Source organism: Dromiciops gliroides, chromosome 3 (assembly GCF_019393635.1).
Source record: "Dromiciops gliroides isolate mDroGli1 chromosome 3, mDroGli1.pri, whole genome shotgun sequence".
In the NCBI taxonomy this organism is placed as follows: Eukaryota; Metazoa; Chordata; class Mammalia; order Microbiotheria; family Microbiotheriidae; genus Dromiciops; species Dromiciops gliroides.
The window spans coordinates 214,174,603-214,246,691 of NC_057863.1; the positions used below are offsets into that span (position 1 = coordinate 214,174,603).

Consider the following 72,089-nt stretch of genomic DNA (forward strand, 5'->3'; position numbering starts at 1 on the left):
GGTTCTGTAACCCCAATTTCCATCTCATGCCCATGTAGCCAGCCCATGTGTCTGGATAATTCTTCAGGGGAGACCATCTCCCCAACCATTAGCATCACCTGTACTAGTTAAGGTAGTATCTATAATTCTCTGCAGTCTCCCTATTTCTTCATAAACAGGTACTCCTAATTCTCTCTTCTAGGAGAAAGAAATCTGGTTGAACTATTCCAATATAACACACGCTTGACCAACTAGCTAGTAGGCATGCATAAGCAGTTAATCCACAAATCCAATAGTGCCCCCTTCGATGCTGGCCTAACACTGGAAAAGATTCCTAAGTAAGGTCAGTATAGAGTGTCCTGGTCTACCACTGCCTTCTTGCCATCAGGCATAGCTTCAGTCTCTCTTCCCACTTAGTTTCCCACATTTATTGTACTCCAGAAATACTGTAAGACCCTTCACTTGAGTACCATTTTTATGCTCCCACATTTGTATTCTTCTATCATCCCCCACTTGCTACTGTTGATAAGAGGTAAGGTAATCTCCCTTAGGGTGTAAGTCCATTAACACTTACTGGTTTCCAAGTACTGCCCCTGTCCTTTTTGACTCAGGCAATATTTGTCTCTGCTCCTTTGGCCATTGGCCACACCTGGATCTCAGCTGAATTCCACCAACCTGTGCCATTATGAATGTCTGAACATTAGCTCAATCTCCACTTGAGTTCTAGAGGAACCGGGACCCATGGCCATTGAACCACAGATTACAGTCCTCTGCACACGCAACATTTAGTAAGCTTAAAGGCAATGGCTATGGCTTCTGAAAGCTAAAGGAAGGTATTTTTCTTGTCTGACTGATGGAATGGGATAGGATAGTACTGTGAGTGGACATATGATCCACCACATAGCCCTCAAGATACTGGTCATGGTAAAGCTAAATGATCAGGTCCTTGTTGGAATAATATGTATTCTTCTTCTGAGCCCTCCCCAACCTTTCTAATAATTTTCTGTTAAATCCAATAATTACCGTGGGTTTTTATTACTGAAATATAGAGAAACTTACCTTCCTTTCCTATTTGATGTTGATATAATTTCTGGTTTTGTCTAAAAGCTAAAAAGCTTAGAGAATCCTTGTGTCTAAATTCTTGGTCCCACTGTAAATTGGAAATTTCTAAACCTCAGAATAACTGACAATACCTTTCTTGGGGTATCCAATGTGGGTTATCTACAGTCCCTGGATCCCATGCCATCAACAGAGAGCAGTTTCCTTATTAATTAGAAGGCTTCAATTTACAATCAAAACGATTCCACTCATCTCCCCGTAAGCAGTTTGAAATCAAGAAATTATAAATTACCAAAAGTCCCCATAAGCAGCCCAAAACTACTATCCCAATGAAGTCAGATTTATCTATCTAAATTCATTTCTATTTTAACTTCAATGGTTCATTAGATTTCACTTGCCCCTGGATCAAAGAGGAGGGTACTTCCACAGGTCCTTTTTTTTGTTTTTGTTTTTGTTTTTTTTTAAGTGACTTGCCCAGGGTCATACAGCTAGTAAGTGTTAAGTGTCTGAGGCCGGATTTGAACTCAGGTCCTCCTGACTCCAGGGCCGGTGCTCTATCCACTGCGCCACCTAGCTGCCCCTCCACAGGTCCTTTAACCCATGTATGATGTGTCCAGCCTTTTTTAGCCATTTGAATGGCAGTCTCAGTCAGTAATCCGTAGCACTTGAAAAGTTCCTTCCCAAGAAGGGGTGAGTTTAATCTCTTTCCAGGATTTGATGAGGACCCAGTCACCTAGCTAGATCTTGTGGAACATGAACTCTGGAGGAGGGGTCTGAGCGAGAAGACCTTTAATCCTGAGTTGGGACAAAGAGGATAGTGCCACTAGGTAGTTCTTTAGGAATATATCTTTAGTTTCAAAGTAGGGAGATCTTTTTCCCTTCCCAAATAGGGGAGTCCAAATAACATCTCAATAGGTGACACCCCAATGTCTTTCCTAGGACTTGTCCTTAGTCTAAATAAGGTTATAGGCAAACATCTGGTCCATGGTAACTTGGTTTCTAATATTAGTTTAGTAAGACTCTTTTTCAAGATATGATTCATTCTTTCCACCCTCCCCAAGGAAGGAGGATGTAAAGGGGTATGCAAATCCCAATTTCTTTCTTTTTTGGGGGGGGTTTGGTGTGGCAATTGGGGTTAAGTGACTTGCCCAGGGTCACACAGCTAGTAAATGTTAAGTGTCTAACACCAGATTTGAACTCAGGTCCTCCTGACTCCAGGACCGGTGCTCTATCCACTGCACCACCTAGCCGCCCCTCAATTTATTTCTAATGCCTTCATAATTCCTTGTAATATTTTGGAAGTGATGTGAGTCCCATTATCCTAATCAATATTTTCTACCAACCCATACTCTGGTATTGTGTTTTCAAAATTGATTTTAGAAACCCCAGACATAGTAGTGGATACTGGAGGATATGCTTCTACCCAGCTTGTAAGATGATCCACTATAACCAATTTCAACCATCCAACTGCCAGCATTTCAGTGAAGTTCACCTGAATGCTTTGAAATGGTTAAAACCCGTGGACCCTCCCTCCTTTAGATTTAGATCTCAGGCTTTGTTTATTGGTCTTTTTTCCAGATCAAACATGCTTCAAGGGGCAGCTAGGTGGCACAGTGGATAGAGCACTGGCCCTGGATTCAGGAGGACCTGAGTTCAAATCCAGCCTCAGACACTTGACACTTACTGTGTGACCCTGGGCAAGTCACTTAACCCCAATTGCCTCACCAAAACCCCCCCCCAAAAAACCAAAAAACATGCTTCAATCTCCTATTTGGCTAGAGTATATATGCCTTCACATCTAAATTTCCTCAAAATAGTGTCACACATAGCTTGTACTTCCCAATGTGTTTCCTGATAGAATGTCTTTATTAGTTCTCATAGTACTGCCTTGCTAATCATTTCACTCCCGTCTGGCAAGAACCATTTTCCTTCACGGTCCTGAATCACCCCTAATTCTATCATTTTACCTTTCTTGTATTCAGAGAAGCTTGATTGAATTACTGTTTTAGGTATCTATGGAATCAGGACCAAAAATCTGATTCAACCTTTGACCCCATCTCCTTTGACATTTGATCAGCCAAATTATTTCCCCTTGCTTTGAAAGTGTTATTCCTGAACAACTGCAATTTCTTTAGGTAGTAATAGATTCTTTAGTACTTGTCTTATTCATTCTCCATGTACTAGCACTTTGCCTTTGCTGTTGATCAATCCCCTTTCTTCCTAAATCTTTCAAAAAGTATGCACCCCTCCATAAGCATACTATGAGTCAGTATATATAGTTCCTTCCCTTCCTTCTAGTATCTTTAGGGCCTGATTTAGAGTGTATAGTTCAAATGTCTGTGCTGACCATGAATTAGAAAGTCTGTCTCCAGGGCCAGCTCAGTGGCACAGTGGATCAAGCACCGGCCCTGGAGTCAGGAGTACCTGAGTTCAAATCCGGCCTCAGACACTTAATACTTACTAGCTGTGTGACCCTGGGCAAGTCACTTGACCCCAATTGCTTCACTAAAAAAAAAAAAAAAAGAAAGTGTATCCTTCTACTAAATTATTACTGTTCCCATTTATGACTGCATATCCATTCTGCTTTTTCCCATCAACCACTCAGGAAGATCCATCAGTAAAATGTCTTGTCCTTGGGGGCAGCTAGGTAGCACAGTGGATAAAGCACTGGCCCTGGATTCAAAAGGACCTGAGTTCAAATCTGGCCTCAGACACTTGACACTTACTACCTGTACGACCCTGTGCAAGTCACTTAACCCTCATTGCCCCTCAAAAAAAAGTCTTGTCCCATCATATAAGGGTAGCTCATGTAAATCTTCCCTTACCTTAGTGTAATATTCTATTATATCTTGGCAATCTTCTGCCGTGGGTTCTAAATCCTCTGGCTGATTTTCTCCCTTCCACAGATACATGGAGTTGGTGGTCAGCACAAAATCATCTCTATGAGGACTGCCTCATATTTTAAGATTTTAGAATCTGTTAACCACCTTCTAGCCCTCTGCTGTAGAAGAGTCCTCATTTAATGTGGAGTGTACACCACTAGGGAGCCCTCAAAAGTCAATTTCCTGCTTTCTTCCACTAGCAGGACTGTGGCTGTTACTGTCTGGATAACACTGAAGCTGGGCCCTAGAGACTGGATCGAGGACCCTTGACAGGAAGGCCATCAGTTGTCTCTTTCCTCCCCAATTCTGGCACAATACCCCTAGAGCCATGCCCTTATCTATGGTCACAAATGAAAGAGTTTCTCCAAGAAGGCAAAGCTAGAACAGGTGCCTCTATCAGAGATTTCTTTAATACCTCGATCAATTGAATTTCCTCCTCCTCCCATTTCAAAACATTAGGAGCTTCATCTAGAAGTTTTAATTATAACCCTTTTGTCTTTTGGGCATAGGAGCTAATCCACAGTCTATAATACCCTGTCAACCCCAGTAACTTCTTTAATTCCCACTTGGTTTTTGGTAAAGGGAGCTCCACTATCTCCTTTATTCTTTCAGGATTGATTCTTCTCTTCCCTTAGATTATCAAATGTTCCAGATATTTAACTTCTTTTTCAACATATTGCAATTTAGTTTTAGATACTCTTAGTCCCTGTTTCCCCAGAAAATTCAATAATTGATTGGTAGCCTCAGCTACCTCTGATCTCTTTTCTCCTGCCCCTAGTAAGTCATTCACATTTTGCAATACACCGATCCCTTTCTCTGTCTCAAATGGTCCCAAACATTGCTCTAAAACCTGGTCAAATAGATTAGGTGATAGCGTATCTCTGTGGCAACACTGTCCATCTAAGCTGTTGTTTTCTTACCGGGAATGGATTTTCCCACTTGAAAGCAAACAAATCCCTACAACTATCAGGTATTTGCTGTATGTCTGAAGCCCTAGAATATGGGTAGTTTTAATTTATAAGTAAAGGATAAATGAAATGTTAACTGTTAGAGAAGCATCAGGAAAGATATTCAAGCCCTAAGCTGTGGTTAGTGAAATTTTACTATTTAAGGTGAAAATTCTTGGCACTGTAATTTACTATTGTTTTGAACTTTGATTAGAGGAATAGTTGTGTGTTTTGTCAAGAAGCCTATACTAGAAAACAGGATGTGCTGTGGTCTGGGAACTACTAAAAGGTGGATGTCTGTGCTTGGAAAAAATTCAGGGGATGACTTTGGCCTAGCCTGAGGTAGGACCCTCATGATTCTATTTCCCCAATATACTATTTCTTTTCTGAAAAGGAAAATTCCCACATGGTTAAGTCTTGCTTTTCACATCCTGTGGCTGTCAGATATGACCCAAACCTGGAATCAAACAGAGCTAAGGGAGTTTTCCCTCCTACCCCTGTCATAATATATGACATTGGTATAACTGTCCCTCTTTTTCCTCTGATAGCAATTTTCTATAATCAAGATTTTTGTTAAGTTCAATACTAAATCTATTAAATAAAATATTTATACCGGAACATCTCTGAGTTACTATTATAGGATACAAATATGAATAATTTATTATTTTAATCTGTGTTTATGGTCAATTATAATATAGGGATGATATCCTCCTAAAGGGAAAAAGATTAGGCATAGTGATTAGACAAAAATGCAATATTAAAGTTTTCTAAATAAATGGAATAGTAAATTTTGAGAAAAGCAACAGGATTAGACTTTTTTCTAGGAACTATATACACATGTATATAATTGGTTTCCAAATGTATCTATCATGGAAATTCAGATACTTTTGAGTATTTTGGTAATAGGTTCTCAAAATTAGATTAAGGATTTATTAATTAAGGATTATTTGGATTTTACACAAATTGTATTGATAATGGTAAAGAAAGTTAAATTATTTTCCAATTTTAAAGTATCTGTCTGATAATTAAAGTCAGGAGATTTCATTTTATGGTTGGACCCACAGAAATTTTATTTTTTAAAAAGACTATCACATCAGCTATGGGATATAGGTAAGGATAGAAACAGCAAATGGAATATAGAAACTGAAATTCTCTGAAATTTCAAGATTGAAGAACTGAATTTAAGTGATTGTACTAAATTTTATTGAGTCTTGTTACTAGCAGAATTGTCCAAATATTTCTAAATTTGGAACAAGAGAAGCAGAGCTCTTTCAGAGCTGTCCTGAGAATTAAACTTATTGTCTAAGAAAAGATATCTAAGGACTAGATAATTATTTGAGACATCTGGGACACAAAATGTGCTGGTGAAATGAATTGAGACATCTGGGACACAAAATGTGCTGGTGAAATGAATATTAAGAATGGATCACAGGGGCAGCTAGGTGGTACAGTGGATAAAGCACTCGCCCTGGATTCAGGAGGACCTGAGTTCAAATCTGACCTCAGGTACTTGACACTCATTAGCTGTGTGACCCTGGGCAAGTCACTTAACCCTCATTGCCCCCATGCAAAAACAAAAAAAAGAAGAAAAAGAAGAAGAATGGATCACTAGGATACAGAGACTTGATGTTTGTTAATATTGGTGATATTGTATCGCTTTAGAATTCTGTTACAAGATGTTTTATGTTTTAAGTTTTCTTGATTGCCTTGGTGACATGTAAATCTCTCTTCTCAAAATTAGTCCATCAAGGACTTTGATTTATAATCTGACATTAATGTAACTATGGTTATGAATTTATGAAACACCTTACTGCATTATTTGAACCTAGCCCTATGTGGTTAAGAAACTGTATCATCCCTATATGCTATCAATCATTGTTTCTAAGGGCTCCTAGCAAGTCCTTCTGACTACTCCCTCAGCTGCCAAATTTGTAGGTGTGTACTCCTGGATCAGCTGAAGAAAGTCCCTGCTCCAGGGAACTCAAGGTTGGAGATTCTCTTTTTCTCAGCATTTCCCGTCAGGGAACCTTTTAGCCACAATAATGTTTTGAACTGCTCCATCAGGATCCTAGGATCATTTGAAATTTTCTAGATTTTCATCAACTCCTTTTGGTGGTATGAAGTCCCATGTTAAGAGGTTGAGGAAGGTAGAAAAAGGTTCATTCAAGTCACGTTCAGCAGAGATCATCAGGGATAAATGGCTTAGACTTTAACATGGAGGTCAAGAATAGGAGAAACTTTTAAACTCTATATGGAACTTCCACTTAACTATTCTGAGCCTCAGTTTCTCCATCTCTAATATAGACAGCAAAAGCACCAGTCTCCAAGGGTGTTTGTGATTAAAAATGGGATCTAATGTATGCAGTGTACGTTTCAATCATTAAAACATCATATAAGTGTGATCCAGGACCCATAGTTTGTTTCTTCTGCCTCTCCAGTAACCCCAGACCAGGGTCTTTTCAGGGGTCCCTAAAAGTGTGTGTAGAGTCAACTGATGACTCAGTGGATAGATCCCTGGACCTGGAGTCAGGTGGACTTGAGTCCAAATCCAGCTTCAGGTACTTACTAGCTAGATGACCCTAGGCAACTGACTTAACCTCTGATTGCCTGAAAAATGGATCCACTAGAGAAGGAAAGGGCAAACCACTCTGGTATCTTTGCTAAGAAAACCACAAATGACATTAGAGGGGGTTAGACATGACTAGAACAACTGAACCACAACAAAAGTGTGTGTGTGTGTGTGTGTGTGTGTGTGTGTCCTTAGAGGTTACCAAGCAGATGGAATGTGATGTGTTGGGAGGGTTTATTTAGAATGATTAGGTAAGATCCCCAGTTGTGTTATTTCAAAATGGCTTTGGAAATGTTTTCAAGAATTGTAAAAACAATTCTCCTTATATGAAAGCAACAAATAGGAATACATTAAAAAGATGAAGTGTGCCATGATGGGGAATTAACATTAAGGAGTCTAAAATTAAAAAAGGCCATAGTAGTTTTATTCTCAGTTCAAAATGAACTTAAAATTGTGGGAAATTCACATGTGGACGTTTGTTAGAAAGCATGAAGGAAAACAACCAACCACAGTCTTCCAAAGTATGCACTGAATTTCCTCTGAGACTTAATCTACTGGAATGAGCCTTTATTATACCATGGCCCCCAGATGTATTGTCAAGGAACCTTCCCTAAGTTTTGGCATCACTGAGAATCATCCACCTGAGAAATGTCACCATTTACCAACCATGTGACCAGACTGACAGATTTATCACCTCCTGATTTTGGACTATGAGCTAGAGCAAAAAAAAAAAAAATGTTTCTTTTAAATGTTGACTACTGACTTGAGTGTTCTTTTACAAATATATATATATATATATATATATATATATATATATATAGGGCAGCTAGGTGGCACAGTGGATAAAGCACCGGCCCTGGATTCAGGAATTCCTGAGTTCAAATCCGGCCTCAGACACTTAACACTTACTAGCTGTGTGACCCTGGGCAAGTCACTTAACCCCATTGCCCCGTTTAAACAAAAACAAAAACAAAAATATATATATATATATACACATATCCATACATATATATATATATACTTGTAAAAGAACACTCAAGTCAGTAGTAAATATATATGTGTGTGTTTTTTTACCCTCACTCACACTACTGCTTCTTCTTTGGATATACTAGCCCACTTCACATAAAATGGCTTTCATGAAAAGCCTAGTACTTGCCTATTATCAGCTGTGCAAAATCAGATAATACCATTATGGGAAATATATACATATACATATACATACACACACACATATATATGATTCTAGGCCTAAGACAGCTCTCCACCTCAACCATCTGACCCAGATAGTGTTCTCTAATTAAAGAGTAACACCTCTGCCCTCTTCACAATCAAAATATCCAGACACAACTAAGCAGTTGCCCAAGCAGAACACCGCGCATTGATTGTGCCCTCTATTTCTCAAAAAGGGGTAAGTATGATAGACAATTGCTCTACAGAAAGCAAAAGTATAACTCTGCTTTGCCATTACCATGTTTCCCTGATTTGATCATCAGGATAAATTCTAATGGTTAAAATCTCCCTAACAATGCTCTGTAGCTACTTTCAGATCCAACCAGGAGAATAAGCCTCCATTGGATCATAGTTCCTGGATGAAGTCTCTCTCTGGACAAAGACACTTCTCTAAGATTTTCCAGTCTTGTGACTATTTAGCCAAGGAACACTAGGCTAAGATTCCACCAATAAGTACATATAAAGCTAAATTTATACCAAAAATCCAGAGTTGAAAGACATCTAAAGTTTCACACAGACACAAGTAGCATGGAAGGACTCTAAGTGCTTTATTAAGCTGTATCAACTTTCAGCAAAAAGACTGTTGTGCCATAACATCATCCACAGTATTGGCCAAATGGCACTGATCTAAAAAACAAACAAACAAACAAACAAACAACCCATCAAACCTTGGCTGGGTCTTGGACAAGAGCAAATGCTTCTATGATGGAACATACTGCAGCCATTAAAGGGATAGGCTACAAATTCATCAAGGTGAGGTCATAACAACAGGGCTAAAACTGCCTTGCTTTAAGCTCAAAATATTGGATGACTAAATTTCTCTGGAACCAGCAGCACTCAGTTTCATGACCAGAGTAACTGTTCTCTCAGTACTAGATGGGACTATGGGTAAAAGCAAAAAAGGAGCTTTTTCTATATTTTTAAAAAATATTCAATACTGAACTGAGTGTTCTTCTACAAGTGAAATATTTATTCTGTCCTCATCCACAATGTCTTTTCTTATTTAGAAACTTTGGTCCATTTTCTGCCAAAATTATTTCTGGAGATGTCTAAGATAGGATTGTTATCAACTTTCCACAAACAGATAGCATTGCTGTGGGAACAAGAGAAAAGTGATTCTAGAGCTGCTCAGTCTGTCTCAATCATAAAATCCTCTTATTTCAGGAATACACCTCTGCTTTTGCCATACCTAAAATATCCACCCACATCTACATAGTTGCCTAAATTTTGCTAATGAGCATTGCACATTCCTTCTATTCTTCACAGGCAAACAACCTCCAGAAGGAGCCTACATTGGACCATAGCCCCTCTGATGAATCTCTATAAAGGTTAGGGCACCTTCCTAAGGTGCAAAGCATAGGAAGTTTTATTCAGAGTCAAGCTTCATGGAAGGAATATGAGGGATCTATTAAAATGTTTCAACTATCAGGAAAGAATCAAAGCTGCATTATCACTCTGTTCTGAATGCTGTCCCCAAACCACTGCTTGCAGAGCTTCTAGCCATGGGTAGACTAAGGAAAAGGCATGGAAAACATCAAACAAAGCAAAGGATGGATTAGCCATCATTCCATGAACATAGCTCCAAGTTCATCAGGTTCCAAATGTATCACAGGGGTCAAAGCCACTCATCCTCCATGCTGCAAACACCAGGCATATTATTTGGAATTTGGGCTGCTACTACCATGCCACTGCTAGCACCCAACCCAATGGTTAGAGTAATAGGGCTCACCACTCTCTTTTGAATCATGGACAAAAAGGGAAAAAAATGAAGCCTTTTTATACCTTGAATATTGGACTGTGTTCCCTAGATGAAACATATCTAGATAATTCTTTTCTTTCTTTCTTTCTTTCTTTCTTTCTTTCTTTCTTTCTTTCTTTCTTTTTTTTTTGGTCTGGCTAAAAAACATAAGAAAACCTTTTGTAAAGAGTAAAGTATTATATAGATGTGAGCTATTATTTGAAATCCTGCTCACTGCTCTCAATTTGACAGCTGTCTTTCCTATATGGAGACAAGAGGTACAACATTTTCCTCCTCCTACAACTCTCCCTCCTTTATTTGAAATCCTTTTCTATTTCCTGCCAAAAGTCTATCTGAAAAAATGCTAAGACATTGATGGTCTCAGGTGCTCAAAATTACATAGTATCATTGTAGGAACAATATCACCTTGATCCTATGACTGAGCCAACTCCTTACCTCAAACATCTGGCCAGGATATAATCGTCTTATTCAAGAAACACACCACTGCCCTTGCAGCACAAATATCTATCTATCTATCTATCTATCTATCTATCTATCTATCTATCTATCTATCTATCTATCTATCTATCTATCTATCTATCTATATATATGACTCTAGTTACTCAGTTGCTCAACCCTAATCACTGAATATTGCTTGTGCACTCATTTCCCTATCAAGTTATGGCTAAACTATTGGTCCATGGCAAGCAAAAGGATACTTCAGTATTTTCCTCTCTAAGGTGACTTGGATTGAGGACCAGGATAACTCCTACTGGTTTTCAATCTTACCAACTGTTCCTTCCACCTCCAAATACCTGAATTAGCCTCTATTGCACCATGGCTCCTGGGGGGAATCTGTCAGGACCATGAAATCTCCCTAAGATTTTGTAACATTGTGGTTGTACAGCTGAGGACCCCCTGGCTAAGATCCCACCTGTTTGGAATCGTACAGAAAAAAGCCGTCTCAAGACTTTTCTATTAGGATGTTTCTACTTCCAGGAAAGAGCCAAAGTTGCACCATTTCCGTTCTGAGAACAGGCCTCAAGCATCAAATTGGCATCAAAGTATCTCTGGGATAAGGACAAAGCACTGAAAATATAAAATAGTAACTTATGAATCAAAGAAAAGTTTTCTCTGACAGGATAGTCTGGTACCACTCTAGGACGAGGGCTCCAACTTCACTAAGGGCAAAACATTCTGCCCCAAACACTGGGCTACTCCTATAGCTATGCCTCCACCAGCATCCAAACCCGTGGCTGGAGTAAACAGGTTAATAAGCAAAAGACATCAGACCAGGGAAGGGATGAAAAATGGAGTCTTTAGGCTAAGTGTTCTATAGAATATATGCCTTTACAACAGTATATCTGAAGGGATATGGAATGTACCCTTATTAAGTCAAAATCTAACAAAGGGAAATGGAAAGAGAAAACAATTCCTGTTAGGAAGAAGAAAGCTTATAGGAGAAAGGTCAAGGAACCAAAGCAAGGAGCAGGCTGAAGAGGGGGGAGCATTGTTTCAATTGTGTTAAAGGGTACCATGAATCAATCATCCTTTCATAGAAGAGAGATATTTTATAAAAGGAAAGTGGGACCTTACAGTAAGTATTACTTGCAAAAATTTGGTGCTTAGAAAGATTACTCATCTTGCTTCAGGGGAAGGGGAATGAGAGCTTCTGATGGCAATTGACACAAAGAAGATTGGGAGGACATGAACCCAGCAAGAGATGTTGAGCAAGAGGGAAAAATTACTGAAGGGAGGGTATAGGTCAATAATGAACTGCACAATCAGGGACATAGGAAGATTCCTACTATAGGGCAATATCCTTACATGCACAATAGTTAAAAGAGATCCAGGGCCTTACTAGCTGTGTGACCCTGGGCAAGTCACTTAACCCTCATTGCCCTGCAAAAAGAAAACACAACACAAAACAAAAACAAAACAAAACAAAAAGAGATCCAGGGCAAGATCTACAAGGAAATCACAGAAACAAGTTTTCACACGGCCATCTTTCACTGCCTTTCCCACAACTTCCTTTAAACTGAGTAGCCCCTACTATGATCTTCCTTGTTTGAGGGTCATGTTTATTCAATCTAAGGTCTTCTCTCCATTTTAAAACCAGGCCGCAGTTAGTGGCTTCAGCCAGAGCCACTTCTTAAAGGGACCAAACCTTTTGTTTATAATTATTAAAAACCTCTCCAGATTAGTTTGTTGCACAAATCTAATAGTAGTTTCTTCATTCCTTACAATATGAGGGTTGGTGAGGTTGATAGAAGCTTCAAGCTTCTTGCAAGAAATGATGTTCAGTGATAAGTGAGATTGATGAGTTATTAGTGTTAACTTGTCAACTTTGACACTTCTGATTTTGCATTGGATTTGAAAAAGACCAATTGGAGCCAGATATAGGGGGCTTGAGGTATTCAGAGAAGTGTGTGTGTGTGTGTGTGTGTGTGTGTGTGTGTGTGTTTTTAGTGAGGCAATTGGGGTTAAGTGACTTGCCCAGGGTCACACAGCTAGTGTTAAGTGTCTGAGGTCGGATTTGAACTCAGGCACTCCTGACTCCAGGGCCGGTGCTCTATCCACTGTGCCATCTAGCTGCCCCGTGTGTGTGTGTGTGTGTGTGTGTGTGTGTGTGTGTGTGTGTGTGTGTCTTATTCTCAAGGCATTAGGGAGGCACTGAAACTTCTTGAATAGGGAAATAAATTATTAGAACTGTGCTTTAGGAATACAAATTTGGCAGATGGATGAGAGATGGCATAAAGAAGGGAGAGGTTAGAGGCGGGGAAAACAATTAGAAGGCTTTCACAAGCCAGAGCTAAAGTGGTCCAGTGTTAGGAAGCAGCATGGTGAGCTCTCCCCCACACACTCCTCCAAAGAGATCTACAAAGTGTACCAGAATGAATTCTAATGGGGAAATTCAGGGGGAAAAAGTCACAGTGGGTCTGTTGTCAAGTCTATGTTGGCATAAAGAGACAGAGGTCTGCAGACGTGGGACAATTTTGGGGAAGGAGCATATGGAATTTTCAAGTGCCCAGAGCAAGAAGAATTCCCATTCCAGACCCATATCAGAGAAGAGCAATGGGGGCGGGTGCTAAGTGGCAGCTTTGTTGCCCACTACTCAATTCCAGATCACAGATCCAGGTTGGACTGAAAAGGGGACCTATTCAAGGGAGTGGTATTACTCAGGAGGGAGGTCCTGGGCAGTGTATGAAGACAGGAGAAAGTTCAAAAGTCATCAGTAGTAGAAGTGATATGGTTCGGACCCCAAGCTCAGAGCAGGATCTCATTTCTAGCATCTAGCCCAGCCTACAGAATATTCCAGACCAGAGCGGAGTCTGCTATTCTGCCACTCTGAACCAATAGAGCTTTCCAGATGGCTGATAGGAGTGGATGACGAACAGGATGCTATCAGAAAAACCTGGACTTATATGAGCTGATGCAAAGTGAAATGCACTATATAGAAAATAACAGCAATATCATAAGGTCTACTTTTACACAAACCCCAAACATGAATGAATGGTGATAAAGAACTAAAGAAGGATAAGCTGCTTATATTACAATGTGGGGAGATGATTATCTTCCCAGAAACCTATCATCAATAAGTATTCAGAGAGGGAATCCAATTAGACAAAACCTGGGAGAGGTTCTGTTACGTCTTGATGATCTTAAGAAAAAAAAAATGGAAAGAGAAAGGAAAAGAAATATATTAGGATGAAGGGGAAGGAAAGTTAGGGGAAAATATTTCACATAATCAGAGCACAGAGTAAGCAGATATCTACTCAACCAAAAAGGAATAGGGGAGAGCAGCTGATGCTTGAATTGCATTTTTATCTGAACTTGTCAAAAGAAGGAATAATAACACACATAGTTATAGAAATACATCCCATTCAACATATCACTCAGAGAAATAGCAGGGAATGGAGAGAAGCAAGAAGAAAGTGAAGGATAAGTTGGAGGGGGGGGGGGGGATTAGTTTAAACCAAACTCTAAGGATGTACAAAAACATAGTTCATAGTTTAGGAATACGAATTTGACAGAGAATTTTGGCAAAGGTGGCAAAGAATGGGAATCTGATGGAATATCCATAAATTGGGAAATTGATTTTTTAAAAAAGGTATGAGGGCAGCTAGGTGGTGCAGTGGATAAAGCACTGGCCCTGAATTCAGGAGGACCTGAGTTCAAATCCGGCCCCAGACACTTGACACTTACTAGCTGTGTCACCCTCATTGCCCTGCAAAAAAAAAAAAAAGGTACGGTCTATACATGTGTTAGAATACTATTGTGCTGAACTCTTAATCAGTGTAATGACTAAATAGGATTCCAGAGCACTAATGAATAAAATACGTACCTACTTCTTTATGGAAAAGTAAATACTCAGAGTACAGGATGAAACCATTTTTTTTTTTAGTGAGGCAATTGGGGTTAAGTGACTTGCCCAAGGTCACACAGCTAGTAAGTGTTAAGTGTCTGAGGCCGGATTTGAACTCAGGTACTCCTGACTTCAGGGCCGGTGCTTTATCCACTGCGCCACCTAGCCACCCCAAAACCATTTTTTAATATTATCAATATGGATATTCATTTTGATTGATTATACATGTTTATAATGGATTTTTACTTTATTGCATTATCATTTCGGTGGGGGAGGTTAGGGTGGGAAGGTAAGAATGAAGATCTTGGTTGCTTAAGACAATTTTTTTTAAAGGAAGGCCATCACAATAGTCCAGGTGAGAGGTGATGAGAGCTTGAACTAGAAAACTCACAATGTGAGTAGAAAATAGAAGTAGGTATGAGATGCAGATGAGGAAGAATCGATAAGACTTAGCAAAGAAGGCATGGAGAGGGAAATGTTCAGGGTTGCACTAAGAATGTGAACCTAAATTACAAGAAGCATAGTGACCTCAACAATAATAGGAAATTCAGGAAAAAGAAAATATAATGAATGACATTTTGGAGAGATTGAAATGAGATGTGAAATGTCTAGTTTGAAAAAGCTAATAGGCAGTTGCTGATATGGGCCTATAGCTCAGCAGACACACTAGGACTGAGAACATAGATGTGGGAGTCACACATAAAGAATGAATATTCCACCCCTGAGAGTGTTGATAAGATTATGGAGAGATTTCAGACATTTACAAATATATGTATATATACAAAACCTAGGAGTAGTTCTGGTGTATCTTAATATAAAGACATAGACATCATATCCATCCATACATATCTAAATATGAATATATTTATATTTGGATGTTATATGTATAGGGGGATATATGTCTATGCATACATACATGTACATACATACACACACATGTATTGGTTGATTACATCTAGACATGCTGTTCTCTGTCATACACATATATATATATATACATGTATATATACACACACATCCCTATACATATACATGCATATATATAGTATATGTATGTATGTATATGGATGTGTGTATACACAGAGAGAGAGGGAGAGAAAGAGGAAGAAGAAGACAGTCCTTGAAGAGTTATGGGGTGGGTAATGATGATCCAGAAAAGAAAACTAAGAAATATAGGTCAACTATGTAGGAAGAGAGCCAAGAGAGAAAAGTGTCACGAAAGCTAATGGACAAAAGAGTATCTGGGGAATATGGGTGGACAACAGTATTATCTGATACAAGGAGGATCAGAAAGATGAGGACTGAGGAATGGACATCTGATCTAGCAATTAAGACTGCTTTGGTCACCTTGGAAAGAACAGATTCATTTGAGTGATGATCTTGGAAGCCACACTGAAAGGGGTTGAGAAAGATATGAGAGGAATGAAGGTAGATGATTTTTACTAAGTATTTGTCTGTGAAAAAAAAGAAGAGATGGAGGAAAAAGATGTAAGAGGAAGGTAGGATTTGATGAAGTTTTTTTGTTTTGTTTTTGTTTGTTTTTTGTTTTTGCGGGGGTAATGGGGGTTAAGTGACTTGCCCAGGGTCACACAGCTAGTAAGTGTCAAGTGTCTGAGGCCAGATTTGAACTCAGGTATTCCTGAATCCAGGGCCGGTGCTTTTATCCACTGTGCCACCTAGCTGCCCCTGATGAAGGTTTTTTTAGGAGAGAGACCTGAGCATCTTGGTAGGCAGTAAGAACAAGGTAGTAGATTAGAGCTTCTCCATGATGGAATGGGTTACTTGGATAAGAAGCACATCACTGAAAATGTTCAATCAGAGGAAGTATGATCATCTATCAGGAATGTTGCAGAAAGGATTCATATTTGTGGTATAAAATTGATAAAGATTTTAAAGTTTCCCCCTTTTCTGAGATTCTTTGATTCTCTGTTGTAGGATTGTTGGAAATTCAATTAAGTTCAATAAATATTTTTTGAACATCATTTTTATGAAACTTATGGTGTTACTCCCTGACTGTTCAACAATGAGACAGCTGACTTAGAAGAGTAGCAACAGCTTCATAATTAGAAATATTTAAATGCCTAAAGATAAGACACTTTCTGCCATTAAGGAACTGACAATCTGATTAAAGGGATGAGAAGTGAAATATGATTTGTTTTGTTTTGTTTTGTTTTGGTGGAGCAATGAGGGTTAAGTGACTTGCCCAGGGTCACAGAGCTAGTAAGTGTCAAGTGTCTGAGGCCAGATTTGAACTCAGGTTTTCCTCAATTCAGGGTGGAATATAAGTTTCTTAAGAGCAGGAAGTATTTTTTTTTGTCTTTATATACTCAGTGACTAGCATAGTACCTCCCATTTGGTAGACAGTTTAAGAAAAGTTTGTTGGATTGAATTCAGAATGCACAAAAAAGCTAAATGATAGAAGGCAATGTGATAAAAGCCACATTAGTACAGAGTGCTAGGAGAGCTCAGAATAGAAATGGGTCAATTTTAGTTGGTGTATTCGAAGGAGGCTTAATGGAAGATGTAGCAGTTGAGTTGGACCTTGAAGGATAGGTAGCATTTGTTCAAATGAAGATGGGAGAATGGGAATTCAAGATGAAAAGAATAGCAAATAAAAGCAATGGAACGGAAAAGAATATTAACAAAGAATCCAGTTTCTCAAGATTATGGGCAAAGATGGTAAAAATTTAAAAGGTCAATATTTGGGGAGTTCTGGACACTGTTAGTGGAATTGCAAATTAGTCCAACCATACTGGAAAGCAATCTGGAATTATGCTAAGAAACTAAGCCCCAGAGATCTCACTGCCAGATATATGTATAGGCAAAGAAGTGGGGTTATCGTCTAGGTGGAATAGTGGAGAGAGTGCCACGTGTGAAGTCAGAAGGATTCATCTCCCTGAGTTCAAATCTGATCTCAGACACTTATTAACTATGTGACCCTGGCCAAGTCACTAAACCCTGTTGGCCTCAGTTCCTTATCTGTAAAAGGAGCTAGAGAAAGAAATGGCAAACCACTCCAATATCTTTGCTAAGAAAACCCCAAATGAGGACAGACATGACTGAAAAAAAATGACAGAATAACAACAACAAAGAAGTAGGAATGACAGCACCTCCTAGCTGCCTATCTTCCTTCCATCCCAGGCTTCACAGCCATCATAAAAGGAGGCAATTCCTGTGAAGAAGGTGCCAGCCATCCTCACCAACTACCAACCAGTTGTCATACAGAGGTCAGTCAAGCCAACCAAGCTAAAGCATCCTGAGAGACAGAAGGCAATAAGTGCCAGACAAGCCAACCCACCACCAGCACTTTGACCATCTCCTCATATATCTCGATGAGGACAGCACAAGAACCTTTAAAAGAACAATTTTTCTTTTTTATTTATTTAGACTTTTATTTTTCCCAAATTACTTGTAAAAACACATTTTAACATCGATTTTTAAAACTTGTGTTCCAAATTTTCTTCCTCCCTCCTTCCCCAACGCCCCTTAAGGACTCAAGCAATTCAATATAATTTATGCATGTGTAGTCATGCAAAACATTTCCACATTAGTCAGGTTGTAAAAGAAAACAGACAAAAAAACTTTAGAAAAAGGAACTAACAAAAAGTTAAGCTTCAATCTGTATTCAGATACCCTCAGTTTTTTCTCTGTAAATGGATTGCATTTTTCATAAATCCTTCAGAGTTGGCTTGGATCATTGTATTGCTGAAAATAACTAAGTCATCCATAGAAAATCTTCTTACAATATTGCTGTTCTTTTCTATATAGTGCATTTCACTTTGCATCAGCTCATATAAATCCAGGTTTTTCTGATCGTGTCTTGTTCATCATTTTTTTAAAGTAAACTACATTTATATACATTTATATAGTACTTTAAAGAGAGATTTCCTTACACTAAACCCATGATGTTGATTATTGGAACAATGATAACATTTATATACATTTTACCACCACCACCACCATCATCATCATCTTACATTACTCTTGCCTCTGCTTCAAATTTTTTTCACAGTTACTATTACTAACTGTGTGTCCCTCCATCCTATTCCCTCCCCATGATATTTACTCTATTTTCTATCTTCCTTCACCCTATCCCTCCTCAAAAGTGATTTGCTTCTGACTGTCCCTCCCCCAACTTTCCCTCCCTTCTTTCAACCCCCCTCCCCCATCTCCTTCCCTTCCTACTTTCTTGCAGGGTAAGGTAGATTACTATACCCAATTGAGTGTGTATGTTATGCCTTCTTTGAGCCAATTATGATGAGAGTAAGGCTCACTCACTCCCCTGCCCTTCCCCCATCTTTCCCTCCACTCCATAAGCTTTTTCTTGCTTCTTTTATGTGGGATATTTTACCCTATTTCACCTCTCCCTTTCCCTTTCTCTCAATGCATTCCTCTCACCCCTTAATTTTATTTTTTAAAAGATATAATCCCCTCATATTCAACTCTCACCTGTGCCCTCTGTCTAAATATACTCCATTCAGCTGCCCTAATAATGAGAAAGTTCTTATGAGTTACAAGTATCATCTTCTCATGTAGGAATGTAAACAGTTTAACCTTTTAATATCCCTCATGATTTCTTTTTCCTATTTACCTTTTTATGTTTCTCTAGGGTCTTGTATTTGGAAGTAAAATTTTCTATTCAGCTCAGGTCTTTTCATCACAAATGCCTGAAAGTTCTCACTTTCATTGAATTCCCATTTTCCCCCTGAAAGATTATACACAGTTTTGCTGGGTATTAATCCCAGTTCCTTTGCCCTCTGGAATATCATATTCCAAACCCTATGATCCTTTAATGTAGAAGCTGCTAGATCTTGGGTTATCCTTACTGTGGCTCCACCATATTTGAATTGTTTCTCTCTGGCTGCTTGCAGTATTTTCTCCTTGATCTGGGAGTTCTGGAATTTGACTATAACATTCCTAGAGGTTTTCATTTTGGGATCTTTTTCAGGAGGTGATCAGTAGATTCTTTCAATATCTATTTTACCTTCCGTTTCTAGAATATCATGGCAATTTTCCCTGACAATCTCTTGGAAGATGATGTCTAAGGTCTTTTTTTTATTATCTTCAAAGTCCTTTTTGAGTGCTTTCATGGCTTGAAACCAATTCATATTTTTCTTGGAAGCTTTGAATGTAGGAGCTTTGCATTTGCTCTTCCTCTGAGGGTGTATTTTGTTCTTACTTGTCCCTAAGAAACTTTCTAGGGTCTGAATCTTTTTTTTTTCTGCTCATTTTGCCAGCCTATTTCTTGACCTTTATCTCCTTCTTAAAGTGGGGTACTGCTTCCAGGGTTCACTGTCCCAAGCTTCAGAGGGTCCTAGGTGGTATGATTTAAGGAGAGGCACATTCACCACTCTCCTGGCCTGTGCTCTGGTCTGCAAGCAACCAGAGTCCTGCTTGCCCTCTGACCTGGAAGAGAATCCTTTTCCACTGTGTCTGAAAGCTCTGGCATGCCTGACCCCCTCCCCTACCTGGATCACCACTCAAGACTGTGACCTGGATCCTAGCTAGGGCAAAACAATAGAGTCCTGCCTTAGCACCAGCAGAGACCCCTATAATCTCCCCTTGGCCAACCACTCGACCCCCTCACCCTCTGTGGGCTGAGTTCCCAAAGCAGCCACAGCCACAGCCAAGAGGCTCCTCTGGAGAGGCATGCCTGGGACTTGATCTGAACAGCTGGCTGTGGGGTTGTGCTACACTCTCATCCCGGCACAACAGATCTTTCCCTCCGACCTTCTAAGCTATCTTTGGCTGGAAAATTATCTCACCCCATCCTTTTGTGGGTTCTGCTGCTCTTGGAATTGTCTTATGGCATTATGTAAAGGAATTTGGAGGGGTTTTGAGGGAGGGCTCCTTTCTTTTTCAAGCTGTTGAAAAAGGAGATACAAAAGCCCTCTGAAGAAAGGAGTCACTGCCTTTCCTGCTCCATCTTGGCTCTGCCAGAAGAGCAATATTTCTAGCCCAGTGTCCTTAGTCATCTTCTTGGCAAGCAATTCTTGTGTAAATGCAATCTGACAACCACTTCTGTAGGTGCAGATGTTGACACATTCGAGAGCACCTGTACTTTTGGTGGCCAGAACTTTCCTTTCTGGGTCTTCGGTACCCATGGTTACAGCATCTGTAGGAACAGTTGCCAGGCAGCATCTTCACAGGAATTGTTTCCCAGCATGTTGGCTTAGGGCACCATGCTATAAGAATGGCTTTTCTCAAGTCTCTTGGTTTCAATATCCTGAGCTGTCTCCATTGGGGTTTGAGGGGAGATGGTGGCATAAACCCTTAATTACTACAGAAAATTTCAAACTAAAAATTAAAAAGTGTGATAATTAAAAATATGAGATATCAATAATAGGGTGGTCAATGGCTATCTCTCTCAGACCAAAGATTCCTAATGGTAGTGGATTCACATTTGATATACACTTCTAACTGTAGGAGGTCCATCACATAGCAATCAAATCTCATTGGTTAACAGCAATAAAATCCAATTAATTGACTTGATTGGATGTGCATTATATTCAAATGAAGTCTGGGGATAATGTGACTTAGGTGACAAAAATTTGGTCAAAAAGACATCAGAGAAAGAATGTAGACCACACCCAAGCTGATCCTGTAGCAAAATAGTTTCTATTTAAGTGTGGTTTGGTGCAGGCTAAATCTCATCAGTGAACTCCTTCAGTTATCTAAATAAACTGATCTGTGTCTAGCCAAGAGTCTTTGTAAGATTGGGTTGGGCTTGACCCAGATGAATTTTACTTTCAAAGACAACTGAACCTTGGAATGGGATATAGGAGGAGAAAGGACTAAAAAGGAAGGGAAAAACTGTCCCCCCAAGATATAGGTTATAATTATTACTCACTAAAACAAAATTAAAGTCATTAAACTGGAAAAACCAGATCCAGGCATTCATATTATAAACACAAGGGAAAATAGAAATGACATTATGTTTTTAGAAATAGAGTAATATCATGACTTGCAAATATCCATTGTAGAACCTTGCTTCAATAATGGCAATTAATAATAAGTATACCTGCTATCATTTTTAAATGCTATAAGCATGAGATTAAATAATAATTTTACATAACAGATAACAAGCTAAGTTCCAATTTGTGGATATATATGTACTCTAGACTGAAAACATAGGTGCTCAAACAACATATCTTGTATTCTAACCCTGGCTTTGCCTTTGACTCTCAGGAGCTACACAAATCTCAACATAGCCCAATAATAAGGGGATGTCAGTAAAATTATTCAGCTGCAGCAGGCTTTGCCCAAGTCAGCCTCAGGGACAGGTCTCTGCTGACTGTATCTACATGCAGACATGCCACAGCTGACCAGCCTAACAAGATATGATCCATAGATTAATGCAGCAGTTGCCCTATACTATAGAATTGAGCTGAGAAAAGCCTGGGAAAACCACATCATTTTTTGGTGCCTTGGCTTCCTTCCCTGTTAAAATTACCCAGGAATGTTGTGAGAATAAGTTAGATGTATGCTCCCCACCTTCTAATGGGTGTGGCAGTTGGTGGGGACTGTTGGCTCCTCCTCCGAAGCAGTTGATTCCCCTGATTCTGGCTGTAATGGGGCTAGAAATTGGACCAGTGGTCTGGGGGTAATGTCACTCCAGGCTCTGTAAACACTTGGCCAGCAGTTATTGCTGCTGCTGCTGTTGGTGCTGGTGAAGAAGGTGAGCCTCTTCACAATGATTTCTCCCTTCAATGAGGATTCAGAAGCCTATCCTTCCAATAGGTCTGGTGGTTGTGCTAGGGGTAGTGGAGGCTGACTAAGGTTCTCAGGCTCAGGGTTCTGGACTGTCTCCATTAGGGTGGGAGGAGAAATAGTTTTCAAGATGATTGTTGTTGATGGTGAAGGTTTGGCTTTTCTGAAACATGTTTGTCTCTCCCTGGAGGTGCCTCAGTACTTCAGCTTGGTTGACTTGGATACCCAGTGTGTGGCAATAGGTTGACAAAAGGTAGGAAATGTCTTCTCCTTAACAGGAGTGTTTGAATGGATGATGGCTGGGCTGGAAGCAGGTTTAGTGGTCTGGGAAGATACTGCATAACTGCCTATTAATGGTTGCCTGTCATTAGTTGTCACTGGTGGTGAAGAAGAAGGCAAGCCCCTTCTTCACAGTGATTTCTCCCCTTAATTATGGCTGTGGGTTCTGGGCTGGGAGCAGTCTAGTAGTCTGGGGGTCACTGTTCTCACTGAAGCTATTGGGTTCATATTCTGCAGAAAGACGGTATCCAAACTAGTTGCCATTATTTGACTTGCTTTGCATAGGCTGCCTCTTCTTCAGGATTCAAGGTGTTTTGGTTTTGGTTTTTTGGGTTTTTTAGTGAGGCAATTGGGGTTAAGTGACTTGCCCAGGGTCACACAGCTAGTGTTAAGTGTCTGAGGCTGGATTTGAACTCAGGTACTCCTGACTCCAGGGCCGGTGCTTTATCCACTGAGCCACCTAGCCACCCCATTCAAGGTGTTTTGAAGCTTCAGTGTGACAGGTTAGCAGTTGGTGGGAATGGTTGTCTCCTCTTCCACAGGAGTTGCTATCCCAGATGATGGTTGGAGGTGAAGGGAGGGGGCTAAGCTAGAAGCAGGACCAGGGATTTGGGTGGTTCTGTCTCTAAAAAGGGTGGGAGTTGGTCAGTAGTTGGTGGTAGGGGTGGTTGTGGTGAGGAAGGTAAGGTTGCCCTTCATCATGACTCAATGATGGTGCTAGACTGGAAGCAGATCTAGTGGTTTAATGGTGACTGCTATTTTCAGGGTTTGGGGGTTCCTGAACTATCAGGTTTTGAGGGGAGATAATTGTCAAGGTGGGCAGGCAAGTGGCACAGTGGATGGAGCACTGAGCCTGGAGTCAGGAAGACTTGAATTCAAATCTGGCTTCAGACAATATCTAGCTGTGTGACCATGGGCAAGTCACTTAATCCTGTTTGCCTCAGTTTCCTCATCTATAGAATGAGTTGGAGGGGAAAAAAATGGAAAATCACTTCAGTATCATTGCCAAGAAAACCACAAATGGGGTCACAAAAAGTCACTCATGACTGAAACAACTGACCAACAATAATAGTCAAGGTACGGGTGGTTAATTGACTTGCCTGGTATATGCTTCTTCCTTTCTCTCCTTCAGGCTGCTTACTTTGCTACTTCTTCACTAGGACATAATTTTAAATTATAGGAGGGTAATAAATGGCTCATTTTGAAAGATCTGTTTAATGATAGTGGTCAATACTCTTTTTAATGGTCCTGATGAGAAAAAACAATGTAAGTTGTCATGTTTAAAACATGTTTACCTTTCTTGGACTGCTTCCTCCTCTGTAAGATGGTCCCTTTCAATTCCAATACTTTAAAACATTCCTAGAGTAGTTGTTATTGTTGTTAGTAGTGGTGGTGTTGGTGGTAAATACATTACTAAAGTGAAAAAGGAAACCCATGTAGCAAAGTATGGACTTTTCCCTTTTGCCACTAGAGGGCAAAGGAGACAAATAAATACGTTTAATCAAAAGTCTCTCCCCTATCCAATGCATCATTAACTCAAATGCCAAAGGTATTTTTCTAAAGCACAAGTCAGACCATGTCATCCTAAATAAACTCAATAAAATCCAATGGCTCTCTAACACCTCCAGCATCCAATACAATATCTTCTTTGTTTCGTGTTAATGCCTTTCATAACCTAGCCCCACCCTCCCATCTTTTCAATTTCTTACAACTTATACTGGGGGGGCATTGACAATTTTTCTGACCTGTATCTTACCAGCAGAGCCCAATGATGAGGCTGATGACTTTACACAGCTCTACTTCACTCAAATGCAATTCACTTGTAAGTCAACACATCACCCTCCTGATGTCATTTATCCTCCTTGAGAATGAAGAACTTAGACCCCCTTACATATTCTCCCCTTTGTTTACACTGGCTTTCTTGCTGCTCTTCTTACATGACACTAAATATCCCAACTTCAGGCATTTACCCTGGCTGTCCACCTCCATTTCAAGTGCTCTCTCTCTCTCTCTCTCTCTCTCTCTCTCTCTCTCTCTCTCTCTCTCTCTCTCTCTCTGTCTCTTTGTCTCTCTGTCTCTCTCTGTCTCTCTGTCTCTCTCTGTCTCTCTCTCTCTCTCTGTCATCTCCACCTTCTGGCTTCCCTGGCATTCTTCAAGTCACAGCTTACAACCCACCTTCTACAAGAAGTATTTCCCATTCTCTCATAAATGTTGTGCTTTACCCTCTATCAATTATTCTCTATTTGTCCTATATGTGGCTTGTTTTAACCTAGGTGTTTGCCTACTATTTCCCGCATTAGATTGTGAGCTCCTTTGGGTCAGGGACTACCCATTGCCAATGTTTATTTCCTCATTGTTTAGCACAATGGCTGGCATATAGTGGGTGCTTATCAAACGTTTAGTGACTGACTAAGTTGTTGCCTCTTCTCTATATCCTTTCAAAACAAGTCTCAGTCTATTGACAAGCACAGAGGATGAGCTCTTGTTTGTCTTGAGGTCATGTCGACTACTTTCCACACTGTAAGTAACCGTGCAAGGTCTAGTATTGGCCGTTTCAGGATTTCATCCGACATGTCACCTAGTGTGACAACTTGTCCATGAGTAAGTACTTTTTGGAGAACTAATTGAAAACCTTTCTAAAACCACTTTGGAATATCACAGCTTTGGATTGTACTTAGTCATTCTCTACAAACTCTCCTGACCCCACCTGCTTCCTAACTTCTGCAGACCTCCACTTCCCTTAGATACCCCTTCAGAGGTTCCCCTGATTCAGATTTGCAGAGAAGTCAGAATTTGCTTTCAAGGCTATCATGTCCAGATTGACTCTTGGAGGACTTTGTGCACTGTTAATAAAAAAGCTCACATTTATCTGGTGCTTTAAGGATTGAAATGTACTTGGCATTTATTACATCTCATTTGATGATCACAAGAACCCTTGGAGACAGGTGCTAGTGCTAATCTTATAGAGGAAGAAACTGAGGCTCAGAAAGGTTGTCAGTGCCATAAATTCCACAAATATGTCCCATTCTTGATCCCCAAGCCAATTTGTATTTCATTTATAGTTGGGGACCTCTTGGATGATCCTGATCCTTTAATGACTCATTTTATAGTAGACTTTCATCGACTTAGTAACATGGGACTTATTACCTCCCCCTAGGATTTCATGAAGATCTGAACACCTGCAAGGAGGATATTTCAAATGTTCCTAAGAACATGCATGACTAATCAGTCTACAATGTGGTGAAGGCTGGAAGCTTCTCCAGTAGGGGAATGTTAATAAATAGAGAATCCCCAACAAAAATGAAGAAAGTAAAAGTAAACCCAGTTCACCCATCAGCAAAATAACCTTCCTTCTTGGAATGCAAACACAACTAGATGTATTACTACCTCAGACTACTTGTTTTTATATTGGTCCTTAAAAGGTCACTTGTTCCTGAGGTACCAGAGGTGTCCTTTTCATCATGAAGGGTGAGTTATCTTTTCCTTTTTCCCCTTTACCCTGTGAATGTTACCACACCAGTCTCTAAGGGTTATTGAAGGGGAACAGGAAAAGGGGCAAGTGGGGGTAAATGATGATGAGGACAGTGAGTTGTTTATTTCACTGAACCCAAATGCTGTCATGAAACTGCAGTAAACAGTAAAATTCTTGTTGTTTCTCATAAGAGCCCTGTAAGAAATGTTTCAACAAAAGACTCAATGTTTTGGCATATACAGGACTCAGCTTGTTAACCATAGTCTTATAATCTTAAGATCATGCATTGTAAATTCTTTTATCTTTTTTATCCTAGAGGAAAATCATTGCCCAGATTATTGTGATCTTACTTAAGATGAGGTGGGTAAAAGGAGTAAGCTGATCCTAGACTTGAAGGTGAGAGAGACCTTAGAGATATCCTAGTCTGACCCTTCTCATTTCAGAGATGGGGAAACTGGGACCCAGGGAAACCAAGTCACTTGATCACACATGTAATAGTGACAGAGATGGTATTTGAACCGGCCTAGATTCTCTGAGTTTAAAACCATCCTGCTTTCCCACTGTACCTGAGAATTGAGATGTGGTACCCCTCTTTCATAGGACCCTGTGAATCCATATATTTATTTTTGGATGTTGTAAACATAAAGTTCTACCTCGTATCCATCAGCTTTGCAAAGATGACCAAAAAGGAAAAATGTCAATTGTGAGAGGGGCTGAAGAAAGACAGGCACATGAATGTATTGTTGGTAGAGCTTTGAATTGGTCCAACCACTCATGAAAGTAATTTGGAATTATACCCCTCATTGTCCTCTCTATGCAAATGATTCCCAGACCTATCTATGTGTTATGTCTATTGTCCCTTTCTATGTTGCCCTCTCTTTTCAGATTTTCATCTAATTTATATGTATATATGTATATGTAGACAAACACATATAAAACACAACAGAAATCATACATATAGACACAATCTCCAGCAATGCTCTCTCTCCTAAACTCTATCATTGCATTAGCAACAGACACTTGGACATCTTGAACTAGATGTCCTCTGGGGATATAGACATCTCAAACTCAACATGTCACAAGTAGAACTGATTTTTTCCCCCAAAATCCTTCCCTTCTTACCAACTTCCCAAATACTGTTGATGGTACCATTATCTTCCTAATAACTCTGCCTTGAAGCCTCAGTGTTATTCCCCAACTCCTTATACTCTTATCCCATATGTACAATTTGTTACCATATCTTGCTGTTTCTACCTTCACATAACCTCCCTTAGTGATCTCCTTTTCATGACTCATACCAGCTGATAGATACCCTGGTGCTTCAGGACTTTATAATATTTGCCTTGATCTATTGCAATAGCCTGTGGATCAGTCTGCTGTCCCAATCTCAATGTTTTCCCCATTCCAGTCTGCTCTACACTCACCTACCAAAGTCATCTTCCTAAAGCACAGGTCTGACCATGTTAAGTCACTATTCCATAAGCTCCAGTGCCTCCTCATTATCTTTAGGTTTAAAGAGAAAACCTCTGTTTGGCTTTTAAAGCTCTTCACAACCCCTTGGTCTTCTTTACTTTTCTCCTCCCATTAATTGGTGTTTCAGCCACACTGGCCTCTTTGCTCATTCTCCATCATGGTTCTCAATCTCCACATGCTGTGCCTGTTCACTGGCTCATTCCTTCCCTTGAATATCCTCCTTCCTACTTTCTTCAGCTTCTTGGAAGAAGAATTTGAAATTCAGCTCACATGCCACCTTCTGTAGGAGACCTTTTTTGGTGCTCCCTCATGTTAGTCCCTTCTTTCTGAGATTCCATTCCAACTAGTCTGGATATAGTTTGTAGGGACAATTAGAAGGGGAACTCCTTGAGGGCAGAGATGATGTTTTATTTTAGGCTTTCTTCTACCCCCACCCCAGTTTGTGGCATATGGTTAAAGACTTAGTGATTGCTTTTCAACTATTGGCAAAGAACTGGGAAATAGGAAAATGTCCATCAATGGGGGAATTATTGAATAAACTAATATTTGAACATGATGGAGTATTATTGCTCAGGGGAAAATTACAAAAAACATGGTACCAAGGAAATACAGAAATGCTTTTATGAACCAATGCAGATTTAACTGAGCAGAAGCAGGGGAAATATTTAGAACAACGTCGTTATCAAGAAGAAATTCTTATAAGGCTTTGGAAATTTGACCACTTAAATGAGCCAACTAAGGTTACAGAGAACTACTGATCAAGCATGATATCCACCTCCCAAACAGTTGATGATGAATTCAACATGCAGAATGAAATAGGACTTTTGCCTATGAGTTTTATGTGGAATTGTTTTGATTGTCTATACAAATGTTACAATACTTTTGTTTTTTCTCTATTTTTATTCAAGAACTGAGTTTTGGTGGGTTAAGGCTATGGAGTTGTGTAGGACAAATTATTAGTAATTATAAATAGTATAAATTATAAAATATTTTAATTATGAATTATTTATAATTATAAATAGTATCATGAAAAAAGAAAAATGCATTGGAATATTTTCTTAAATATACCAAAGCTAAGAGAAGGAAATTGAGGGGAAAATAGGAACAATAGTAGTTTTGAAGGAAACATTGAATTTTTTATTACTTAAATGTCAAAGCAAGTTATAAATACCAGAGATGAATGTTTTCATGTATGATCATTTGTACTAAACATGTTAATTTTTAAAAATTAGGTATAGTATAAATTTAATTTTAAAATTAAAAAAAAAAACAACTTTCATATCTGCCGAGGAAAAGGGCATGTTAGGGGTAATTCAGAATTCCAGAAAGGAGTTTGAGATGCCATGATGTTGATCATGGGAACCTAATGAACATGAGCACTTCATGGGAAGCACAGGGATTTCTATCTTTTGCTTGGTACTTAGCATAATTCTAATTGTGGAGTGTCCAGAATATGGTTTGTCAGATTTTAGTAAGTCGATCAATAGCCTGAGGTTCTCAGGGTATTCTTTTTCTTCCACTTGGTTGTCTATGTCTGATTATGGCATGTTCAACTAATCAAGCTTATATAGAAACATGGTCTTGAATTTCTCAGGGTGCTATATAAGTTTAGTTTGGTTGTTATCAAAGTGAGAGAGCCAAATTTTAGGAAGATGGACTGGTTTTGGTTGGGTGGGTGGGTCGGTTTTGGGGGGGATGCTCTTTATTTTCAGGTTGATTATTTGTGTTTGGTTTTGGAGTGGTCATGTGGTCATACTTAATTATAAAGATGTCCTGGTGTTCTTAGAATACAATATTTTGGGGGGCCAGGGGGCAGGGCAATGAGGCTAAGTGACTTGCCCAGGGTCACACAGCTAGTAAGTGTCAAGTGTCTGAGGCTGGATTTGAACTCAGGTTCTGCTGAATCCAGGACCAGTGCTTTATCCACTGCACCACCTAGCTGCCTCCAGAGTATAGTATTTCTTCAACTTCTATGTCTGGTTGTGAAATATTCAGAAAGCAACCAAATTTAGTAGAAATTTTACTAGTTGATTGTAGGTGCTATTCATTTTTAGCCTGGTAGTCTATTCCTGGTTTTAGCATGTTCAGGCAGTGTAGCTTCATAATGGCTTAAGTGAATAAGTTCACTGAAACAACTCTGAACCCAGTTGTAAAGGACCAATGCCACTGTGGACTTATTCTTTAATTCTGGTTTAAATTTCTCCCTGTGACTAGATCCTCATAGAGGTCATCTTCTTGGTTGGGCTATCATAACAGAGATATACCCTTTGGAACCTGATAACATGCAATAATATTCCAAGTGAATAAAAGAACACTTAGGACAGTCTTCAAAATTAGAAGAAAAAAACCCCTCCATTTCCCAAATTTCATGTTGTCTGATGGTGACATTTATAAAGGTATTGTTTCTCTGGCCATGGGATTGGGCTGTGGTGATGGCATAGCTGTCATAGTCACCCAATGTTTAGCACATGGGGTAGAGACTGTTATAATCCTCATGGTATAACTAGACCATGACGAAGTGTGAGCCCAGGTACTGAAATGGTGGGCAGAATTGCATGTCTTTTGTTCTTTGTTTTTAGTCCAGTCAAAGGGTGATGAGTTTACACTAGTGGCTTTGGGGAAAGATTCAGGAAAAGGTGATGGTGCAACTGTGGATATTTTGGGAAATTTGAAAGTTAACTATTTGGCATCATCCCATTGTCCTTATGCTTGGGTAAAATTTTACTTTCTTTTTTTTTTTTTGTGAGGCAATTGGGGTTAAGTGACTTGCCCAGGGTCACACAGCTAGTGTCAAGTGTCTGAGGTTGGATTTGAACTCAGGTCCTCCTGAAGTCAGGGCTGGTGCTCTATCCACTGAGCCACCTAGCTGCCCCAAAATTTTAGTTTCTTTCTGAATAGGGCTTTCAGATATACCTCTAGCAATATATCCACATGCATGTGGGATCTCAGCCTGGCAATACTGAGCTACATGGTCATGGTGCTGTAGAATCTTCCAGAGGTGCCCAGGTCCCACTAGAGAATCCCCGTAGAGCTCCCAGTTAAGACAACTTGTTAAAGGCAAGTCTGTGATATGATTTTACTTGATGATGCATTTGCAGATTCTTGTTGATTTGATAGATGGGAACAACTGTGGATTGGGGAGGGTTAGGTGACTGCATAATTGAATCTGCCTCATAGGAACTTCTTCACCACAATGGTCCTATATGACTAACTCAGAAAGCTGAAAATAGTCATCTTGACTTTTTTCATGAAAACTTTTTGCAGGAATTGGACCATGGTGTTTGTGGCCAAGTCAAACTCTAATTTTCTTTGCAATATGCCTTTTTTGTGTAGCTTCAGTCCTGTATTTACAAATGCATGAGATTTCAGCCTGAAATGGTAAGCAATCTGACCTAGGTTGTAAAGTTATACATATGCAGTCACATAAAATATATTTACATATGAGTCATTTTGTGGAAGAAAACTCAAACCAAAAAGAAAGGAAAGAAGGAAAGTGAAAAATAGTGTGTTTCAGTCTATACTGAGAAACCACCAGTTCTTTCTCTGGAGGACAATGGCACTTTTCATCATGAGTCCCTTGGGATTGTCTTTGATTATTGTATTGCTAAGAATAGCTAAGTCTACCACAGTTGTATATTGAACACTATTGCAGTTACTGTGTACAATGTTCTCCTGGTGTTCCTCACTTCACTCTGCATCGGTTCATGTAATTCTTTCCTACATTTTCTGAAATCATCTTGCTTATCATTTCTTATACCACAATAACATTCCATTACAATCATATATAACCATTCTCGAAAGTAATTAGAAACTATATCCCTCATTATCACATCTATACAGATTATTCCCATATGCAGACATGCGTGAGCAAATAAGTAGTACAGTGGGCAGAGCACTGGCCCTGGAGTTGGGAGGATCTTAGTTCAAATCTCACCTCAGATATTTATTAGCTGTGTGACTCTGGGCAAGTCACTTAACCCAAATTTCCTTAAACATTCAGAGCCATATCCTGTTGTTCTGATGTATATCTTGCCACTGAACACAGAAGGCTCTGGAGGAGAGAGTGAGTTTGGTGACCTTGAACAGCCCTCCCTCACTTAAATCCAATTCAGTGCAAGTCACCCAATGTCATGGTCCTCTTCAAGAACAGAGGACAAACAACAACAACAATATACAGATATGTATGTATGCATGTGTGCATGTATAGTTAGCCCTACTCTCTTGAACTCTATTCTTGCATCATCAACCACCTCTTGGCTGGTGACTCTCCATAACATGGCCCTCCATCTCCTCCTCCATCCATATTCTGCTTTGGCGCTAGTTCTCTCCTTTGCTTCCAATGCTTTTTCTCCCAATTTCTGTGGCCTGGATTCACCTGAAACTCAGCACAAACCCTACCTTCTCCGGGAGTATAGGAGTCTTTTGCCAGTTCCCCTGCCATTAGTCCTTTCTCTCTGAGATTATTTTCCATATACTCTGGAGATAGATAGATAGAGAGACAGAGAGATAGCCTCATAGCTATTTCTGTATGTATGTGTATATATGTATATGGGGGGAGGAGTGGGTGGGTGTGAGCATGTGTATACACACAGGGTAAGAGCTAAATAATTTCCTATTGGCTGACAGACAAGAATTGGAAAATATGGGCATGTGCACAAAATGGGGGATGGATGAACAAATTATGACATGAACATGATGGGATATTACTCAGAAAGAAATTATGAGATGATTGTAGGAAAATGCAGCAATGTCTTATGAAACAACACTGAGTAAACTGAACAGAACCAGAGGAAATAGTTAAAGAAAAGCATTGCTTAAAAAAATTCTGAAAAGCTTTAGAAATGTGATGGCTGACATTACCTACCAAGGCTGGAGAGAAGAGATGATCAAGCATGATGCCCAACTCCTGACAAAACTATGATAAATTCAAGGGGCAGAATGAAATGATATTTTGTACATGGTTATTTATATAGAGTGATTTTCCTATCTATACCCTCATGTTATATATATATATTTCAAGTTCATAATTTTTGGGGTTGGGAGAAGGGACTCATTTAGGTGGAACAAGGAACTATAGCTTTTTTGGGGAGGTGGCAATGAAGGTTAAGTGCCTTGGCCAGGGTCAATACAGCTAGTAAGTGTCAAGTATTTGAAGTCAATTTGAACTCAGATACTCCTGAATCCAGGGCTGGTGCTTTATCCACTGTGCCACCTACCTGCCCCTAGAACTATAGCTTTTTAATTTTCTTTCATTCATTCATTCATTCATTCATTCATTCATTCATTCATTCATTCATTTATTTATTCATTCATTTATTTATTTATTTATTTTTTTGTTTTTTTAATTTATTTTTTTGGGGGTGAGGCATTTGGGGTTAAGTGACTTGCCCAGGGTCACACAGCTAGTAAGTGTTAAGTGTCTGAGGCCAGATCCAAACTCAGGTCCTCCTGAATCCAGGGCCGGTGCACTATCCACTGTGCCACCTAGCTGCCCCCTGATTTTTTTGTTTTGTTTTGTTTTTTTTAGTGAGGCAATTGGTGTTAAGTGACTTGTCCAGGGTCACACAGCTAGTAAATGTCAAGTGTCTGAGGCTGGATTTTGAACTCAGGTCCTCCTGAATCCAGGGTCAGTGCTCTATCCACTGCGCTACCTAGCTGCCCCTTGGAACTATAGCTTTTTGACAAAAGAAAAGAGGGTCTTTGGAACATTTTGCAAAATGTACAGAATCTAAGAGAAAAATGTAAAAGATGAAGTTCAGAGATTGAATTCTTTATATACTTAAAAGTGTGCTATGTGTAGTGAAAATTCATGGTTTCATGGATAATCCTACTATGTTCTAAGATGTTCTTTTTTATTACAGTATAAAAATAAATTAAAAAGAAAAAAAAAACAAAGTAGACCAAAATCAACCCCTCAGATGATTGGAAAGAGAGGGCATGTTGGGAGTAAATAATACAAAGCCCAAGAAAGCGGGTCCAGGTGCCATGTTCATGGCTGCCAGAACCTAATAAATATAAGTGCTAGGTGGGAGGCAATAGTTAGTCTACGTGGCCTGTTCAAAATCTGACTGTCAAACTTTAGTCAAAAGATAGCCTGAGGTTTTCAGGGTATAATATTTCTTCAGCTTGCTTGTCTCTGTCTGGTTTGGGAGTGTTCAGGTGGTCAAGCTTTAAGAGAAATATGGTAGAGTGTTGGTTCCTAAATTCCTTTGCCTTACTTGTCTGTTTCTGGTTTGAGGGGCCAGGTGGTTGAGCTTGAATAAAAAGATTAGCCTGGTGTTCTCAGAGTACTGTATTTCTTTACCTTGCTTCTTATCTCTGCCTCCAGCATGCTCAGAGGGTCAAGCTTCATTAGAAAGATGGTCTGGTATTCTCAATGTCTGGGGTTGGCTGTGGCATGTTCAGAATATCATCAAGCTATAGTAAGAAATTTGGTCTACTCTTAACAGGGAAATGTATTTCTTCAACTGGGTTTATGTATTTGTGGTGGTATAGTTGATTGGTAGTCAAAGGATGTTTTGGTGTTTTCAAGTTGTTTTATATTTTTAGCTCCTTGACTCCTTTTAATTTTGCCACATGCAGAGTGAAGCATACTTTGTTTTACTCTATTTTTATTGTTTTGTTTGTGTTTTCTTTCGAAACATGGTTAACGTGGAAATATGTTTTGTATGATTTCATATGGATATATAAGACATGCAGAAGAACACTCAGCCCATTGTAGGAAAGAGAATTTGGAACTAATTTTTTAGATGAATGTTAAATTTTTTACATTTAATTGGGAAGTATTTAACAAAATAAAAGCTTTGTAAAGTATCCTGCTAGAATATAACAAAAAAAGGAAAATGTTTGATGTTGGAGGGGATGTGTGAAAACTGGGACACTAATCCACTGTTGGTAGAGTTGTGAACTGATCCAACCATTCTAGAAAGCAATTTGCAACTATGTCGAAACGGCTATCAAACTGTATTCCCGTTGATCCACCAATATCACTGCTAGGTTTATATCCCAAAGACATCCCCAAAAAGAGAAAAAGATCTATTTGTACAAAAATATTTTTAGCAACTCTTTTTGTGGTGGCTAAGAATTGGAAATCAAAGGAATGCCCATCAATTGAGGAATGGCTAAACAAGCTCTGGTATACGATGGTGATGGAATACTATTGTGCTATAAGAAATGACAAGCAGGGTGTTTTAGAAAGCCTAGAAAGATTTGTATGAACTGATGTATAGTAAAGTGAGCAGAACCAGGAGGACATTTTATACAGTGACAGCAATATTGTTTGATGAAGAACTGTGAATGACTTAACTATTCTCAACAATACAATGAGTCAAGACAATCCCAAAGGACTAATGATAAAGCATACTATCCACCTCCAAAGAAAGAACTGTTATTGATTGAACACAGAGTGAAGCATTCTATTTTTCACTTTCATTTTTTCTTGAATAAGTTTTCTTATACAAAATTACTAATATGGCAATGTTTTACATAATTGAACATGTATAAACCCATATCTGATTGGTTACCACGTCAGGAAGGGCAGATAGAAGGGTTTGAAGGAGGGATAGAATTTGGAACTCAAACTTTTTAATAAAAATGTTTATTATTAAGAAAAAAAGGTTAAAAAAGTCACATCATGCATGGAAGGAGGACCCAAGTGTTTGTCATTATCAGCCCCAGTGGCAGATTCCTGACAGTAAAAACATTTCTTTACCAGAAAAATGCAATACCATAAATCTTAACTGTACCCCCTAATACTGTGGTCCTGATGTGCATGTCTTCTGTATGTGTGTGTGTATATTAGACATTCCATATCTTATTTAGAATCCTCATATTATCTATAAAGTTTATTTTTCATTAACTATAGTATAATTTTTTTTTTTTTGCAGGGCAATGAGGGTTAAGTGACTTGCCCATAGTCACACAGCTAGTAAGGGTCAAGTGTCTGAGGTTGGATTTGAACTTGGGTAACTCCTGAATCCAGGGCTGGTCCTTTATCCACTGCGCCATCTAACTGCCCCCAGTATAAAATTTTTTAAAGAAAAAAAAAGACTTTTTTGACCTTCCAAGGAAAGGTCATGTTCCAATTAATTCAGAACTCTGGAAAGGGAGGTGGGGTGTACATACCACATTGGGAATCATTGGGACTAAAGAAACATGAGTTCTCTGCAGCTTAGTAGTGTATATTTGGTTGAGAAATGCTCAGAACCTGTTCTTTAAGCTTTAGTAAAAATTTGCATGGTGTTCTTTGGGCACTCTATTTCTTTTGCTTGGTTGTCTCTATTTGGTTTGGTATATTCAAGAAATGATGCTTGAGTTGAAATGTGGCCTAGTGTTTGCAGGGTACTGTATTGTTTTCACAATACAGGGGGTCAAACTTTAGAAGAGAGATATTGAGGTGTTCATGATGCGCCAAGTGGTTGAAGTCACTGAAACAACCTTCAACTTAGAGCTATAGGCCTGTTGTAATTGTGGGCTGATGTTTGAGCTTTGGTGGAAGCTCATCCCTCTGACTGGAGCCTGGTGAAAATTTGGCTTCATGGTTGTGTTCATTCAAGCCTTGTAAACACAAAGGTAGTCCAAGTGTGGAGGAGAATGCTCAGCCCACTGTGCCAAATCTGAAACATCTGAAGAAAGCTTTGTTTCTCCACCTGTCCATTGTCCACAGTCCAGTGGTGCTAACTGTAGAGCTGCTGTTGCTCTGGTCACAGGTCAGGCTTGGATGGTGGTATAACTGTAGCAATCAGTTATATTCTTTTTTCTCTGTTTTCCCACTTTCCCATGGTCCCAAGACAAGTGATGATTGTGGAGATGTTGTTACTCTGACTATGGTGTAGGCTTGAGGGCTTTCAGGCATAACTATAACCTTGAGTCCATATGCAAATGGGATCTTAGCCTGGCGGTCCTCTGCTTTACGATGATCACTCTGAAGGGTCATGCAGAATTTTCCAGCTCTCCCTTTATTTGTTTCCTTGCTTTTGAGGGCAACTGCCCTAAAGGAAGGTGGACAGATTATAAGATTTACCTAGGCAGATTAATTAGAGGGGATTTTCTTGGCATTGCCAATCAACATGTTCTTGTGATCATCCAGCTGTTTTTTGCTCCAGGTCAGAAGTATGGGATGGGTGAGATGAGGGATTATGGAATTATGCTCTGCTTGGTATCCCCCTTGGCATTGCCAATTAATATGTTGTGAGGATTATCTGGCAATTGCATTTCAGTGGGCTGTTGTTTGCTGCATGAAATGGATAAGTGAGGGTTTAGTTCAAACCCTGAATGATGCTCCACTAGTCCTTCTCCTGGTGAAAACTTATTATTCCATGGAAAGTCTGTGATAAGATTTTACTTGATGAATCCTTTGCAGATTCTTGGTGAATTGATAGGTGGGACCATTTGTGGGTTTGGGGAGAATTCGATTACTGAATAATTGGCTCAGACTCATTGAAATCATCATGAACTTGTTCACCATAATGGTCCTGTATGGTTAACCCAGGAAGCTGAAAATAGTCATCTTGACTTCTTCAGGAAATCCTTTTTTCAGGAATTTGGCCATGATGCCTGTGACCAAATCAAACTCTAGTTTTCTGCAAAATGTGGCTTTAATGTGTAGCTTCAGCTCTCTATCCACATATGCGTCACATCTCAGCCATTGGATGGTGATTTTGCTGCAAAATCTTCCATAGGTACCCATGTCCTAACAGAAACTCCACATAAGGCTCATGGTTAGGGCAACTTGTTGAAGGCAGTTTTGAAATAGTTTACTTGCCACCATTGATAAAGTGTTTCTAGATCACATTTGGATTGATATGTGGTACAATCATTGAAATTTGATGAGCACTGGGTGACTGAATAGCTGTAGCCAAATGTTTGACTTATGTTTTAATCATCTGATAGGTAGGGTAGGCTATCGGATCAGCCCTGGAATCATACTGAACTTGTTCACCACAATGATCCTATAAAATCATTCTGGGCAGTTGAAAATAGTTTTTTCTTGACTTTTTGCAGAAAGAGAATCATCATGTTTTTGGTTGGGTCAAAGCCTAGTTTTCTTCAGAATATGTTTTTTATGTATAACTCTGGTCCTTCCACATGGAAGGGACTTCAGCCTTGTGGACCTCAGCTAGATGATGATGGTGCTGCAAAATCTTCCACAGTTGCCCAGGTCTTTAAAGATACTCCACGCAGGGCACATTCATGGTCACAGCAAAGTGTTAAAGGCAATTCTGTGATACCATTTTACTTGATAAAATACTTGTAGATTTCTGTCGAATTGATGGGACCATGTGTGGATTTGGGGAGAGTCAGATGCCTGCATAATTTTGGTCAAATGTTGGGCCCTGGTCTTGGCCATCTGATGGATAAGCAGGGGTGTTCAAGCCACTGGAATAGTGATGAGCTTGTTCAGTATGATGGTTTTATATAATTGATCTGGGAAGCTAAAAACAATCTTGTCTCAACTTTTTCAGGGAAAATGTTTTGCAGGAACTGGACCATGATGCTTGTAGCTGAGTCAAATGCTAGTTTCTTCATAATATGATTTTTATAAATACCTTCAGCCCTGTATCCATACATGGGTGGGAGTTCAATCTAGTAGTCCTCAGCTTAGATGTTGATTGTGCTACACAATCTTCCCTAAGGGTTCATATCCTAACAGCAATTTCACCCAGGGTTGATGGTTAAAACAAATTATTAAAGGAACTTCTGAAATAGCATTTTATTTGCCAATGTTGAAGAAGTTTCTAGATCCCCTTTGCATTGATAAATGGCACAATCAATGGATTTTGATGCAGGTTAGATGCCTGCATAGTGGCCAAATGTTTGACCTGTGTCCTAGTCATCTGATGGGTGAGATGAGTTATTTTCTTAGCCCTAGAATCATGCTTCTAAAAGTAGAAAAATCTTAAAAACACACTTCAACAGCAAGGAAAATGGAACTAATGATTTTTTTTTCCCACAACAGGGAAAATTCATGGTCTTTGTATTTCCAAGTATGAAAAATAATTATCTTGGGGGTACCCAGTCTTTTCCCCTTCTTTCTTAGTCCTCCCCCCCACTCCAAGGTCCTCTTCTCTTTGAAAGATTTATACTGATCAGACCCATCTAAACCACACCCAGGTGAAAGCTATTATTCTCCAATCAACTTGGGTGGGATCTGCATTCTTTTTCTGATGTCTTTTTGACCAAGATTTGAGTGATAAGTCACATATTCCCAGATTTATTTTAATATAATATGCCTTCAAACATGTCAACCAATTAGATTTGATTGGTATGTGATGGACCTCCAATAGTTTGAAGGGGATATGAACTGTGACCTTACCACCATTATGGGTCTTTGGTCTGAGAGTGATGGCCAGTGACCATCCTTTTATTAATAACATTTTGAGCCTATTATTAAAATTATTAAATTACCCAGAAACTATGTCTCTCATTTAATTATCACACAAACTATCAGAATCCCAAGGTTGGGCCAGAGGAAAAATTTTAGGAAAGTGTTGCAAGAAATTTAAGGAAATTCTAGGACCTCACTGAGAAGTTTAAGGAAGGTCTGACTTCACTAAGATAAAAGGAGAAGATAAAGATTGTCATGCTGGTAAAGGTGTGAAATTGACTTAGAAAAGTGCAATTTTCTTCTACAATAAGTATTGAATCTTCTCATGATTCCCAAGTTGGATTTCCCAGATTCTGGTATTCTTATGGATTTGGTAAAAATAACTGAAATCATAACAAGTTTTCAAACTCAACAATTTAAATTTTGTATTTGTATTAAGTGTGACCATTTAATTGTGGGGAAAATTACTCATAGTATAGTTGATCTATATTCTCAATAACTTCTGCTGTAACATTTTTGTAGGTATGAAAATAAATGTAATTATTTTATACTGGTTCCTGAATGCAAATGGTATGAAATGCCAAAATTGAAAGATAAATGGAAAGGGTTTATCTTTGTAGCTGAGCTGGACTTGAATTCAACCTGATTGATGGAATTTTACTGACAATAAGTTTTGCTTATTACTTTAGGTCCTAAGTCCATGATACTGGCTCTTGTTCGTTTTGTGTTTACAAGTTCCTTGCATTGTGATTTTGGAAATCATTGTATTGAAATGCTGTAGATTTGTGGTATGATATCTAGGGAGTGAGGCATTTATCTTACTTGGGGTTCGCACTTCTTTTGTCCAGAATGCTGTGGTTTTATAACTGAGCTATTAGAGACATATCCTAAATGCTGAGTGGTCCTTTTCAGGCTAAGAGCATTCCTAAGTTTTCAGATGGGTGTAATTTGGTTTGTCAAAATGGAAAATATACCCTGGCATTTAGGAAATGTGCAAAAGACCTTGGGAAGACTCACTGTCATGAGAACTTCTCTGAGAATTGCCAGACTCTGAATTTTCTGCCTCAGTAATGTCATAGTACATTATCAAGTCTGTGACCTAGAAGATTCAGGAGTCTGTGAATACTAAGAATCTTGTAAATTCTATCCAAACACTGGAGTAATTCCATCATTGGCTTCTAGAGGGGCAAAGACTTACACCTACAGTTTCCCTTCCCCTCACACTTACATCCAAATGGGAGGAACAGCTTAAAAGTTTGCTTGTTTGGTAAAGGAATTCAGTATTTGGTGAAATTATAAAAACAGCTGATTGATTATGTTGGAAGCTATGGAAAACTACCTGGATAAAAAAAACTACTTGATTGAGTTGTATGTTTGAATCCTCTCTGGATGAACACAGCCAATTTAAAAGATTTTTGTTTTTGCCTTAGAAGTTGATATACAGGGGCAGCTAGATGGCGCAGTGGATAGAGCACCGGCCCTGGAGTCAGGAGTACCTGAGTTCAAATCCGGCCTCAGACACTTAATACTTACTAGCTGTGTGACCCTAGGCAAGTCACTTAACCCCAATTGCCTCACTAAAAAAAATAAAAATTAAAAAAAAAAAAAAAGAAGTTGATATACAGTGCATAAAGCTGTCCTTACTAACTGTAACCTGTGTCTTTCTCATTTTTAGTGAACTCCCATGCATTCACTTTATGTATAAAATCCTTCTATGTGATTGTTTTCAAGCTACTGAAAACTTTTGGAAAGATCTTGTATATGCTCAATAAGCACTAGGGATAAAAGTTTTTATTAATTGATATATGCCATAAATTTACTGTGTAAGAAATAATTATTAATAATTGATATCTTGGAGGGTTTAGTGCTCTGCCTTTCTCTTACTCCTTTTCTTTCTAAGTCTTTCAGGTTCTTTCTGAAGGACTTCACTGACAAGATATAGCCTGCACCAAACCATACCCAGGTGGAAACTACTGTGCTCTTATCAGCCTGGGTGTGGTCTACATTCTTTTTCTGATTTTTCAAAAGTTTAATCTGCTTTATTAACATATTCTCCATCACGTTCTTTTTTTTTCCTTTTTTAGAATTATTTTTAACAAACATTTTTATTTAAAGTTTTGAGTTCCAAACTCTATCCCTCCTCTCCTTCCCTCTCCCCTTCCTGAGGTGGTAGGCAATTAGATACAGGTTATTAATGTGAAATTATGTAAAATATTACCAAACTAGTCATTTTGTATAAGAAAATTTAAAAGAAAAATAAATGAAAGAAAGTAAAAAATAGCATGCTCCAGTCTGTGTTCAATCGATATCAATTCTTTCTTTGGAGGTGGATAGTATGCTTTATCATTAGTCCTTTGGGATTGTCTCAGATCATTGTATTGCTGAGAAGAGTTGTCATTCACGGTTCTTCATTGTGCTAGGGTTTTTTGAACAAGATTTGAGTGACCTAAGTCATGTATCCCAAGGCTTCATAACCCACCTCCATTAATGTAAACCAATTGGATTGCATTGCTATGTGATGGACCACCTCTACAGTTGGAAAGACATATAGGCTGTGACCCCAATGCCATGAGGGGTCTTTGGTTTCAGAGATATGTCCATTGACCATCATTTTATTAATAACTTCCCAGCCTATAAGCAAAATTATTAAATTACCTAGAAACTATGTTTCTCATAAGTTTAATTATCACCGTTATGGCTAACCATGAATGGATCAGAGCCTTTTCACTCTGAATTTCACTCATAAGGAGCTCCCTTTAACTTGTGAGAATTGGAATGACAGCCCCTGCTGGGAGGGACATTGTAAGCTCCGGCCTGAAAAGAAAGCATGTGACTTTAGTGTCCAGAAGTGACCTTTTCTAGGGTTTCTCAGCATCAGAGAGTGATGTGTCCCACCCTGTGGGTCCTGTCAATCAGAGCTACCAACCAATTAGCTTGGAGCTGTGTGTGTGTGTGTGTGTGTGTGTGTGTGTGTGTGTGTGTGTGTGTGTGTGTGTGTGTGTGTGGACAGCCCTGTTTCCTGTTTCACAGAAGGCTTCTTGGGAGGAGAAAAACCTTTTTGTGGCCGGATGGGGGCTTGGCGGCAGAGACACACTGGATAGGGAGAGCAGGCAAATCTCATACTTTATCCATGTGTTTCTCTTTACTAACCCCTAATATACTTTAATAAATACTTTAAAGTCTAAACTCTTGCTAAAGCTTCTAATTTAAGGTGACCACTCATTAGATTTTAGACATCATAGCTAGAATTTTAGGCCCTTACAAACTGAGCCCACATGGAGAATTTCTCCATAAGGAGAATTCCCTGTTGTGACCCTGGCTGTGCTATGACTCACTATTTTTTACCAGTAAGTAAACATTATCTGGGTAAGCATGATGTAGGAGGCAAAAAAAGGGGTTAACAGAAAAACCTAAGACTCAAGCTCTAATTCAAATATGAGCTCTGAGAGGGATTCAGACCCCAGTTAATAGATAACTTATAAGTCAGTAATCAGTACCTATAATGGGAACAGAGGGAGCTAGGCCATGAAGACCTTAAATAAAATGACAGGCTACAGAAATTTAGACTAGAAATAAATGATAAATGAAGATATTTTGAAACTAAGCATGGGAACTAGAAAGAGACATGCACAGAAAAGGCCAAATTTGTCCCCAGACTCACCTTATGAAGTGTAAACCCCCAAAACACACCTCCACAGAAAAAGGTACCCACCTCGGGGGTTGGTTTAGGACCCCAGGAACTCCAAATTAGGATAAGACCTCTGCTGTATCTCCCAAAGGTGGAAAATATTATAATGAGAAGGACAGGCCCTCCACTCTACCTCCCTAAAATGGAGATTGTTATAATGAGACTGATAATCAGTTTATCCATACTATAAATATAAGTGTCTTTGCTTTCCTTATTTGAGAGATACCTTTCCACTATTCTGGTTCTCTCCATGTGGTCACTCACAGTATTGCAATAAAACTTGGGAAACTGTGTCACTGAGTCTTGTAATTCTTTTGGGATGACTCACAATCAATTTGATCCCAAATTCCATCCCATATCAAGCATATGTCTGTCTAAATGTTTCATGAGCTTTTGCTATCAACTACCTGATTGATTAGCTTCCTCAATGCGGGAACAGTATGATAAAATAATGGGATTTGGCAGACACCCAGAGGTCCCACCTGGGGATTGATTTAGAATTGTTTGAATTAGGTGAGACTAAGAAACTAAGTACCTACTTAAGGGTGATTGGATGGAGACCACACCTGGCTGGCCCTGAGTGACGTGTTGTTCTCAGAGGTGGTGTACTACTGACATCAGCAAGAAACCACTCTCAACCAATCAGCTTGAAGGACCTCTCCTTTTGGGGAGGGATACAGGACCTAGGAAGTGAAGGCTTGCTCCCTGAAGCAGGCTCTTTTCATGAAGGAACCGGTGTGGCAGCAGATGGGAGAAAAAAGAGGGTCCCCCTGGTTGTCCAGGACTTTTGGTATGGTGGGCTGCTAGGAAAGGAAGTTTGTTTTTTTCTCTCTGGCTATACCCAATAGATGCAAGCTAGGATTTTCCATGCTATAAGGAATCTGTTCTCAATCTCTCTCTCTCTTCACTAACATATTTTAATAAATCCTTAAAAGCCTAAACTCTTGCTGAATTTATCAGTGATTTTAGCCAGCTTCCCCCTCCAAAAAAACTGGGGGGGGGGATTTGAACCCACATTTAGATTTTAAACAACACAGCAGAAATGCATGAATTGCTCACAAAATCATTTTTGGTATGTGGGATCTCTGGGTTTTTCTGGGACAGCTCCTCTGCCATCCCAGTCTTGTTGATCCACCATGACCTAGACTTTCTTGCATGTAAAGTTCAGGTAGAAAGAAAGAGCCCTAAATTTCTGGCAGGCAGAGGTATGTGTAAGTAGATGTGTAAGTCTACTCAAGAGGCCCTGTTCTTAGTATTTTTCAGGCAGAAGTGTATCAAGTGAAGTGAGGAAAGAAAACTGCCAAAAGGAATTTTTGAAGTTAGGTGAGTGCAATTAACAGCTCCCTGGTATCAGAACTTAAAAGCCATTATGAGGGTAACTTGTGTGTAATTTAAGATTCTAAATGTGGATTCTAATCTGTTCCCCCAGTTTTGGGGGAAACTGACTAAAATCACTGATAAAACTAGTTTAGGTTTTTAAGGGTTTATTGAAAAATAGAAAGAAAAAGATTGAGAACAGAATTCCAACAGCCTGGCATTCCTATCTTTCCTCAAATTTCCTGTGAAGTCCTCTGCCGCCACCACCACCATCGAGTCAGGAACCCAAAAAAGCGAGAGCTCTCCACGCAGGCTCTCTTTCCTCCTTCCTGTCTCCTCCCAGAAAATAGGAGGCTCCTCAAGTTGATTGGCTGGTAGCCTTGATAGACAGCACCCATGAGCAAACGTCATTTCCTGATGCCAAGGAAAAGCCACATGGCCTTGCCCTCTGAGGCATTTTCCTCATGGCAGAACTTTCCCACAGCAAGTCTCCAGTAGGTGGCATCATTCCAATCATTACACTTGGCATTTCTCATCTGTCCTTGTCTAGGTCTTTTTGTCTGTTTCTGTAGAGTTTTCTAAGATTAGTTTAAGGAAAATTATTTGAAAAATCAGGGAATTTTTCCTCTAAGCAAAAATGCCAAGTGACTCTTTTTTTTTTTTATTTAGAGGGGCTATTACTTGAAGCTCCAAGTTGATAACATCTTAAATCAAGCAGCCTACTGACTTGGCTGTGACTGCCTAAGGCTGATTCTTAAGAGCAATCCCATTATTTCAAGTGAGGTTAATTAATGAGCCTCTTAAAGCTACTTTAGGATCTTTAAATTAAATCTGGAGAACTGTATTCTACCACCTCACAAAATATCTCTGACATCTGAACAATGTGTTTAAAATTTCAAATATAAGTTTTTTGGCTTTTAAGATACCTTAAGGGGCAGCTAGGTGGCGCAGTGGATAGAGCACTGGCGCTGGAATCAGGAGTTCCTGAGTTCAAATCTGGCCTCAGACACTTAACACTTACTAGCTGTGTGACCCTGGGCAAGTCACTTAACCCCAATTGCCTCACTAAAAAAAAAAAAAAAAGAATAAGATACCTTAATCAGGGCTTTTATATCATAGCCTTAAATGTAAGCATTTTAGAACTTCAGTGATTTATTTAAAATGTGTTAACATTCTAAAAGCTTTTTAAAAAGTAATGTTGGTATGGGGCAGCTAGGTAGCACAGTGGTAGAGCACCGGCCCTGGATTCAGGAGTACCTGAATTCAAATCTGGCCTCAGACACTTAACACTTACTACCTGTGTGACCCTGGGCAAGTCACTTGACCCCAATTGCCTCACTAAAAACAAACAAACAAAAAGTAATGTTGATGAAAGATGTGAAGAAATATAACTCTATATTTGTAAACAAAAAGAAGAGTATGTGTGGTAAAATAATGGAATTTGGTAGCCACCCAGGGGTCCTGACTTGATTAACTTAGTAGTGTTTAAATTGGATGTGAATGAGGAACTACTAAGTACCCACTTAATGGTGATTAGATCTTGAATTTAAATTTAGCCAACTCTGAGAAGGAGTGTTCTCAGAGGCTATGGACTGCAACATCAACAGGAGAAGCCTCTCTGCCAATCAACTTGAAGAACCTCCCATTTCTGGGAGGAGGACAGGAAGTAGGAAGCGGAGGCTGGCAGATGGGAATTTTCTCTTTTGGTTCAAGACATCAGCTTGGTGGCAGGACTTCACATGGGCTGTTAGGAAGGCTAGGATTTCCATGCTATAAGGAATCTGTTCTCAATCTTTCTCTCTTTTCACTATCTTATATCTTTTAATAAACCCTTAAAAGCCCAAACTCTTGGTGAATTTATCAGTGATTTTAGCCAGTTTCCTCCCAAGCCTGGGGGGGGGGGGCAGATTAGAGCCCACATTTAGATTTTTAAACAACTCATATGGTTTGTTTTGTTTTGTTTACTTTTCAAAACTATTAAGTAAGCAATCAGAGATTTACTATTGAACATCTGAATTTTGTGATAGGCATATTAATAAAGAGAATTCCCTAGGTTGAAATTAACTTGGAAAAATAGGGCTTCAGTAAGACATTGGCCTAATAATAGTATGTGTAGCCAGAAATCTGTTTGAAATGTAAAGGAAAGTAAATAGTCTGAGTAATGGGTTTGAAAGATTAGGCAAGAAAATTATAGACAAGGGAAAATATGGAATGTGAAGAAGGATTAGGGACAAATGGGAGACAGATACCCTATACACAGCAGGTGGGCAACAGCAAGCCTATGTGCTCCAAGCTCCTTCTGTCCCTGGATAGTTTGATCTGGGAGCACTTTTGCCAGTTTCAGATGTTTTAAGCATATTGGAAGGTTGTGAGAGTTTGGTTTTGTTTTAAACAGAAAGACCAAGAATAAAAACATTGTAGCTTGAAAGCCAATTGACAAAGTTACAGTGGGTTAGAAAGACTGAGGAGTCAAAATGGATGCGTCTAATTCCACATGGCAGTTTCTGTTATATGTGTTATAGGTGGAAAGGAGGAATCTGATAAACCCTGTTTCCTAAATGTGATAGGATTTATTATAGTTAAAAATCTGTTATATATTGCCACTTTAAAAACTTTTTGTGGTGGAATAGCTAGAAAAAAAAATCCCATACTATGAAATGCTTGGAGTAAATAGCTTCTATGTAAAATATAATAATAAATGAAATTATATATTAAGGTTCTGTGTGATACCATTTGGAATATAGATCCAGGTGTAATTGAATTATTCTGGTCTAATTTTAAGTGAAATTTGTTGTTATTTGCTGTGGTTTTAAACCAAGTTTCCCCAGTTATGTGATTTTTGTCATGTGGAAAAGTGCTTAATATTAGTTAATAATTCATCATATTAGAGATTTTTTTTTTAGAATATGAATTCTTAATTCTTTGGGGTTATGGATTTAATTGCTAAAAGATTGCTGAAAAGATGTTTTAAATTAAAAAACATTTTGAGAAATGAAAATACTAATAATAGGTTTCTGTGAAGTGGGCATAACAAGGAACCTTTTAAATTATCCTTTGTAAGACTTTAAGGTCAGCCACTTGCACAGTATAGTACAGTGATTTGATGTTAGTTAAGAGCTAGAAATTACAATATTTTTAAAAAATCAATCTTAACAATTGGATCATACTGCCCTGAGAATGACTTTCAATTTTGACTTAAGTTTCCAACTAGTAAGGTTAAATAATTCTCGAATTCATTATGTCTCTAATTCATTATGTCCATTATTAGGATAAATTTTGGGAAAAGTCCTATTAAATCTAACACAACACCAATATTGGATATGGTAAAGATATCGGTTATTGGTTATTATGATTATTATGTAAAATCTTAAATATCTGCTTGTGACATTCAAATTGAATGAGAATCATTTAATTAACTCCTTTAAAACCTCTCAAAGATTTCTCTGTGGAATCAGTTCATACCCTGTCAACATTGAGCCAAATTTTGTAGGTGCAGAAAAAAAAGGGGGGAGCAGGCCAAGTACATTTTAAGTTAACCTCAGCTTGTTATCAGATATGTCTCAAAGGTAGAGGCAGGAAGTCCTAGATAATTAAGGAAGTAGGAAACAAATTTGGACATAGCTGTAAAATTTTCATCAAGCTTTTTAAAAAAGGAAATATATGAATTTATGGATAATAACCATTAGGCTTTATAAATTAAAATGTTACGGGGGCAGCTAGGTGGTGCAGTGGATAAAGCACCGGCCCTGGATTCAGGAGTACCTGAGTTCAAATCCGGCCTCAGACACTTGACACTTACTAGCTGTGTGACCCTGGGCAAGTCACTTAACCCCCATTGCGCCGCAAAAAAAAAAAAAAATGTTACTATTAGTGATTATGAATCCAGATTTGACTTGATTTAAGCCAAAATTTGCCTTAAAGGAAATAATGTGGTATAGTTGTGTATACTCTACTATCAGGATTATTATGGTAAATTTTGAGCCAACATAAGAAATTTACTAGCTAGCTGTATAACCCCAAGAAAGTCCTATTTGCCTCAGTTTATTTTTTATTTTTCTGTAAGGTAATAATGGAACCGCCTTCCCAGGGGATTACTTGTTTGTAAAGTACTTTACACAGTGCCTGGTATAGAGTAGGTACACATTCAACTAAATTAAAGTCACCTGATTGGTAATTGGTTTTGTTTCCACTTTTAAAATACATGATATTGTTTAAGGTATTGTTATATTTCTAAATTGTTTTTTACTGTGTGCCATTTGGTAAACAATTGAATCAGCTGTGTTAGAAAAGCAATTTCTCTTATTATCTAGATGTTATGAGATTAAGAATTATACTGTTAAAAAAAGGGAGAGAAATTGATGGGGGAAAATGAATGGGTTACACAGCTATTATGTCATTCTATCAGCCCTGAGGACCACGTATAAGTAGAGTTTATAAACTTCAAAGTTTTGCCTGTATTTAAGAGGAAGTCCACCCAAAAGTATTTGGTTATGAAAATTATGAGTGTTTACTAAGCTATTTGCAGTTATTGTTTTTCTTAACTATTTAAAAAAATAGTTAGTTGGCAATTGTATAAAGAAAATACTTTGTAAAATTTCCTTTGTAAATTTATAAGTATTCTTAGAATCATCTAGTCATACATTCTTATCAACTCTGTACAAGTGTTCTTCTGCATTGTGAAATGGAATACCAAATGGGAATCCTTGCACAAAATGGGAGTAAAATATACAGACTTGAGAATTTTAAATAAGGTTTCTTGCCTATCATTTGTGGAGTTGTCTACGTCTCAAAGTTATACATACATCTATAATATATAGTGTGTGTATATGTGTATATATATATATATACACATATGTGTATATATATATATCTTGAACTTAGTCTTAAAACTCCACTATTCACTTTAAGGGGTGAAATACCTTTAGAGAGGGATAGATGTATGTATTAGGGGTTTAAGTAAACTATCACATATTCTCTAAGTGGGAGTCCAGAATGTAATAAGTTTTCTTGAATTCTGGTAATATAATTAAAGACAAAGTAGAGAAAGAGATATTGAGCAAATTCATTAAAGCTTTGGTAAATTTTGTTATTTTGGTAAGGCTAGTTTAATTGGGTATTTTTCTTTTCAGCTTAGAAAAAACTAAAATTCCTACCCATTCCAAACACCTTTTGATAAAAGGGGGGTGGTATTTAGGAATATCATGGTAATTAGGAATTTATTTACTTTATAATACTTCTGTGATTTTTTTATGTAACTTAAAGATATTTTCCCCATACTTAATCTTGATGCATTCCAATTTTAAAGATTTACTTTTTCCTTTAGTTTGAATGCCATATCTGTCATTCTAGCTTCCAAATAATTTAGTGATTATTCCTTTTAACATCAGGATAGATTTTAAGTTGTTTTTAAGAAATACCTTTAGAAAGAAGTACTTATAATAAAAAAAATTTTAAAAACCTTCTGTGTATGTTTCAGAAAAATATTTTTGTTTGTTTTTTGGAAGTCCTAAATTTTATTTATAAGCAAATGTATTGTAGTTATTTTATATTGATAACACCTGTGTCCAAACCTACTGTGATTAGCCTCTATTGTCAGAGGGGAAAGCTTTTCTGGGACCCTGAAATTTTCTTTTTTGAGTTTCATTCTTAAGCTTGTTTTGTCTTTGGATTGTCTTCCTTAAGAGACACATCAGCAGTCAGTAGTCAATGTAAGCAATATGTGAGATCTAAGTCTAGTAAATATATGACATAGCTGTCCCTAGGAATAAGGTAGGGAAGTTACCGTGGGAAAGGTTGGACATTGCCATACTAGAAAATCTGTCCCCCTATTATCAGGGTAGATAAAGTGATATTTTGACATTGTAATACTGAATCTATTAGTTATTAAATTAATATTAACATATATGAATTACTGTAATAAGCTGCAAATGGGAAAGATCTTGCTGTTTTGATTTGAATTTGTTGGCCTAAGCAATAGTTAAATTAGTGATTGAGATTTGTCAAATGTATAAAATAGAATTGCTGAAGTATTTCATTATTATATGATTGGACAAAGGTAAAGGAGTTTGTGAAACAAAGAGTAAATCTCTTGTGAAGTTAAAGTCAAGAATCTCTTTTGTTTTTGTTTTTAGAAATAGGATTTCAGTAATTCAGTTGTCAGTAAACAATAGTAACTTGCAAGTCATCCTGTATCATTTAAATGGGAATTCTGATTTTACCTATATTTGTTATTTAATCTGGAATTAGAATATGTACAGAAATGCATGCAAACTAAATTGAGTAACCTTAAAAGATATTCCCATTGTTTAAAGGGTTAAAGGGATTTTTAGAGCAGTAGACATTATTTATGTCCATTTGAATGTGGTTAATAACTGAACATGTTTTACTATATACTGTTTGAAACATTGTCTAATCTGTTCTCTGTATACATTTTGGGATTATTTATACATCCCATCCCAAGTCTTTTGTTGTCTGTTATTAAACATCTTAATGCAAAATCATTTGTGTGATATTGAATTTAGGGATGAAAAAACATCTACTTAGCACAAGGACTTAATGGATTTTTTGCTGTTACCAATGTGAGAATATAGTCAATACTTATTTAAAATATGTGATCTTTGACAGGTGAATTCACCTAAAACACTGATTATTGGAACTTAATATTTAAAAAATTGTGGGACTGTTAACTGAAATTATTCTGAATCTGACTCCATGAATGATCATGAAGGAATACTATTGAGCCAATGAACTGTGATACCAGCAAATCTGTGGGGTTTCACATGCATAGAACTCCAGGTGGAATTAGCATGGGAAAGAGTGGGAGAATGACTTTGGGCAAGGACTGAGATAGGATTCTCCTGACTTAATTTCCCCAATAAGACATGGAATAGAAGAATATCCCACCTGGTTGATTTGGGGCCTAGCTCAATGTAATTGGCTGGAATTGACAGACAGAGAAATTTTATTTTCACTTCCTGTATAATTATGCCCTTATTCTTTTATGGTAAATTCCTATAATCATATCAGATGTCATGTGATAAACACAACATTGCATGCTTATCTCTTAGGTTAATATAGTGTTGAAAACAGATTCTGAGATTCCTTAGTGGGATCTCATCATCCTAATAAGGATTGAATAATGGCAAGTAAAAAAAATTGGGTTCTAATTTTCTGTTTCTACTTAAGTTTCATATGTGTGTGTGTATATGAGAAACAAAAATGTTTCATGTATTTATACAAATACACACACATGTGTGTCTGTTTCTGTGTATGTATTGTATATATACATATACACATATAGGTATATACATGAATATAAATACACACATGCATGCATATATGCATATAAATAACAACTGGACAAAAATTGTAAAAGCCTCTAAAAGGTTGCAGATTTCATTTTCTAATATTAGAGACATAAGGTTTGAGCTAACTTTCATTATCTGACCTGGTTATTGGCAAAGTAAAATATACAGTCGTGTTAAGATCAATTTTGTAGGAGATTTTTAATAGAGAAGAGGATCTCTACAAGTGTCCTGAGTCTAAGAAGATAGGCAGCTGGGATCCTCAAAATCAGATAGTTGTATGTGATGAGGCTTTTGACACTTAAATGGACAGTTTTTTCAGTTTGCTTTTTTCCTTTGTGTACATTATTTGTAAGGTCTACTTACTAAAGGGCACTGCCCTGCCCCCTTTGGTTTCTTAAATGCATCATTTGATTTCTCTCCCTTTTCCCTTCATAAGCCCCCTAGATAAGAACACTTATTAAAGTATTTGTATTATCAATGATTCACTGAGGAGACTGTCTCTCAATAAGAATCAAATGGGTCATTGTGAGAAATGGTTTTTAATAATCAGTATCTTAGAGGATTTACTGTTCTCCCCTTCTCTTACCATCCCTTCTTTCTAAGTCCTTCAGGTTCTTTCTGAAGGACTTTTCTGATGAGATGTAGCCTGTACTAGACTACACCCAGGTGGAAAGTATTGTGCTCTTATGAGCTTAGCTGGGGTCTACATTCTTTCTCTGCTGTATTTTTTACCAAGATTTGAGTGACCTAAGTCAAGTATTCCAAGACTCTATTTTAATATTACACACTTCTAATCAAGTCAAGAAATTGGATTTGATTGCTATGTGGTGGACCACCTGCAATTGGTAGGGCATGAGGGGTCTTTGGTCTGAGAGAGATGGCCTATTAATAAATTACTAAATTGCTCAGAAACTGTCTGTCATATTTTTTTTAATAAAGTGTTTTATTTTTTTCCTGTTACATGTAAAGATAGTTCTCAACTTTTGTTTATACAAGCTTTCCAATTTCAGATTTTTCTCCCTCCCTCCCCTCCCTCCCCCCTCCCCTAGATAGCAGGTAATCTGATATAGGTTATATATATATATATATATATACATAATAACATTAAACATATTTCTGCATTAGTCATGTTATAAGAGAAAAATCAGAACAATGATGAAAAACCTCAGAATAGAAAAACAATAGCACCAAAACCAAAAGAAATAGTATGGTTCATTCAGCATCTATACTCCACATTTCTTTTTTTTTTCCTGGATTTGGAGATCCTCTTCTATCATGAGTTCCCTGGAACTCTTCTGTACCATTGCATTGGTGAGAAGAATCTAGTTCATCACAGTAGATCAACACTCAATGTTGATGATACTGTGTACAATGTTCTTCTGGTTCTGCTCATCTCACTCATCATCAGCCCACGCAAGACCCTCCAGGTTTCTCTGAACTCCTCCTGCTCATCGTTTCTTACAGCACAATAGTATTCCATTACATTCATATACCACAACTTGTCCAGCCATTCCCCAATTGATGGGCATCCCCTCAACTTCCAATTCCTTGCCACCACATAAAGAGTAGCTATAAATATTTTTTGTACATGTGGGTCCCTCTCCCCTTTCTATGATCTCTTTGGGAAAAAGACCCAAAAGTGGTATTGCTGGGTCAAAGGGTATGCACAGCTTTATAGCCCTTTGGGCATAATTCCAAATTGCTCTCCAGAATGATTGGATCAGTTCACAGCTCCACCAACAATGCATTAGTGTTCCAATTTTTCTACAGCTTGTCATATTTTTTAATCATCACTTGTTCATGTTTTCCCACAGGTTGTCTCCAGAGTTTCTTCTCCATATGCCTCAATATGCTGGACATTTTCCCCAAGGTGTTCTAATGTTAAAACAGGACTTGGGCTCTCTCTTTCGGCGCCTGATCGTCTCCATCATGGGGCACATGCATGCTCCCAGGAAGGGCCTGTCCCAGTTAGCTTTGCCGTCCAGCCCCAGTGTGCCCACGTGGCCAAAGCTCACCTCGGACGATGTGAAGGAACAGATCTACAAGCTGGCCAAGAAGGGCCTGATGCCCTCCCAGATCGGTGTGATCCTGAGGGATTCTCATGGTGTGGAACAAGTGTGCTTTGTAACTGGCAACAAAATTTTGAGAATTTTCAAGTCCAAGGGACTTGCCCCTGATCTTCCTGAAGATCTTTTTCACTTGATCAAGAAAGCTGCTGCTGTTCGAAAGCATATTGAAAGAAACAGAAAGGATAAAGATTCTAAATTTCATCTGATTCTCAAGAGAGCCGAATTCACAGGCTGGCTTGTTTCTACAAGACCAAGAGAGTGTTCCCACCCAATTGGAAATATGAAACATTCACAGCCTCTGCTCTGGTTGCATAAATTTTGGTTTATGTACTAAAATAATAAAATCACATCTAGATGAAAAAAAAAACCAGGACTTGGGCTATCCATACATTATCCCCTCTCTTGTTATATGCCTTGCCCACCTTCTTTTCCAATTACACATTTCCTGGATAATATCTATTATGCCACATTGCACACAGAGAATGATTGGAAATATATTGTATCATATTTGTGACCACCATGCACCTCTCCATCACCCTGTGGGTCAGCTCCAATTCTGACTCCTCAGAGTTTGTGACATTCCAAGATATGCACAACCAAATAGTATTTCTGGAGGGAACGATGGTATTTAAGCATCTGTATCCAGTAGCATTTTGGGAAGCCTTTGTGGAGGAGATGGAATCTATACTCAGTCTTGATGAAAGAAAAGGATTTTCATAAGCAATGATAGAGAGAGTGTCTTCTAGACATAAGGCTAAGCCTCTGCAACTGCATGAATCTCAGTATCAGGGAGCAGATCTAGTGGTCCCTATGAGTATGAGTAGGAGCACAGCATATGTACAAAGGGAAATGATGGGACACAAGTCTGACAAGGTATATTAAAGTTGGATTGCAGAGGCAAAGGAATTTGTATTTTATCCAGTAGTTAATAGGGCATTATTGAAAGTCACTAATCAAGGAAGTGGCATTTTACTGATGCAAACCTACTGTGGACTCATGGTCACTCTAAAGTTATTGCAGCTTACAAATTCTGGAAGAAGAAGCTTTAAAAGGACTTTACCCTAAAGCATGCACCTCAACCCTCCAAATGAGAAAAAGAGAACTAGAAAGATTGTGGTGAGTGAATGTGCCAAAAGCCAATCATTTGGTTTTCACACAAGGAGGTAAAAACTGATGAGCTCTTCTCACTAGGACATTTCTAGACAGAAGCTTTCAGATTTGTGAAACTAATCTTAAGATACTCATTTATTAGTTTGCTTTGTATTATGCTTATAAAGTGAAAAAACACACAGCAAACATGGCAAGACTTTGACTCCTTGTTAAATTTCTTTCAGTGAAGGTCTCTGAGGTTTACTCACTCTGCTAATGAGCTTTCTTATCTAGTCTCCATTGAGCCAGATCAAAAAGAAAGAGCCTCTGTAGGTGAACTTGGAAAAGCTCATAAAAACAGTACTATTCTTGTTATTAATAGAAGAATAAGAAGTGTCAGGGAATGGTTACACAGTGTAGTTATATTATGAAAGGTAACTGTGTTTTTAAAATTTTACCTAAAGTGAGATCAGTGAAGAATTTTATAAGAATTGAGCCAAAACAGCATGCTCCTTGGCCAGCTGGTTCTCTACTGCCAAATTTTTCAGTGGATGCAAACGAAGATTTCTATAGTGCAGAAGAGAAAGTGAATGAAAACTGTCTCACCAACTACTCTCTGGGAAATTACAGCACCATTAAAAAGAAAAATGATGGGAAAGCAGTGTTAAATGTTCATAAAATTTGGAATTCCAAAACCACAATCCAATTTAATTATATACTATATAGGTTAGCTATTTCAGCTTTCAAAACACTCTATAAACATTACAACCCAAAAGTTGTATTTTTAATAGATTATTGAAATACCAGATTCAGCATAGTGAATATCCAATTTTTTTTTTCAAAATAGAAACCAGGCTAGTTGGTCACATCAAATAAATTCTTTATGGTGTACTTCAGGTCTTTGGGGGTTTTTTTTGTTTGTTTCTGTTTTTTTGTTTGTTTTTTTTTAACTTCTCTGAGTCAAAAATGTTTTCCCTTTGGAGTGTAGATGAAATTAAAGAATTTTTTTTACAATGTTCAAGGAAGATCTCTTATGTTCTAAGCCTGGAAAGAAGCAGAAATCACATAAGAAATAACTATGTGACTACAAATGAAAAATTATGAATTCAAACTTAATTTCCCAACCTTGGGAATGGTAGGATGTAAACCAATTGAGGGCTGGGATAATTTTTCAATTTGAAAGCATAACAGACTTAATAAATGCTTGTCAGATTGGATTGGATTGGATTGGTTGATGTAAGGAAAACATTAGAATGTTCTGATCCTACTTAAAATTTTCTAGAGAAAGAAAAGCAATAAAGGTGCATTACAGATAGTGCTTTTAACCAAAAGAAAAATACATTACTTATATTGCTTTTAACCAAGAGACTCAGCTATGCTTGTAAAAATCCCATTTGTTCATCTTTACAATCTGCTTGAAAGGCAAGTCTTAAGAACAAAAGGGTTATTAGAGAACATAGAAAGCTTTTACAAAAGAAGAAATATAAGACTGGTAATAAAATCACTGAAGATGCTGGAATTAAATTGATTAAAATGCTGGAAGGCTGAGATAGGAAAATTTGGGGGGGGGGTGTTGTTTTATTTATTTAATTTTTTTGCTCTTGTTTTTGTTTTAGATTGGTCTTCTAATAGATTTGTAACCGGGTGGGAAGAAATATCAAACTTTCCAAATTAACAAGGTGAAGGGATAAATTTCTTGAAAAATTTGAATATATGTAAATCCACAAACCCAATGATTATTCCTGCTAGGACATTAGGAAAATTAGTTTGTGTAATGAATAAACAGTGGATGATACTAAGCAGCCCAAAATTATACAGCTTAAGTTTATTGAAACATTTGACACAAACTCCTAACAAGGCTTAAGGAGTCCTGTGATCTGTGACTTTCATGACTGTATCCTTAGGTTTCCTGAAATGCCCTCCCCATAAGAAATGTTGACCATATTGTTCAAATCAAGAGCTTCATTTCCATAAATTGTGATACTATGCCCCACTTAAAATACAGTAATGGATTTGGACCAATTCAGTATAGTAGGAAAAGTAACTAGAAAGGAGACATGAAAATTGTTACAGCATTAGGGAATATGGTTTTGAACCATTTGACTTCTCTCTGCTTATTTCCTCATCCACCAACAATCATTTAACAAGCTTTTATTAAATGCCTAGTGTGATCCAGACACTGTGTTGATAATATGAATGATACTCTGACATGTGTGAATGATAATGCAATACCAGACCCTGTGAATGATAATGCAATACTGTTTACTATTAGCTACCTTGCAGCATTGTTTATGATGAAAACATTTAGCAAACAAAATATAAAAAGTATCAGCTATCTTTGCTCTTATTTTTATTTTTGTTTTTTTTTTTCATTTTTGCAGGGCAATGAGGGTTAAGTGACTTGCCCAGGGTCACACAGCTAGTAAGTGTCAAGTGTCTGAGGCTGGATTTGAACTCAGGTCCTCATGAATCCAAGGCCAGTGCTTTATTCACTGCGCCACTTAGCTGCCCCCTGCTCTTATTTTTAAAAAGGTCTTTGGTACACCTAGACATTATCCGTGATAATCATTTGTCCTACTGATAAAGACTTTGTTCTGGCATTGTTGATGTTGGCTTCATGATTCCTTCTCATGATGGGTTGTCCTCAAGCCCAAGATAATACTCTAAAGCTAGGAACTTTAAAAGTTCTTGATAGAAGATGAGGCTCACTAAAGAGGGAAGGAAAGTTTTTACTGTTATGGGATCAGTTACAAGTCCTTTGCATTTCATGTGGATCCATAAAGCCTGTTCTGTGTTCAGTAGCTTATCAGCCTAAGTGCTTGCATAGGAAATGAAGTCCCTTTAATTATGGAGACCTAAAACAAAATTTTCACATTTGGAAGGGAAATTCTAGATAGAGAGAAAATGAACCAAATTATTTTGTCTCTAAGGAGAAATTCAAATGGGAGCATGGAGCAAAGATATACATAAAGAAAAGTTACCAAGACTGAATCCAGTCTGTGTTAATCCAGAGTTTGGCTTCTGAGCCATGAGTTACACAAAGGTGAAAAGACATTAAAAAACTCTTAATAAGTAAAGGAATAACCCAGTTAAAACTACCAAAAATTATACCTTTTTATACCAAATGATATTCAAAATACATAGAATAGAACAAGGAAAAGAATATTTAATGAGGCAGGAAGGAGCGGACAAGAAGCACTTGGAAATTAAGGAAAATCATCTATAAAAGAGAATATTGTGGGGCTTTTTTTTTTACCAAGGAAATGGTAGATGTCCTATCACGTGGGTTTTTGTTTGTTTGTTTTGTTTTTTTGTTTGTTTGTTTTTAGTGAGGCAATTGGGGTTAAGTGACTTGCCCAGGGTCACACAGCTAGTAAGTGTTAAGTGTCTGAGGCCAGATTTGAACTCAGGTACTCCTGACTCCAGGGCCAGTGCTCTATCCACTGAGCCACCTAGCTGCCCCCGTGTGGGTCTTTTAGACTCTTTGTGCGTGTATGTGTGTGAGAGAGAAGAGAGTAATTTGGAGTAATTGGTGTACTGGAAGAGAGCTTAGATAAAAAATTACTTGGCCATTTCTGGAATTGAGGACTTTGAATAACAGTTTCTTTTTTGTGTTTAGCAGTTTACAATTTATAAACTGTCAATATATATATATATATATATATATATATATATATATATATATATATATATACCATCTCATCTGATGCTCACAGAAATCATTTTAGGATTGCAAAATGAGTAGTATTATTCCAATTTTTATTAAGTGCTTGACAGTCCCAGAAGTGAAGCATATCCAGCTTACTTATCAAAAATATGGAGGAGAGAAGGGGAAATAGGATTCCAAACATCACTATTTCTATTCTGAACCACCATATATCCAGCAGTTTATAATTTATTTCCATAACAGTATGATTGCTTCCTTTTCAGTAAAGCGTTGACTCACTGAGAGGAATGTCTTCCATTACATGGCTGTTGGCCTCAAACTTTATGCAGTTAGTTGCCTTGACAATAAAGACCAACAAAGTATAAACCATGAACTCTTTCAGTCCTGTTCATTGCATTTCTCTTAACCTAATTCCCAACTGTGGAAGGTAGGAACCTTTCCCCCTCCCTCTGCTCCTCTCTTTTTCTTTCTTCTTATCTTCTTCCCCTCCTTTTCTTTCCTCTCTCTTTTTCTCTATGGTCCTCTCCTACTTTCTTTCCCCCTTTTCTCTCCCCCATTAGTTAACTTTAATATCAGAAAACACTGAGGAAATCTGCTTTTTTTTTAAGAGAAACTCGGACACTCTGTAACCAAGAGCAGCTTACCAACTCTCCTTAAATTCTTTACACTTTTCTAAATATCTCAGCATCCCCATACAGAAAAAAATAAATTTGAGCCTGATGAGGCAAATAAGGCATTTACAAAGAAAGAAAGATAAAAAGAGGGAAAGGAAGGAAGGAAGAAAAGAGAAAGTTAGGAAGAAGAACAAAGAAAGTAAGAAAGGAACAAAAAAGGAAAGGAAGGAACAAAGAAAGAAAAAAGACTTTCTGCTCTCAAGTAACTTTTGTCCTCCTTGAAGAACTTGTACAGTTAGTAAGCCAACTAACACTTATTAAGCTTGTAGTATGTAAGCTATGATTTATTGTACTCTCCCAAGTAAATAGAAATATTATGAGAGGCTTTGAATATTTTAAGATGGAATGCCATTCAGTTTATCTAAGCATGAGAAACTCAGAACTTCCCAAATTAGATATAACTTTGACATTGATGGGTCTCTGATCTAGATGTATCTGACTTTCAGGGCAGAGAGATTGGCAGGTGGTGCAGGGACAAAAGGAAAGGTATGTGCTTGTTAGTTCTCAGCCCACTAGGGATACAGAACAACTTGGATACTTAATAATATAAGGATATGGTATAAATTATTTGCCTCTTAAATGTACAGCTCCTGATAGAGGAGGTTGGGATTCTGGGTCCTCTCCTGCTCTTCCATGTCTTTTGTTTGGCCCTTCTTAATAGGGCCACATTGCTATATAAAAATATAGTTTCCAGCTAATCCCTGAGTGTCATTAAGCCTCCCAATCCCCTTGCAGGGAGGTCAGTATACACTGCCTACTTGTGCCTTGTCTGTTTTCAAACTGTGTCACGTTGAAGATTTCTGCCCTTTTATTACTAAATGAGTAAAGTCTCCCTTATTAGTGTGTATGAAAGCTCTTTGAAGTCAGTGACTATCTCAATAACAACCTCATTTCTCTTTATCCTATGGAAGTATAGGGCTCCTCTGGTGGTTTGCTTAGTGGAATTCCAGTCAAGAACATGGCTGCTTGAGGTGGATGTGCTCTGAAGCAAGCATGATGGTATTCTCACCGCAGAAAATGACTGCCCCCTCTGACTGGGGTGAATGGGGTGTTCAGGGAAGACTAACACCTCTCGTGTGAGGGCTTGCTGAGTCCTTTTCAGGGCTGTTCATCTACCTTTGTTGTCCACTTTTCTCCCAACACTCACCTGTGATTCCAAGAAGCTGTAGCATGTATAGTAGCCATGCCTGGGTAAAACTATTTTGAGCTAAATCAGGTTGAGAGTAACTGACTCTTTCAGTGAATTAGGGGCATGTTAACCCAAAGCATGTGAAGACTTCCCATGGCAGGATGGAAAGATGAAAACAAGTTCCAATTATCATAAAGGCAGCTGTGGCAGGCATTGTAGAACACTTAGAGTTTGGTCAGACATTGAAGACACCAAGGTCATGCCCTACTTCCAGAGACCATCACCAGTCTCCTGACTTTTGTCTTGCCACTTCACTCCCATGATTCTGGAAGAGAGAATGAAGCTGAGGACTTTGTGCAATTCTGTCTCATTTAAATCCAATTCATGCACAAATAAAGACATCATCCTGTGTGTCATTTGTCCTTTTCATAAATGAAGGACAAACAACAACAGTTGCCTTTACTTCCTATCAGTCATGATGACTGGGGTGGGGAGATGAGGAAGTGTGTGTGTGTTGGGGGGGGGGGAGTCTTTTAATTAGCGGTAGGACTGAAACTCTGCAGACATACTAAAGAATTCATCTTCACCCCAGAGGTTTCCTCTTCCACAGGCTTGTAATAGCAAGGACAATCCTCTGTGCTAACCAGAGGGTGTATTTCCCCAGACTGGGCCATGTGCCATGAACTCATGACCTCCCAGGCGTGCCTGTGCCTGTGCCTGGGATGTGGTTGCCTCGCATTTTCATCTTCTTTCCTTGAGTATAGGGCTCTGAAAAATCTCAAAAGGCAGCTGGTATCCTCCCCTTTCCAGGCACCAGAGAATTAGTAGCAGCAACAGCGATGGAAATAGGCCAAATGGAAAAGAGAGAGATCACTAGAAAGAAGGATTCCACCTGGTGGTTCACATGTAGAGGTAAAATGTAAAATGGTTAGCTAGTAGGCCTCTTAAAGAAACTGCTTGCAAATGTTCAAACTTGGCCCCTCAACTACTTGTCTTAGGAATGATAAGTAATTAAATTCTAGGAAGAGAAGGGGAAGGGAATAAGCATTTCTGCAGCACCAACCATATGCCAGGTACAGCTTACAACCATTATCTCACTTGATTCTCACAACAGCCCTGTTAAGTATTATCGCCACTATTATTATCCCCACTTTACAAATGAGAAAACTGAGGCAAGCAGGTTATATGACTTGCCCAGGATCACACAGCTAGGCAGTGTCTGAGGTCAGAATTCAACTCAAGTCTTTCTGACTCCAGGCCTGGTCCTCTATCCATTGCACTGCCCAGTGGCCCCTGGTAACACAAAAACTGCAAAAGCTAAGGTGTGGCCCAGCTCAGAAAAAGCAGAGTTTGTGCCACCTGCTCCTCCATGCCAGCACATGTTACTTCTTGGATGCATGGATACAAAGGAAGTCACCTAGCATTACTCCAAGGTCTTGCCACTTTGTTGTTGTTCTGTCATTTTTCAGTTATGTCCAACTCTTCATGACCCCATTTGGGGTTTTTCTTGTCAAAGATACTGGAGTACTTTGACACTTCCTTCTCTAGATCATTTTATACAGAAGGAAACTAAGGCAGAGGGGTTTGTGATTTGCCCAGGGTCACACAGATAGATAGTGTCTGAGGCCACATTTGAACTCAGGGTGCTCTACCCACTGTGCCACCTGGCTGGCCCCCTTGCCACTGAGAACCAATGTTGTTAAGTTCCATCTCCACTGGCCATTTATAATATATGGAAAAATCTCTAAACTTGGAATCAGAAGATGTGAGTTAGAATCTTGTCTCTGCTTCTACCTGTGTGACCTCATGACAAGTCACTTTGTCTCTCTCCAGGCTAGTTTCTTCAGCCAGAAGATGTGGAACTGGCCTGGGTGATATCTAAGGTGACTTCAAGTTCTAAATTCCATGATCCTGAGTAGAGTAGGCCTTGCAAAACATTTTTTTTTATGTGCCTGGCTTCTTCATATAATGGGAATGAGTACAGGTGTCAAGGCTTTTGGCAAATGGAAAATAAACTTTTTAAAAGTCTCATTATTTTTTCTAATTGGCTTAAAATTGTTCCTAAAACTAACAGTAATGACCTGATATACGCAATAGGAAATGATCAAGTTAGGTGCCTAGAAGATCATTTGTTTGGTGAAAGTTTACTGACTCCCAAAGCTACAGTACCTTTTTTCTCTTTTTTCTTTCTTTCTTTCTTTCTTTCTTTCTTTCTTTCTTTCTTTCTTTCTTTCTTTCTTTCTTTCTTTCTTTCTTTCTTTCTTTCTTTCTTTCTTTCTCGCAGGACAATGAGGGTTAAGTGACTTGCCCAGGGTCACACAGCTGGTAAGTGTCAAGTGTCTGAGGCCAGATTTGAACTTAGGTCCTCCTGAACCCAGGGCTGGTGCTTTATCCACTGAGCCACCTAGCTGTCCCATACTGTTTTGTTTTTAACAACTGATAAAACAAGACACTAAAATAGTTTTGAAATTTAAATGTCATTTGTTGAATTTGCTCTTAAATATATTTCTTTGTATTACTTACACTTTGGGTAGATTTAGATCTGGATTTTTTTCTGGTATTGTTAACTGGTTTTACCTCCATTGTTTCTCTCTGCTCATAAATGTTCGTTTTTCTTGCAAAATTTTATAGATGGATTTCTGTTTTAGCCAAATGTTGCCTTTGGCACCCAGCTTCCTTCCATTTGACAATTAAGTCAGATGTTTGCTGACTAAGACATTTTCCAGGCCCTGTTGGACTCATTGCAGCAATTAACTTACATTGGTTTAACAAAATGACTATAATCTGTCCCAATGTAATTTCTCTTATTTCTCACTTTTAATGTTCAGTAGCTTCCTTTAAGTGTCAGAGTTAAATCTTAATTGTGTACAATATCTTTTTCTCATTACTATTCTTTCTTCTTGTAGTTCTCATGTATCTATGGTATGACTGTGCATAGACAGTTGACTCAGGGATAACTCCCATGTCAATAATAAGCCTTTTCCTGTCTGTTAAAACATAGCCAATTTCATTCCTTGTGATGTTTCTTGGTGCTTGCCATGCCTAGTGCCTACTAATTCCTGTTGTGAAAAGAGAATTCTTTATAATCTGCAAGTTTTTAGCTTCTTACATTTTGTTCTCCTGAATCATACTTACCCATATAGCTTTCTCACAATTGATTGAAGTTACCTAGGGTCATTGTATGTTGATTTGATCTGGAGGGTAATTCATAAAATTCCACCACCACTAAGCAGCAATTATTTTCATGGTGATCTGTTTTGAAAAAAAAAGCAAATACTTTTTGCATTAATATTTCAATACTTGATGACTGAATGGTCTGTGAAATTATATTTCTTGTACTGTGTGAGTATACCCTAAAGCCTACTATTCCTTTGCCTATGCAAGGAGTACTTGTGAAACATCCTTACATTTAGCTGCAGCTTCCTTCGTTCTTCCAGTTTCATTGAAGGCATTAATGCCAAGATTAATGATTTAGTTCTTTTAGTCAATGTCTATTCATTGGTCATTTGACAAGGATCTCATATTTGGAGTAACAAAAGTCAAACTAAAGTTTATTAACATTCTAAAAACCCTGTGACTCAGCACCATCCAAAGAAAGCTTGGCAAGATATATAACTAAGCCAAGTCATCCCAAAGGGCATTTAGAATAAAAAAGGAACTACATGGGTCGGCTAGGTGGCTCAGTGGATAAAGCACCGGCCCTGGATTCAGGAGGACCTGAGTTCAAATCCGGCCTCAGACACTTGACACTTACTAGCTGTGTGACCCTGGGCAAGTCACTTAACCCCCATTGCCCTGCAAAAAAAAAAAAAAAAGGAACTACAGATGGATGAAGCTACTAAAAGAAGAAAAATGGAAAGATTTGCAAAAACTATTATAACAAACTATCTTCTGCTTCAAGGATTACGAAACAACTATACTTGGATCTTAATATTATAGCCCCTGAGGTTTTCCCAGAGGAAATCAAAATAATATACACATATATGTGCAATTACATGCACATGTGTATATACATACATACAAAATATGCAGGACACACTTTTAAATTTCATTTGCATTAATAGCAAGTAACAATCTGCATTATCAAAACTAGGTGACTTAATGGATAGGCACTGGGTATCAAAACAGAAAACCATACATTCAAATTAGTCTCAGACACTTAACTAGTTGTGTGACCCTGGGCAAATCACTTAACTTCTGTCTACTTCAGTTTCCTCAATTATAAAACTGGGATCAAATAAGATAATATTTGTAAAGCACAGGATATAATAGGTCCTTAATCAATGCTTGTTACCCTCCTTAAGTAGACAATCAACCAAACAAAAAATCAAGCCCTCATGTGTAGCATTTACTGATTTCTGAAGTAGAAATCCACTCACTATAAATTTAATGATTTCCCCTCTTGAGCCAATTAAGGCTATCTCCAGCACACTCCTATTTGGAAGATGTCTGAAGCAGAAGATTCCAAAGGCACAAGGGGAGAAAAGGTAACTAAGAAACCATCAATTACCAAGCTAAATGACTACTCTTCCCATGCATACAAAAACTTTTTAAGGGTCATCTATTCATGAATGGAGGGTATCTTTCATGAGGATACTAAAACTTTTAAATGGTTAGCTTTTGAACATACATTGACTATTCTGCCTGTTACCAATAAAAGAGTAGGTTGTTTTTGGAAATGCATGATGCTGCATAATGCCTTACCCTCCAATTCAGAGTAAGTATAAACATTTCATGGCAGCTTACTTTTTGGTGAAGAAAAGCCCTTTAATTGGCTACTGAACAGAACTAAGAGTGCACGTAAAAAAGCATGAATGGGGGCAGCTAGGTGGGCAGTGAATAGAGCACTGGCCCTGGAGTCAAGAGGACCTGAGTTCAAATCTGGCCTCAGACACTTAACACTTGCTAGCTGTGTGACCCTGGGCAAGTCACTTAACCCCAATTGCCTCACAAAAAAAAAAAAAGAAAGAAAAAAAGACAAAAGAAGAAAAAAGCATGAATGGGAGGGGGAGGGAATTATGTAAATCTCTGGCCCCTGTGACAAAATAATAATTTAAAGATGAGAATAGGCAATATAAGTACTCATTATACTCTTTTTTCCTTTTAATGCCCCTGCTGCTCCATTAAGTTTCTGAGTTTTTTAAATGAAAAAGTTATTGGTGAGTAAAGCATATGAATCCTTCTTTTCTAGCCTTATCTGATATTGCTCTCCTCCAGGTATTTCAGGCATTAGCTTAGCCTGACTACTTTCTACCCCCCAAACACTGCTTGAATTTTCCTACCTCTGTTTTTGATCTAATCAATGTCCTTCCTCTATTACTTCACCTACTAAATTCCTACTAAGTCTTTAAAGCTGTACTCAGATGTTTCCTTCTATATGTAATCTTTCTGTATCCCCCAGATAAACCCACCCCCAGGGGACTTCATGCTTAAGTTCACTCTTGTCATGTAATATTATTTATCATAGTTTTCTGTTTGCACCTTTTCCCTTAAGAGATTTTTAGTTCATTTAAGGCAGGGACTGTCATCTCAAATTAGTACATACACTGTAATTTACCCAGCAATAATTCGTACAAAGTAGTTTTTAATTAATATTTATTGAAGAAGTAAACTAATTGAAGTCTATAGTTAAGATATAAAGATATATCATTTGGGAGAGATAGCCAAATGTTCTCAGTTAAGATTATTCAGAATTCTTTACTTGATTTCTAGAGTTCAAATACTCAAAACATCAAGGGAACAAGATGGGACAAAACTAAAAATATATCTTCCATTGAAAGGAAAGGCATTCAATGAGTTGGTCAGTCAAATTACTTCCATTTATTTCAATCAATTGGGAAGTTAGGTGGTACATTGAATACTGAAGTCAGGAGTATTCTTCTTCCTGAACTAAAATCTAATCTCAGATACTTACTAGCTGTGTGACCCGGGAGAAGTCAATCACCCTGTTTGCCTTAGTTTCCTCATCTGTAAAAGGAGCTGGAGAAGGAAATATAGGCAAAGCACTCCAGTGTTTTTACCAAAAAAAAAAAAAACCCCAAAAAACCCTAAATGGGGTCACAAAGAAACAGACATGACTAAAAAATGACTGAACAAAAACACTTCAATCAATATATGCCATAATTACTTTACTCAATATACGTGATCACCCAATTACTGAATAGTGAAGGCAAAAGTCCCTACTCTGATATTCACATCACACAATGGAAATCACCTAAGTTCCCTGAAATATTGAGTAAGAAATTTTCAGCACAACGTGACAAATTACCCAAAATAATTTTATTATTCCCAAGAAGGTAACAATCATGGGGGTAGATTGGAAGTCAGAGAGACAAGGACGCAGGGCACTGGAGCTGGGCAGATGACCAGCTGGGACCTTGGACCCCACCTGCATTGGTTTGGGGTGAGACTGTAGCCCATTGTTTCTAGGTTTCAGAAAGCCAGAGGTGCAAAGTGTGGTTTCTGCTCCAATCTCAAGTCATTTTCAATGTGGGCTAACTTGGTTCTATTTTAATCTTGGTCCTTTCTCTCCTGATCAGAAGTGCCACTCAACTTGGAAACTTGAAGGGAACTTAACAAACCAGCTTTTTATTGATATAATAAGTAACCTAGGTTGTTTGTGCCAATATACTACTACACTGCTGTTGTACTTCAAAGTGATTCACAAAACATAGATCAATTGACAATCATTTATTAAGCTCCTACTGTATGTGGGGCATCATACTAAGCAGAGGCAAAAGACAGTCCCTGCCCTCAAGAAGTTTACAATCTAATGGTCCAGACAACAGGCAAACAAGTATATACAAAGTATGATAAAGACAGGACAAAGAGGAAATAATTAACAGAGAGTAGGTGGTAGAATTAAGAGGGGTTAAGGGAGGCTTCCTGTTGAAGGTGAGATTTTAATTGAGAATTAAAGGAAGTCAAGTAGTCAGAGCAGAAGAGGAAGAGTGTGTGGGCATGGGAGACAGAGAAAATATCCAGAACTGAGAGATGGAGTGTCTTGTTCACTGACAACCAGGAGACCAGTGTCATCCACTGTAGGCAGCATTTTTGAGGAGTTTAGCTACAAAGGGCAGAAGAGATATAGGATGATAGTTGTCAGGGATGGAAGGATCTAGTGAGGGTTTTTTTCCAAGTTGGTTTGTAGGCAGTAAGAAATGAGACAGCAGATAGGGAGAGATTGAAAATAAGTGAGAGAGTGGGGATAACAGGGCAATTTATTGGAAGAGATGGGATGGAATGAGGTCAGTTGAACAAGTAGAGGAATTAGCCTTGGCAAGGAAGAAGGCCACGTCATCATGTGAGACAGCAGTGAAGGAGGAGAGCATATCAGAAAGCACCTGAGTGATAGGAGGTGAGGAAAGGGGAACAAGAAGAAATTGAGGACAATTGGCTTCATGTTTTTTCTGTAATATGTGAGTTAAAATTCTCAGCTGGGATAGTGGGATGAGGAGAACCACGGGAGGTTTGAGGAGGAATGAAGAGATTTGGTTATCCTGACCAGTAAAAACAATCATTTGGTCAGAGTCATAAGCATCTGGTTAGTTCTATAAACCCAGGAACATAAATCACTTAGGAAAGAACTCTCTTGAATAAGAACTAATGGGAAAACTGGAAAGTAATGTGGAAGAAATTAGACTTGGAACAACACCATATTCTACCATAAATCCAAACTGTATTACCTGAATTTTACAGATCAGACCATAAAAAATTAGAAGAGAAGCAGATCATATGTCATTCATAATTATGGGTAATGGTTGTGTTCTTAACCAAACAAGGGATAGAGGCAATTACAAAAATTAAAATAAATTAATTACAATAATGATGATGTTTCTAGGTTAAGAAGGAAAGTAGCTTACTGGGGAAAATATTTATAGCAAATTTCTTGGAATAGGACTTACTATTCAACAAATAAAGACAACTAACTTAAATATACGAGGCCAAAAGTTATTCTCTAACAGATAAGTGGTCAAAAGATCTGAACAAACAATTCTCACAAAAAATTGCAAGCTATTGGCAAGCATATGAAAGGATGCCCCCAAACCCTATTAATAAGAGAATCCATATCCAGTCATGGTAGATTGGAAGTCAGAGAGACAAGGACACAGGGAGCTGGAGCTGGGCAGATGACCAAGGTCAAGGCCTGCTGATTTAGGCTTTGCAACATCTCTCACATACTCCCCCTTCTCTGCTCCGACACTGCCACCTCTCTAGCACAGGCCCTCATCCCTTCATGCCTAAACTATTGCATTTGCCAGGTGGTGTGCCTGCCCATCTCTGCTCTCTCCCCATTCCAATCCGTCCTTTACAGCTACTAGAGTGATTTTCCTAAATTGAAGTTCCAAGCATGTTATCCCCCTACTTAATAAACTCCAGTGGCTCAAATGCAAAATCCTATTTTGCATTCAAAGTCATTCATTGTTTATCCCTTCATCCCCTACCTTACTTATACCTTACTTCCCAACAGGTATTCATCAAACTAGTGACACTGGTCTCTCCACTGGTGGTTCTATGAATGAGTCCTGGCTCCAGGAATTTTCTCTGACTGTCCTGCATGTCTGGAATTCTCTCAATCCTCAACTCCATTTGGCACACAGTCAGAACTATATAAATGCTTATTTCCTCCTGAAGCAGCAAGGTGGCACAGTAGATAGCATGCTGGGGCTAGAATCAGGAAGATCTCAATTCATCTCCTGCCTTAGACACTTACTAGCTGTGTGACCTTGCTCAAGTCTCTCTGTGGCTCCTTATCCTCAACTGTAAAATGGGGAGACTGCTTAGTATAGTGTTTGGCAAATAATAAGTGCAATATAAATCCTAGCTATTATTATAATTATTATTAAGTGTCTAAGTTGGGATTTAAACCAGGAGGTGTTTGAGCCTGGAAGTCCAATACCATATCCACTATACCTCCCAGCTGTTCTGTGGAGTTCACGGACATTTGAATAGTCTTATGGGTGTTATACAAGCTAAATGTCACAAGTCAGTACTCATAAAAGCCATTCTGTATGTAAGATCTTTAAATATATAGATAAGATTTTATACCCACACCACAAAGCTAAATTTGGTGAACATCATGGGCTTAACAGCTGTTTTGTTTTTGTTGTTGTTGTTTTTTGTGGGGCAATTTGGGTTAAGTGACTTGCCCAGGTTCATACTGCTAATTAAGTGCCAAGTGTCTGAGGCCAGATTTCAACTCAGGTCCTCCTGAATTCAGGGCTGGTGCTTTATCCACTGTGCCACCAGCTGCCCCCAAGCCAACTTCATTTTATAATCTTAAGCTCGCTTAGCTTTTAAAAAAAAACTGTGTAAATTGTAGTTATTATTAGAGATTTCATTAGGGTACTAATAATCAAAGTGACTTACCTGGGATAAAACAACCAGTATATTTCATAGGTGAGATTTAAACTCGGTTCTTCCTGTCTCTAAGGCCTAGACCCCTAGCTACTCAGCTTCTTTGACCCTAGGCCTTACAATGAACCTGTTGTAATTTGTGTTAGGTTTAATTGAGTGTTAAATAGAAGGAAAAGGGCAGGGGAGGCTGAGTAGGGGGAGGCATAACATTCTTCAGTGTGGGCAGAGCCAATAGCTTATGACTTTTTCTATCTATTGGAGAGCTGGAGAAACAAATGACAAACCACCCCGGTTTCTTTGCCAAGAAAACTCCAAAAGGGGTCATGAAGAGTCAGAAACAACTGAAAAAAATGACTAAACGACAACAAGCACATACTATATTCCTATCCCCACCTTGTTTTCTCCTGTGAATAGGATTGCAGCATATCCTGGAGAGCAGAGTAAGAAGCTGATTTCTTTACTGATATTATGTGGTGGAATGACACCATGCAAACTCAACCCCTCCTTCTGTTTGATTTCATTTCTCAAAAATTCTGCTGATTAATTCAAGAGCTAAACATCTAAGGAAACCCCACTTCTCCCTCCAGCTGCAGAGCTATCCTAGCACAGGTGTACAGAGTAGAATTCAATGATCCCTGAAGCCTGAGCCAGAGGGGAAGATGATGTTCATTCTTTCACCCTGATGCCATCATCCAATCCACACAGGCTGTGGCCCCTCCCGGCCTCACACTATTTCCAGTCCCTCCCAACCCCCTTACTCTGGGGCTCAGATAACTGAAAATTTGGGTAACCAAATTGAAGGAGTATGTGTGTTGTGATTGCTGCTTCCATTTGCTTATTTTAAAAGTACTTGCAAAACTATTTTTTATGCACAGAAATGGACAGGAAGGAAATGATGAAACCTTTTTTGAAAAGTTTTTAATACCTAAATCAAGTTCATGTTATCATAATTTTGGCATGGACACAGAGTAGCTTGTTCCAGAACTCTAACAGGCATATACTTGTCTGATTAGCTTTTTTTTTTTCACTTCTTCAATTAGCAATAAAAGTATGAGAAGAAAAAAAAAAAGTAATGTTAACCATGAAAGCTGGAGCAATGTCCAGACTGAAGGGAGGTGGGGGGAGAGTTGGAAGTTAGGGCCCTGAGTGAGAGAGGCTTGACACAAAATATCCTTGACTTTGAGTGTTCTCAGCATCCACTCTACATAACATAGTAGCAGTTATAGATAATCCTTTCAATAAAAGGAATATGACTTCTTTGAGTTGGATCTTCATTGAGGGGAGTGGGACAAGACAAACGCATTTACACACACAGGTCCACACTGTAAATTTCACTTTGAAGAATGTTTTGCATTGCCGGTAGTTTCTGTGCTGTGTTGGTCAGAGTCCAAGGGGCCATCAAGGACCTCAGGGATTGTAGAGATATGGGCTAAATAGGCTTAGAATCATAGATAAAGAGTCGCGAGGGACCTTGGAGGCTGCGTCATCCAAAACCTCCATTTTACAGATGAGGAGTGTATCTAGAAGGGTTAAGGGGGCTTGCCCAAGGTCACCCCAACAATAAGTAGAAGAAATGGGTTTCAAACCCAGGTCCTCTGACTCTAACTCTTCCCACTCCTCTGGAAGAGATCATCGGGTACCAATTTTTCTTTTTACCCATGATGGAACTAAGGCCTGGAGTGGTTAAGAATGGGAGCTGCTTGAATAGAACAGGTTCTTTTTTTCTTCTTATTTATTTATTTATTTTTATTGTGAGGGCAATTGTGGTTAAGTGACTTGCCCAGGGTCACACAGCTAGTAAGTGTTAAGTGTCTGAGGCCAGATTTGAATTCAGGTCCTCCTGAATCCAGGGCCGGTGCTTTATGCACTGCGCCACCTCACTGCCCCATATAACAAGCTCTTAATAAAGGCTTTCCTGGGGAAGCGAAGTGGTGCAGTGGATAGAGCACCGGCCCTGGATTCAGAAGGACCTGAGTTCAAATCTGGCCTCAGACACTTGACACTTACTAGCTGTGTGACCCTGGGCAAGTCACTTAACCACAATTGCCTCACCAAAAAAAAAAATAATAAAGTTACTAAAAAAAAGTAAAATAAAGACTTTCCCAAAGTCTCACTGGTATTAAATTGCAGGGGTAGGATTTGAATCCATCTGACAGCAAATCAATCTGTACACCATACCTCCTTGAATCATAGCATTTTTAGAGCCAGAAGCAACACAACCACTGAGAGGCAACATGGTACACATGGGGAAAGGGTCTCAGATTTGGAGTCACAAGATCTGGGTCTAAATGCTGGCTCTGACACTTAATTTCTGTGTGTGCTTGCGTAATTTATTTAATCTTTATGGTCATCAGTTTTCCTAACTTTAAAATGAGTACATTTTTATAGATTTATATTAAAATTGACTACCTTGCCCAAACTCATAGAACTGGTAATTGGCAAAGCCAGGACCTGAACCTGGGCCTCTGTGGCCTAGTAGATTAACTTTTCTCCCTACATCACCTCATCTCCCAGAGCGACCTCTGAAATTTGGAGGAGAATTTAAATACTACATATGGGAAGCTCATTTCCCACTCCTCCTATCTTTCCCACCCCAATCTCCCTCCTTTGGCCCCAGAAAATATAGCCATAGTTCATCTAGTACTGAAAATGAAGGTGGGTCCAGAGCCAACTGCACAACTGTTGTGAGCTCCACCCAGTGAGTGGGAGGCTGAGAAATCATAAACAAAAAGGCACAGGACAGCTTACACCAGGGTTTCTTA

The 72,089-nt window shown here is 38.5% G+C and overlaps 1 pseudogene; it reads left to right on the plus strand.

Moving 5' to 3' along the window:
- The first annotated feature begins 5,117 nt into the window (after window positions 1-5,117).
- LOC122749805 lies at window positions 5,118-53,778 on the plus strand (annotated as a pseudogene).
- The last annotated feature ends 18,311 nt before the right edge of the window (window positions 53,779-72,089 follow it).